Source organism: Orcinus orca, chromosome 11 (assembly GCF_937001465.1).
Source record: "Orcinus orca chromosome 11, mOrcOrc1.1, whole genome shotgun sequence".
NCBI classification, from domain to species: domain Eukaryota; kingdom Metazoa; phylum Chordata; class Mammalia; order Artiodactyla; family Delphinidae; genus Orcinus; species Orcinus orca.
In genome coordinates, this window is record NC_064569.1 from 67,486,158 (window position 1) to 67,558,246 (window position 72,089).

Consider the following 72,089-nt stretch of genomic DNA (forward strand, 5'->3'; position numbering starts at 1 on the left):
GACACACCCCAAAATAACATGTTACCAGTTATCTGGGCATACCTTAGCCCAGCTGAAACATAAAATTAACCATCACACCTGCATATCACTGGTGATACCTGTAATCCAGGTAGACTAACAGAGCTCACCTGAGAAGGTTTTCTTCATGTGACATTGTTATTGCTCTGGGTCAGGGTTCAGAGGCAGACTTGCTGACGTTAGAGTAGGGGCCTGACGAAAGCCGGTAAGTCTCAGTTAGTGGGCTACTAGAATCAGAATTGACAATCAGTATGGCATTAGAAATTCTCCTGTAACAACTGGGGAAGGTTGATTTGCACCCCATTGTCAGAATGGATTACCACCATGTAGGTAGTAGAGTAGAAGGTAATGCATATGGGCAGTCTATACAGAGATCTCAGAGCTGGTGGTAATCCATTATCTCAGGGGAATGATGGTTTGATACTAAATTCTACCTTATGTACTACTTAGAAAGCATGGGGAGAAAGTAAATCCACCTGCAATAGTGGCCTGAAATGAAAGCCTTGTCCTAACTACAGAGTTGGCTGGGAAGTCTTAGAGCCGAGTCAGCACCATCCCCATTAATCTGGGGGGTCCTTCCATGATACACAGGTATAACCTTGCCATGTGCCAGGTAAAAGCTGTAGGCCCTGTCTCTTTTGGTCTATCTTTCCATCTTCTTCTTCTTAGGTGATTTACACATCTGCTCACCTTTCAATGCAGAAAGTCCTGAGTAAAACCTGTGAATTACTTCACAGTAACATTACCTCTAAGCTGGAATTAAACATATTTCTCCTTCTTTAGCACCAGGTTCATACAGGAATAATGCATAGGAATAAAGGTCAACTTTGATATTCACATTTCTGGTGATAGGAATAATGACCAACTGTGAATAGGATCTATGAGATGTTGCAAGCATCATTAAAATTGTATTAGACATGGGAACTTAGGAAGGCTGTCCCAAAGGGAGTAGTTTCTATGCAATTAATTATCTACCTTGTGTGCTAGCCTATTGAAATAAAGAGGGTTTGTTGGAAGCTAGTCTGGGGTCCAGTAAAAAGTGATCAGATTTTTCCTCATGCATCCTTTAAAAAAGGAGAGAGCCTCAAGGCAGGTAATCTGGAGGAGTCGGAAAATACTTTGCCAAACTGATGAATGCATCTTGGCTTCAGGATACTTATTTCCTCTTTTACTGGAAGAAACCATAACCAAAAGCTGGGATTGGTTTCAGGAGATCCTATCCCAGTATCAGGTCAGGGAACTTTTGAACTGTGACCCAGCATGTTTTCCTGAGTTGTTGCTAGATACAGAAGTAGCAGAGTTACAAAACTCTGTACTTGACTGCTAGGCCAAATCAAAACAAATCAAAAAAGCAAGAAAGTCAGTAAATGTGGCAGAATGTGTAAATGCTTTCAATTGGGCATTTTGGTGTGTAGAGAGCTGGAGGGCAGTTCTAGCTAATTTCTTAATAACTTCCCAGAATGCTAGGAGAAAATATGTCTTTGCAACCTAAAAATTCTATGGAATCTGGATATGAGTTCAAATGTTTTTTTGGATCAGTTCCTAGCTCATGCTTTTCCAAGTAAATTGCTCTATCTAAAAAGTAGAGAATGACTGCTCCCCCTCACTCTACAATTTCTTTTAGTTGCTAAAGCTGATCAAGGAAGGCAAGGAGGCAGAAGTTGAAGGCAAGCTGAGAGAGGGTATAAAAATATTCCCTAGAAGGGTGTGTGGAAATAACACTGGCCAAGATCTAAACCTACTACTGCCAATGAGAATATATCAAAACAAATATAAGTTCCAATAGTGGTGTTACATGTCTTAAGATAGCCCAGGGGAGATACTTGAGGTATAGCACCTTGATCCATGATCATGGACCCAAGTAGTGACGCAGTATGGTGACAGGGAAGAAACTCTGTGGTCCCAGAGAGCAGTACAGTTCTTTCAAAGACATGAGAGACATCTCCAGATTTAGACTTTGGCTTTATTTTGTTTTTCTTTCTTTCTCTCTTTATGCTGAGATTCTGGAACCCATCCATATCTAGGTAATGGTATCATTTAATTGGAATTTCCCTACCAGATGATAGCAGCATTCAGTAGGTAGATACTGCCTCACTTATATTCCCAGACTTGGAAAGAGTTCAGAAGCATAGACACTTCTGATTTCAATGAATTCCAACATTATTTTTTAAGTTCAACTCTTTCAGCAGCAGGAAGGCATCCAATAACTGGATGCCCTTTCTTTCCACATTCTGTGTACTAATGCAGGAGAGGCAGAACAGATAGAGTAGTCATTATGTCCTAATTCACTCTCATCCTGGGTGGTACCTAGAGTATTCCCCATACAAAAGCCTAAAAACTGATTTTGGAAGGCTCCTCAGTATGTTCAGAGTGCAAAGAAAATCTATGGGAGACGCTCCAAGACAGAAGAAATGGCTTCTCTTTCCATGGGGAAACATAGGATGAAGTTGAATAAACTTAGGAAATTTGGGGAGAACTTTAGGGATATTGCATTGTCTGGAACCAAGAAGGTGAAGAAGCACATTGAAAATTTGCAGTTTAGCAGTAAAATCTCCATTGATGGTGATACAGGAAAAAGAATCAGGCAAAACAGAGTTGCATTGAAGTGAATGAACACATCACACCCTAAATTTAAGATGCTTTGAACTCTTTACTTGGGAACCAGTAGCCAATGTTGGACTTAAGTGATTTTTAGCAGATACCCAATGGCTAGTAAGTACAAACAAGCAAACAAAAAATTCCACTACCACCACCAAAAGAACTTCCTCTAATAATTTATTAATTGAAATTTTAATTTTGAGATATGAATTTTTTGAAGTATTCATTTAAATAATGTATTCGGTTAGATACTAAAACACAGCAAAGATGTTATAGGTGCTAGCTTACACGTGGCATAGAGGTTTATGATGTCTGTAGACTTAGGCATGGATTATTCCATTGTTCCATGAAAGATGGGGTTGATAGTATCTAAACACTCATTGAGCACCAACCCTTAAAAATATACACCATCACTAATTGATATTGACCTACTAATTACAGATATTTCAAACATTTGGGGGATTAGTGGCTACTAAGGGAGCTTTGGGGAATATAACTTGAACACTAAGTGATTCAATGACTTACCTCAGAACTATGAAAAGAAAGCCCAGTGGCATCTAAGAAAGAAAATACTGTGTTCAAGACCTGCAGATCTTTTTGAAACTTGGGAATGGATGGAAGAAGATGCTGACAGGCGTTTAAAGTATGGGAAAATTGTGTTTTAGATGCTCTGGTTTTGGCTTCCATGGATCTTACTAACCCACCATTATTAAAGATGGCAATTTTGAGAATGTAGAGAAGTTGATGTCCATTAAGATGAGGCTGGGAAATGGGTTCTATTAGATTTTGCTAATTATGATCAGTCTGAAATTAAGACTCAGTTCTTTACTTGCAAGTTAGAATTATTTACCGTAACATGGACCATTACAGACAGATTTTAGAAATTTGTAAATTGAATTGCTTTTTGAAAAATAAACTACAATAATTCACTTACAAATAATCATTGTCCGTTCGGATGCTAAGGTTCAGTGATGAATGGCCATAAAAGCAACTTTAATTTCAATATTCATCACAGGTCATGTCTTAGCAAACAACATTTCTATACATTTTATTTGTCTCATTAGTTGGAAAGGAGTATCAGGTCATATGATATGCAAAGAAAATAAAAAAGGTACTCATGGTAAAAGAGACATGGCCAGAAGCTGTCCCCAAATAGATGTCAATTAAATGGGGCATGGAGAGATGGACCTTTTATTTCTAGGATCAGAGAGATAGTAAATGCTCTTTCAGCACTGAGCTATCAATGAATGAAGACTACCAACCACCAATGGCTATGCAGTGTCTGCCTAGTCTTTGTCTGCCATTCCTGATTGACATATGATTTGTGGACCACATCTTATCCGATTATCTGAACACAAGTAAGCTCCGTGAACACAGTATGTTTTGGTGAGATTGGAAAGCCTCAGCACCACTGAAAATGGGATTGGACAGAATAAGGTGGAGGTAGGTACTCTACGAGTTAAGGCAGCAGTGTATATGCAGCTCATACTGTGCCCTTATTACAAGCAATTGTTTTCAAACAAGTGAGCCATCCAATTATAAAACATTATCCCAAGCTTCAATTTTATATAACAATTTGCAGTATGAATTTTCTTAGGCTGGGTCCTCTGGAAAATTGTGTCTAAAGTAAGGATTAAAGGACTGATAGGTATCTGGGAAGTGCAAACCCAGAGTACTGACAAGGAAAAAGGAAAGTCAAGCCAGTAAAGGGAAGATGTTATGCATTGCCTCTAGGTTCCTGTCTCACAATAAGCTGGAAAGAGAGACAGCAGGCCACTCACTATGCGTATTTGCTTGGCAGTCAGAACTTCATCAGGGTGCAAGGAGAAACTGTCACTGGGAGTAGTCATCAGGAAAGTAAATCTCTCGTTTCCTGTGGTCAACATTTACTCTTTTCTCCTCCCAGAGAGAAAGTGCCTTGCTAGTTAAATCAGAAAACCAGATCCTATAAGCCATGGTGTGATGTTTCATCTGAGTCCAGTGTGGTTTGTAGGAGAGGAAGAACGAGGCAACTGAGGGAATCTGAGAGTATTAAACAGTGTTTGTGTCCCAATACAGGGCCATAAACAAAGTGAGTTATCTGAATGCTCCTAGATTCCAGGCTCGTTTGACAACTTTGCATCCACTTGTCCTAGGTTGTTTTCAGACTGATCCAGAAATCTCTTCATTGTGATGGCTTCTGCCTGGAGAAGATCAGTTGTTCCTTAGAATGAGTATAAAGATTTGATGGTTGTGTATCAACTTAAGTATAAATATATACATACAACAAAGATAAGCAGTGTACTTAGAGTTCTTGTTTCAGTATTCAGTTCCTTGACATGAAGGGAAGAGAAAGGTAGTACAGTGAAGTGGGCAAGAACAAGAGCTCTGGGATCATACAGATTTGAATTTGCACATTACAGGTATTCCCTTACCCTTTTGTGCCTCAGTTTCTTCATATGAATAATGAAGAAATTGCACCTAAGAGGGTTTCTGTGAGGATTAGCATAGTTCCTAGCTCATATAAATGTTAGACTTATTTTTAAGGAAGGATTCAAATGCCACTCTGATCAAGGGTCCTCTTACTGCTTTCCAGTCTCAACTATTTTTCAAAGCACTGATATTTAAAAATAACCCTCAAACTTATAGTTGTCCCACCAGGAACCAAATTATATTTCACAGTAAGCATTTATTATTGTTTTTGCCAGTGTTTAAAGTCTAACTCGCATTTACTATTTTTTGTTTTCTATGAAAGACTTTCTTCCCTCTGATATGTCTTATAAAATACTGACTTCCTGTTCTATTACTTGTTAACCACAATTTCTCTCTGCTAACTCCATTCTCTATCACAGAGCGGCAAAAGGAAAGCTTTTATTTTTGCTCCATTTGTCAAGGAAGAGATGCTTCTTTTGAGCCCCCAAACAGAATACAGGTCTCCTATGCAGCAACATCAGTATACTTCCAAGGGTACCAGTTTGCATGTTTCCTGCTCAGCAATGTTACAGTTGTCCCTCAGTATCCAGGGGGGATGAGTTCCAGGACCTTTCTCATATACCAAAATCCACAGATGCTCAAGTCCCTTATATAAAAAGATGCATTTGCATGTAAGCTATGCTTATCCTCCCGTGTACTTTAAATCATCTCTAGTTTACTTATAATACCTAAAAATGTAAATGCTATGTAACTATTTACAGGTGCATGGCAAATTCAAGTTTTGGAACTTTCTGGAATTTGTTTTCGGAACATTTTTGTTCTGTGTTTCGTTTTTGTCCACAGATGTGGAGCCCAGGGGTACAGAGGTGCCCATGGATACAGAGTTTGCCATTGGGTGTATTACCCCAAGAAGACCAAGAAATATCAAAGTTTTAATCAGTTAAGATCTTAATAACAGTCTATATAGCAGGCATTCAAAGTAAAATGCCCCAGGACCAAAGCAGGGAATCTAAGTGAATGAAGCTCACGAGAAATATTTTTTTTTTCCTCTTTACTGTAAGGAAAATAACACTGTGACTGTGATGGTAGATGGCAATTAATACTCAATGAACAAAGTCGAGCAGCTACTGTAGAACTGGCCAGTGTAACTGCCTTAGTTGGAAAACTGACAAAGGTGTTTCCTTGGGGGAAAATGTGCCTAGCATTGCCAGATGTTCACAGCTTTCAAAACAAGGCAAACAAGCAAAAACAAAAAAGAGTATTTGTCTTTCTCTGTCTGACTTATTTCACTAGTCACAATGCTCTCTAGATCCATCCACACTATTGCAAACGGCAGAATTTCACTCTTTTTTGTGGCTGAGTAATATTCCATTGTGTATATATACCACATCTTTATCTATTCATCTGTTAATGAGCACTGTATATATATTTATATTTTATTCAATTTGATAGTTTCTTTTATTTGAAGGGTTTTAAACCACTTACATTATATGATAATATTATTGTTATTTTTTAATAACATTTTTAGTTAACCCAGAAAATCTAAAATATTATCCATTTAAAATATAATCCACATCAGAATCATGAATAAGTTGTGTTAGATTTTTCTTCACAATGACCTTCAAAATCCAGTATTTCACAGTTGCAACATGTGCGATTAGGAATTTTAGTTAAATTTAATCAAACATATCAGATTTCATAGGTTTTTATAAAAGTTTCAGAAAATCAATTTGCCAAAACATACTTTGAAAAATCTTCCAATAACTTAGTCAAGTATTATGTTTATAATTTATTTTAATTTTTTGATAAAAACTGTGTATGTTTAAGGTTTACAGAATAATTTGATATATATATATAAACATATGCATTGTGAAATTATCACTACAGTCAAGCTAATTAATATATCTTCTAACATAGTTACCATTTGTGTGTGTGTGTGTGTGTGTAATGAGAGCACCTGAAATCAACTCTCAGCAGATTTCCATTATTCAGCACAGTATTGTTAATTATAGTCATCACGTTGTACATTAGATATCTAGAATCATGCCTTCTACATAACTACAATTTTGTACCGTTTGAGCAACATCTCCCCGTTTCCCTCACCTCCTTGTTCCTTGTAACCACCATTCTACTCTTTGCTTCTATGTATTTGACTGTTTTAGATTTCACATGTAAGTGTGATCATGCATTTTTTTTCCCCTGTGTCTGACTTATTTCACTTAGGATAATGTCTTCCAGGTGCATTCATGTTGTTGCAAATAGCAGGATTTTCTTTTTTAAGTTTGAATATATAACATTTCTTTATCCATTCATCTACCAGTGGATACTTAGGCTGTTCTCATATCTTGGCTATAGTAAATAATGCTGCACTGAACATGGGAATGCACACATCTCTTCAAGTTACTGATTTCATTTCCTTTGGGTATATACCCAGAAGAGAGATTGCTTGATCATACAGTCATTCTATTTTTATCTTATTGAAGAACTTCTATACTCTTTTTCACAATCTCTGTACCAATTTATATTCCCAGTGACAGTGCATGAGGCTTCCCTTTTCTCCACATCCTTGCCAACACTTGAATTTTTTTTTTTTTTTTTTTAATAATATCCATTCTGACAGGCATGAGGTTATATCACTTCACTGTGTTTTTGACTTGCATTTCCCGGATGACTAGTGATGTTAAACGTTTTTATTCATATACCTGTTGACCATTTATATGTTTTCTTTGGAGAAATGTTTTGCAAATCCTTCGCTAATTTTTTAATTGGGTTAGTTGTGGGGTTTGTTTTTTGTTTGATACTGAGTTGTATCAGTTCTTTGTATATATTTTGGATATTAATCCATTAACAACTAAATTGCTTGCAAATATTTTCTCCCATATTGTAGGTTGCCTTTTCACTCTGTTGATTATTTCCTTTGCTGTGCAGAAGCTTTTTAGTTTGATGTAATCCCATTTGTTTATTTTTGCTTTTTTGCCTTTTTTTTTTGGTGTCATATCTAAAAAATTATTGCCAAAACCAAAGTCTAAGAGACTTTCCCTATTTCTTTTCTAGGATTTTTATGGCTTCAAGTCTTATGTTTAATTCTTTAATTCATTATGAGTTGATTTTTTTTAGTATGATTTAAAATAGAGGTCCAGGTTTATTCTTTTGTATGTGGTTATCCAGTTTTCCCAACACTATTTATTAAATGACTCTCCTATCCCCATTGTGTATTCTTGGCACCCTTGTCAGAAATTAGTTGACTGAATATGCTTGGGTTTATTTCTGGGCTCTCTATTCTGTTCCATTTGTTAACGTGTCTGTATTTATGCCAGTACCATACTATTTTGATTACTATTGCTCTGTAATCTAACTTGAGATCAGGAATTTGATGCCTCAGGATTGCTTTGACTATTCAGGGTCTTTTTGGTTCCATACATATTTTAGAATTTAAAAAAAAAATTTCTGTGAAAATGCCATTGGAATTTTGATAGGAATTGTGTTGAATCCTGTATCATGTTGGGTAGGATGGACATTTTAATACTATTAATTTTCCTGGTCCATGAACATGGGATATCTTTCCATTTATTTGCATTCTTCTTCAATTTTTTTTCATCAGTGTTTTACAGTTTTCAGTGGATATTTTTCACCTCTTTGGTCAAATTTGTTCCTAAGTATTTTATTCTATTTTATACCAACATAAAATGAGATAGTTTTCTTGATTTCTTTTTTAGATAATTATTGTTGGTGTAAGAAAATACAACTGATTTCTGTACATCGATTTTTTATTCTGCAACTTTACTGAATTTGTTTATTCTAACAGACTTTTTTGGAGGCTTTAGGGTTTTCTACATATAGAATCATGTCATTTGTAAACAGAGAATTTGCTTTCTTTCTAATTTGGATGCATTCTATTTCTTACCTGATTGCTCTTGTTTGGACTTTCAGTACTTTTGAATAGAAGTGGCAAGAGTAGGCATCCTTGCCTTATATGAGATCTTAGAGGAAAAAGCTTTCCGTTTCCCCACTGATTATCATGTTAGCTGTGAGTTTTTCATAACATGGCCTTTATTGTGTTGAGTAAGTTTCCTTCATCCCTATTTTTTGAGGGTTTTTATCATGAATGGATGTTGAACTTTATCAGATTCTTTTTCCTGCATCTATTGAGATGACCATGTCGTTTTTATTTTTTGATTCTGTTAATGTGTTGCATCACATTGATCAATTTTTCCCTATGTTAGACTAACCTTGCATCCCAAGGGGTAAATTCCACTCGATCATGGTTTGATGTGTTGTTGAATTCAGCTTGCTAGTATTTTTTTGAGAATTTTTGCATCTATGTTCATCAGACATATTACCTTGTAATTTTCTTTTCTTGTGGTGTTTTTGTTTGGCTCGGGTATCCGGGTGATGCTGGCCTCATAAAGTGAGTTTGGGAGTATTCCCTCTACTTCTCATTTCTCTCTCACTGCCTTAAAGTTTTTTCTCTCTTTATTTTTCAGAAGTTTGACTAAAATATGTCTTGGTGTGGATTTCTTTTGGTTTATCCTGCCTGGAGTTCAGGTTTATGAATCTCTAGGCTTACGTTTTTTTGCCAAATGTGCAAAGTTTTGTCATTATCTCTTTGAATATTTTCCCCATCCTGCCCCCTTTTACTCTCTATTACCCAAATATCACAAATGTAAGATCTCTTATTCTAATTCCACAGGTCACTGATGTTCTGTATCTGTATTATTTTCTCTGTTGTTCATGTTAGAAAATTTCTCTTCTGTCTTCAACATCACTGATTCTTTATCCTGTCTATTCTATTGTTAATCCCTTCCACTGGGTTTTTGTTTTTCTATTTTTCAGTTGTAAAATTTCTATTTATTTCTTTTTATTATCTACTATTTTCTCTATTTTTTGATAATACTTTTAATTTTTTTATTGAGAATTTCTATTCTTTTCATTTGCTCTTAAGCGTGTTTTTGTTTGCTCGTTGAAGCATTTGTATGATGGCTGCTTTATATCTTTGTTAGATAATTCTAAATTATCTGTCATGTAGTCTTGGTATCTATTGATTTGTGTTTTTTTTCTTCAAGTAGAAATTTTACTGGGTTTTGGTATGACAGATGATTTTCGATTGGAATCTGAATGTTTTGTATGTTATGAGTATCTGGATCTTGTTTAAACTTTCCATTTTAGCTGGCTGTCTCTGACCTTAACTTCAGCAGGCAAGAGGGCATCACCTCATTATGCAAGGTGAGACTTACAGTGAAGATTCCCCACACAGCCTCTTGACACAAAAGAAAATGTTTCCTAATCATTGTTGCATGGAAGTGGGAGTTCTGGCTCCCCTCTGGGGCCCTATTGGTATCAGCCTGGCTGGAGAGACAGGGGTTTCTTGTTACTTCTCCTCTGGTGGTTTTCATTGATACCTCTTTGGATGGAGGCTTTTTACCACCTAGAAAGGATAAAAGTCCTGGCTTCCTACTTGTGCTTCTCTGACACCACCCTGGCAGTGGGGAGGGGCTGGGATGACTCATTACATCCTGGCTAGGTTAGAAGTCTAGATTCTGCAATCAGCCTTTCCTGGAGTCAGTGATATGTGACCACAGGTTTTTTTTTTTTTTTTTCTGTCATGTTTGGCTGGAGTAGAACAGTTATTGTGTAAAACTTTTCTGTCTTACTAGGCTGCCCCTTTTCTCTGCCTTATCATTAGAACACACAGACTTTCTTTGAAGCTGTGTGTGTGTGTGTGTGTGTGTGTGTGTGTGTATGTGTATGTGTGTATGCAGGTATGTGTGTATGCAGGTATGTGTGTTATCACACTTAAACATCTTTGCCACTTGATGTCCAATGTTCTTAAAATCACTGTTTCCTATATTTTGACTGTTTTTCACGTGCTTTTCTTTTCTTTTATTTATTTTTTTGCGGTACGCGGGCCTCTCACTGTTGTGACCTCTCCCGTTTTGGAGCACAGGCTCCGGACGCACAGGCTCAGCGGCCATGGCTCACGGGCCCAGCCGCTCCGCGGCATGTGGGATCTTCCTGGACCGGGGTATGAACCCGCATCCCCTGCATCGGCAGGCGGACTCTCAACCACTGTGCCACCAGGGAAGCCCTTTCACGTGCTTTTAGGTAGGAGGGTAAATCCAGTCCCTGATACTCCACATTGGCCACAGACATAAATCCCATCTTACTTTTTCAAAAATAATAACTTTCTACATAAATATCCTTTCTGTGGGTTGCTGGCTTCTATAGCTCCAAGTTTGTACTGTTATAAGGCAAAAAGAAAACCCAGGGAACTCACCACCATGTCATTCCTTGGGTCCCTATTTCCTTACCCAGTCTGACTTTTCTCTACCTTTCAAAGTCTTTTTATATTTATTTTTTATATAACATTCAGAGTTTTTAGTTGTACTTAGCAAAGGAATAAAGAAAAGTGCTTCGACTGCACCTTCCTGGAAGCAGAAGTCCAGTTTTCTCTTTTAAGTAAATTTACAAAATGAAAAAAAATCATATGTATTTACCAACATAGTATTTCTAGTGCTCTTCAATATATTGTTTAGATACAGACATTGTGAACTTCACCTTGTTGGATGTTGGTATTTTTTTTTATATTCCTAGACGTATTCTTGAGCTTTGTTCCTGTGATATAGTTGAGTTACTTGGAACACTGATACTTTTAGGTCTTGCCTCTAAGATTTATTAGGTAGAACCAGAGCAGTGTTTAGTCTATGGCTAATTATTTATTCCCCACTACGGGGGCAAGATCTTTCCGAGTATAATCTCCAATGTCCTGTGAGTTACAGGTTTTCATTCTGGCAAAAGGATACACATTATTCCTGTTCCTGTGTGTGCTCTGAGTACTATTTCCTTTAATCTTTTTGAGTGGTTCTTTCCTGGCTTTGAGTAATTTCACACACATGTGCTGCTCAGTACTCTGTGGAATATTCAAATGTTGGGGGCGGCCTCTGCAGATCTCTGGGGTATTTATTCTTTGCAACTCTCCCCTCACCAGGAGTCTGCCCTGTGAATTCTAACCACTTTGGTCCCCCTGGCTCTCAGCTCCATTTCCTCAATTTAAGGAGACTGTTGGGCTCCATCTGGATTACTGTCTCTGTGTCATGGTCTGGAATGACTCTGAATATAGTATGTGGATGCAATCCTGGGGCTCACCTCATTTGTTGCTCTCAGAGATCACATTGTCCTTTGTCACTTGACGGCCAGTGTTTTAAAAATACTGTTTCCTATATTTTGCTTATTTTTCATGTGGTTTTAGACAGGAGGATAAATCTAGCCTCCAATACTCCAAATTGGTCAGGAGCATAAATCCCACCTTATTTAAAAAGAAATCTTTCTACGTAAATGTTCTTTCTTCTCAACTTGATTCTATACACTTTGTGCAGCAGTGACTTTTTTTTTTTGCATAAATTGTCTTGTATATAGATCATTAGCTATTTGTTGTTGAACCTGAATGTAGGAAATATTTACTGACCATTTGAATAAATAACTTTTAAATAATGCTATATCAAAATGTTGAAGTCCACTTTTCAACACTTTTCTGTTGGTCCATGTTTTTATTAACCTTCCCTCTAGCTAAGACGGCTTTACGTTATTTGACTACAAACATGTTTTGAGAGCTTATTTGCTCAAAATGTAAAATATGATGCTAAATTTCAAATGTAATGAAGGAACTGTACTGATTGATCCTCGAGGCAGTTATGTATCTGTCATCCTTCATAAATCTTTGAGAATTTATCCTAATGTGACTTTTTCAAGTTTATTTTTAGTTTTCTTGTGAAAAATAATAATGTGGCTTTATCTTATATCAGCTTTTATCATTCAATTATTAGGATTTCAGCTTGAGATTTATTCCTATTACTTTTCTAGGTATGATAGTTCTTTATATGTTTCTTTTCCTCTTATTTCCTTTTGTCTTTCCTTCCTCCTTTCCCTTCCCTTTTCTTCCCTTCGTTCCACCCACTTCTAATTTTTAGGGTCCCTTCCAGCTTAGATTCTGTACTTCTCAGAAATCTGAACAACTTACTGTAAAACTAACAGTTTACTTATCATAATTCTGAAAAAGAACTTAAAATTTGTTAACTTCCAGAAAATTAGTCCTGGAAAAATACTTTTTACTCCTAAATTAAGTTAGCTTTAATTTGTAACATAAATCAGAGTATATGCATTTTCATATTTTAGTTTTAAAACAATTTTATGACATATTCTTACCACTTCCTTAAGAGACAGTTTACTATTTTCCTTTTACAGGTGAGGAAACTGAGTCTTAAGAAAGTTCAGGCAAGGTTGGCTCCAACTCAAGAGCTCATCCTCACCTGCCTGCTAAATAATACTGTTTATGTTACAAATCAAGTGGCTACAAAGCCAAGGATACAGCTGGCCTTTCCTTGAATGATAAATAAATAAGGGAGGGATGGACTGAATTCAGAACTACTGACCTACTCTCCTCCTTCTGACTGAAGACAGTTTCTGAAAGGAGACATATATTCATGAGAAATGGAGTCCCAGGGAAAAAGCTATTCATTGGTTGACCTTCTATGCTATTATCCAAACTTGAACACTTTTGATAATGAAAGGGGAGGTGGTTAATATTTTTATTCTGCTACAAGAGGCATAAATTATGCTTCTCTCAGTTGACTCAAGATGTATAGTCACCACTGATAACAGCCATGAAGAGTCTGATCTAAGTGAATGAAAGAAGTAGATTTTGCTGTCACTTTGGTGTTCTCTCACAATCTTTGAAAGGGGACTCATCTGTTGGTAGGAGATTTAGGTGTGAATAATCTTGGAAAGTAAAGATAAAAGTTCTTCCTTTCTTTCAACAAATTAATAAATAAATATGGAGCGCTTACCATTGGAAAGTCAGTAGAAAGACATGGGCTTGGTTGCTACAGTGTGCTCCAGTTATATGAAGATTAAAGAGTGATCAAGGATTTTGAAAATTATGGGGGAGTTGTGACATATGATTTTGTACATCATTCATGAAAAAAGCTATATTTGGCTCCTGATTTTTATTCCTTGACTTTCTGTGTCAGTTGCATTAATTGGAAATTTGTCATTTTTCTCTCTCACTTTTCACATTATATACAATCTCTTTCGGGGGAAAGAAAAATCTACTTCCTATGACTGTCACAAGAGTTAATGAGTTAGTTAATGTTTATCTCCAAAGAATTAATGGCAAAGCCAATATCGTGCTAAAAGAATAGAACAACAGGTAATTAGTCAATGCTATAACCATTATTTTTCCTCTCTTAGAAGATAACTCACAGGTTAGAGGTTGGTCATGTTCAAATATACGGTATCTAGTATTCTCCAGTGTCATCTAGTTCCTATATCATCATTCATAAAAGATCCTTTACCCCTTCAAATATTTGTTTTCAAATTGAATTGATATAATACCGTACTAAGGTGGCATCTTTTCAAAGTAAAGCACCAAATGGACGCAATTTCCTTACATATTTTAAAAATAAATACACAGGGCTTCCCTGGTGGCGCAGTGGTTGAGAGTCTGCCTGCCGATGCAGGGGACACGGGTCCGTGCCCTGGTCTGGGAAGATCCCACATGCCACGGAGCGGCTGGGCCCGTGGGCCATGGCTGCCTAGCCTGCGCGTCCGGAGCCTGTGCTCCGCAGCGGGAGAGGCCACAACAGTGAGAGGCCCACGTACCGCAAAAATAACAAAACAAACAAACAAAAAACCACAATTGCTGATATGAGCCCATTTTGTTATATGGATATAGATGTACCTAAAGGTATTCTGTATCAAAAAGACTTGAATCATGTTTGCAAAAAATGATAATGGAAAGCTGGATGACTCAATCAATGTAGACAGCCAATCTGAAAATGTTCAACTTCAAACCTCTGCTTTTTCTTAATAATAGGGTGTAGCCAGATAATTGTCTCAACTCTGTGTTTAATTTAGACCTGTTCTTACAAAGCCTCAATGTCAAAGAATCTGTACATTTCACTTAAAACTAGAACACATCGAAAAATGTATTAATATAATAATTAAGGATCCTGGGCACCATTATACTAACTCTTGCTACATATACAAAAGGGACATTAAAATGTTTCAGCTATTCAAATAATCAGCAGAAGTTGCCAAAAATTTAAATATTAAGCACACGTGTATGCATGTGCGTGTGCATGCACACACACATCACTTGAAGGAATAGCTGAAGAGTCTTGGGAAATTTTTTTATACCTTCCCAAAAGCTATTGTGTAAATAAAGCTAGTTCTTTGTTTGTTTGTTTGATTAGTTAATTAATCTATTTTTAATTGAAGTATAGTTGATTTACAATGTCATGTTAGTTCCAGGTTTACAGCACAGTGATGTAGTTTATACACACACACACACACACACACACTTTTTCAGGTTGTTTTAGTTATCTATTTTATATTTAGTGGTGTGTATATGTTAATCCCAACCTTCTATTTATCCCTGCCCCGACCCCCCATCTTTCCCTTTGGTAACCATAAATTTGTTTTCTATGTCTGTGGGTCTATTTCTGTTTTACAAATAAGTTCATTTGTATCTTTCTTCTGGATATAACTGATATCATATGATATTTGTCTTTTTCTGTCTGGCTTTCTTCACCTAGTATGGTAATCTCCAAGTCCATCCATGTTGCTGCAAATGGCATTATTTCATTTTTTTTTTAAGGCTGAGTGATATTCCATTATATACATATATATATATATATATATATATATATATATATATATATATATACACACACCACATCTTCTTTATCCATTCATCTGTTGATGGACATTTAGGTTGCTTCCATGTCTTGGCTATTGTAAACAGTGCTGCAAAGAACATTGGTATGCATGTATCTTTCCAAAGTATAATTTTCTCCAGATATATGCCCAGGAGTGGGATTGCAGGATCATATGGTAGTTCTATTTTAAGTTTTTTAAGGAATATCCATAGTGTTCTCCATAGTGGCTGTACCAATTTACATTCCCACCAACAGTGTAGGAGAGTCACTTTTTTTCCCACACTCTCTCCAGCATTTATTATCTGTAGACTTTTTGATGATAGCCATTCTGACTGGAGTGAGCTGTTACCTCATTGTAGTTTTGATTTGCATTTCTCTAATAATTAGTGATGTTGAGCATTTTTTCATGTGCCTGTTGGCCATCTGTATGTCTTTGGAGAAATGTCTACTTAGATATTCTGCCCATTTTTAGATTGGGTTGTTTGATATTGTGCTGTATGAGCTGTTTGTATATTTTGGAAATTAAACCCTTGTTGGTCGTGTTTGAAAATATTTTCTCCCAGTCTGTAAGCTGTCTTTTCAAATCAAGCTAGTTCTTGTTTTCAGAAAATCAGAAGAGCAAAGGTTTCGGGAAAAAAATGGAAATAAGCTGAAAAAAGCACTTTGGGTGAATTATATTTAAAGTAACATATTTTTTTCATTATCTAGAATCTAATTTTCTTTGTGTTTCGAATTTTTAGGAACCCAAAACTACTCTAAGACTGCATAAGATTTCCATAACAGTTGTCTATTTCTGTGTAAAAACTCACCCCAAACTTAATGGTTTAAAACAACAGTGACTTACTATTTCTCCATATTATTTGGGATGAATGAGAGTTTCCTCTCTTGGTTTCCTCTAAGCTCAATAATGAGGCTGCAGTCAGCTGAGGATTGGCTGGGCTACAAAGTACGGGATGTCCTTACTCATAAGTCTGTTAGTTGGGGCATCTAAGTTCTCCTCCACGAGGCCTCTAATCTCATAAACTAGGTGTGGTTTCTTCAGGGCATGGTGGTTTTGGAATTCTAAAAGAGCAAAAGCAGAAGCTACAAATTGTCTTAAGACCTAGTCTCGGAAGTCATAGAATGTCACTTCTGTTGCATTATTCTGGTCAAAGCAAGTCAAAAGGCTAGCAAATATTCAAAGTTCTGATATAGACTCTATTGTTTGAAGGAACTGCAAAGAATTTGTGGTTCTATTTAAGATACTATACTTTAAAAATATCTAATATGGGGCTTCCCTGGTGGCGCAGTGGTTGAGAGTCTGCCTGCCGATGCAGGGGACGCAGGTTCGTGCCCCGGTCTGGGAAGATCCCACATGCCGCGGAGCGGCTGGGCCCGTGAGCCATGGCTGCTGAGCCTGCGCGTCCAGAGCCTGTGCTCCGCAACGGGAGAGGCCACAGCAGTGAGAGGCCCGCGTACCGCAAAAAAAAAAAAAAAAAAAAAAAAAAAATATATATATATATATATATATCTAATATGGTAAATATACACAGACATAACTCACATGTTAAAGTTCTTTGAGGTCTTCAGTAATTTTTAAGGGTGTCGGGGGTCCTAGGACGAAAAAGTTGGAGAATTTTTACTCTAGACCAGATGATACCAGATACACAGATACCAGCTTTATCCGTTGCTGGGCTAAGATATTTCCAGGCAGGTTTAGAGCTTATATCTATTTATATAAGATGTTTAGGCATCTTATGCATCTGAGCATTTATATATAACACTATATTTTAATTTTGTTTATATGCAATTTGTTTTACATTTTATTGCTAACAGTTAATGTAAATAATGCTAAACATTTATGTTGTAATTGCATTGTTTTGTTTGCCAGCATCTACCCCTGTATTGAGCAAAGTAACTCAATCTTGGGAAGAAACTTGTTCCAAAGAGAAAATCAGATACAACAGGCTTAGCTCTTTAACACAGTATCAGGGTTGTGGGGTAGAAAGATTATGCATAGAACATAGTGCTTTTCATTTGGATTTCTCACAGCACAGCAGCTCATAGACTCACTTAGAGGTTAAGAAAGGGCTTTAAATAAAAGCTGAAAGAATGTTTCATGAAACCTCTGTAAATATTTAGAAGCATGGTTCAGAAGCTGAGTTTTGGAGTCAAACGTAGGTAGGGAAATCAGCACTGCTGCTTACTGAACAATTTACTCAATAATTTTAGCTTCAGATTTTAATTTTTAAATAATGAACATTGGATGAGATGATTTAGCAGAGTGCCTAGCACATTGTGAGTGCTGAAATAGTGATACCGGTTAAGCATTGCTCTAGAACTTGGCTCGGAATGTAACACTAATGGACATTCTCTAATTTTGTCTTTTTGTCACAATACCTGGAACAGATAGTGCCTGACAGGTTTGATACTGCCCACGGGGAATCATAGCTGTGTCTAAGGGTAACTGGAAGTAGAGCCAGCAGTCGAGCTGGCTTTGATGACCACTGGACTTTAAGGCATACAAAGGAAATAGTGGTGTCCAGAACAGGTTAACAGTGTGTGGTGAGAACAGCGCCACCTGAAGGATTTACAGTGTAGCCACAGAAATTATGGGTAGAAAGTTCCTAAATTTGTTTGATAGATGGCCTCAGCTACCTCTTGGGAATTCTCCCTAATTCTGCATGGAGAGTAAGCCTGAGGGGACCAGGGTCTGCACCTTGGTATATGGTGGTAGCAAACAATGAATGGAGCTTTTTACTGGTAATAAATCCCCGTATCAATTCTTGGGCTGGTGTGGCTTGAGGCGACAGTTATTTGTACATGGCTGGCCATTATGTACTTACAAAAAATTATCTTCTTAATTAAACTTTAGGAAAGAGTTATACCATGAAACACTCCTAGGTGAAAGGTAAACTGAGGAAATGCAGAGAAAATCTGAAAATATAGACTTAGGTTTTATAAATGTTCAAACACATCACAACTTCCTACTCATATAATTGAGATGCACAGAGTCCTTCTTTTCAGTAATATTGAGCTGTGGAAAGTTTTTCTTGTTTCATTGACTGGAAGGCAAGGTTCTTCACCTTCACTCCACCCAGCTAATGTAGAAAATCACAATATTGCCACAGAGTAATTATTTCTAGTACAATTGCTTCTCTGAGGTGATAATCTCTGGAGAGAAATTATAAAAGTAGATTACTTATAAAAGCACCATGCTAAATATACACCTTGGTAGAAGAAATGTATATCAATAGTAAAAGATAATTTTTTTGTTATTCAGTTTTCCTTTTATTGAGTTATCACTTTGTGTTATCTATATAGGATACGTGTATTCATTTATGCTGGTATTCTACAAATGCAAATGCCAATATATCCAGAATATCAAAATGATGAATGGCATTATTATTAACAAAAATAATAACCCCAAAGCATATTGTTTTGAAAATAATACTTAGGCAAGATTAGCAGAATTCTTTCAAAGTGAATATAGATTGTGACCATTTAAATTTTGAACAATTAGCAACAAATTATGAGTCATGATTTTTGTGTCAAGGTAAGCCCTTGTTACCTTAAAGATATTTTGTATTTTAATTTCAGAATAATCCTTTTAGAAAATAATTATGAATCTTATTTTGCAGTGAAAAAAGGAGAAATAAAATGATCATGTTCACTTGTGTGAGCGTATATTTATATAACACTATATTTTAATTTTGTTTATAGGCAATTTGTTTTACATTTTTATTGCTAATAGTTAATGTAAATAATGCTGGACATTTATGTTGTGATTGCATTGTTTTCATTGCCAACATCTCCTCCTCTACTGAGCAAAGTAACTCCATCTTAACTGTAACTTGTGGTCCAAATGAGTACTAATATTTTTTCTATGGAACTTGCCCCCTGGCCATGGCAGTGGTTTGAGAAGTGGCCATGAACCTAAGCCCAGCCAGTCATACCCCTTCACTGGGGTATTTCCAACTTTTGATGGAGTAAGAGCTCTTTCAGTTATGTCACTAAGATGTGAAAATTTGAGCCCAGTATTTGTTAATGCCATGCCCCTGACTGGCAGAAGGTTTATTTCAGCAGCAAGAGGGAATTAAGCCAACATGCAAAGGAATGCAGAGACGAGAATGAAGGAGGCAACCCTGATGGTTCCAATACCTGAGGCCTGCAAAATTGTCCTAGCTCTCCTGACTTGCCAAGAATCCAAATATTACTGACATCACAACCGAATCATTTACATACTACATACAATTTTATTTTGACATAACAACATACAAAAATTTAAAATACATGTGTAAATATATAAAATATATATGTAAATTCTCAGTCAATTTTTCCTGCATAGTTTGAGGAGTGATTCTTCTTTTTATGACAATGATTTGCAATTTTTTTTTCATGTATTCCATAAATATAAATACTCCAGACTTTCCATTCAGGCATCAAGTGAACATTTTAAAGCATTGTTTATACTGAAAGGAAAGACAAGTGATAAAGTATCATCCCAAGTCACAGATGAATCACATCATTCTCTTCCACTAGAAAATGATTACAGTGGAAACAGCCCCCATATAAAGTGTATAAGAACATTAAAATACTAATTTTGAAAGAAAACATCAGAATTAGGTACCAGGTATTTGAGGAAGTCAAGGAATGGAAATAAATCAAAGCTGATGTATTATGTGAAGATCTCAGGCTTTGGAAATCAGAGCAAAACACATCTCATTCTCTGTATATTTTCAGGCCTGGGGTTTTACTGTATTTTTCAAAGACAGTCTACTGACATTTTGCTTTATCTTCTTTGACAAAAGAACTTCCATGTGGTTTAACATTGATGGTTGATGCATTTGTCTCTCTTTTGAATTTTCCAATAGAATTAAAATCCCAAAATTTTTAAAATTCCAGAATCAAGAATTAAAAAAACTACTTTGTGATCTGTTATTTCACAATAGCATTGATGACTATAAGAATAGTTAACACCTTTGCATCACACTGTATGATTTTATTGCACAGAATCATTTTATTGCATGATTTTCTATTTATTTGATTTAAACCCTTTTGCAAGTCATGTAATTATCTCATCTCCAATTTTCCAGTTTTAGAAGTGAGTATAGTAATTAACAAAGACCCTTACGGGGACTTAGGAAAACACATTTGAAAGAAATTGGGAATTCTGATATACACGTACATGTTCTACAAACAAATACTTCTCATACTATTTATATAGGTTGGTAAATAAACCCATGATTAGAAACATCTGTGATAGTATGATAGCCTCTTATTTGATTTAGATATTAAGAACTGAGGGGTGAATCATGCATCACAAAGAATTACTATACAGCATGATGTTTTGTTCTCCTAATCGCAATGTCTCTGTTGTTATTTTAACAATATGTTAAAGGCAAAAAAGTACTATGTTAGACACCTCTTCTTTTTCTCCTAGTAAATTTTGTAGTTTCAGAGAGGTCAGGATCTATCCCTGTAAAATTCTCTCACTAATTTACACATTCACTCATTCATTTGTTAATGCCTTCATTTATTTTTTTATTCAAGAGAGATTTATTTTGTTCCTTTATGCATCAACTACTGGACTGGTCTCTGAATCAATATGTTAGATTCAACATCTTAATAAAATATGTATATACATATATACATGTATTATATATATATTGCTGAATGATGCTCAGGTAAATTTAAAATACAGTTATTCTGGAATTTTTTAATCTAAACTTATTAGCATATGAATGAAAAATGATTCATGTAAAAACCACTTTATTTGTTCCTTAGGATAGCAGAAGACCCTTTTCTTGCCTTTATAAATATCTCAAATTGTTTCAGTATGCTAACATTTTTGTGAAATCTATGGTTAAAGGCAAGGAGAAAAATCCTATAGGAAGATATAGCTTTAGTCAACTTAAAATGAAATCTATAATTTAAAATTAGTTTTCCTTGTCCATAAATGTTCTAAATGTCTTTAGCAAGATATTATTTTGTGGCCCTTTATATATGATGAGTACAAAAGATTCTGCATCAGATTAGGTGGAGAAATGTACATAACAGTATTCCATTCCACAGGGTTACACGTGTCAGCCCAATACAAGTTGAAGTTGACCAGTAATTTTGAGGATTCAGACAAAATTATGATCACACAGACTTTGTTGGTACCAGATGTCTAGGTATTCAAAGTGTTCTAATTCAGAAAAAAAGGATAATGAAATGATTTTTAGCACATGTATATCAGAGGCCATTCTAAGTTAATGTTTTTAAAGTTAACCCTCTCTGGGTGACCAAAGGCTGTGGGAAATCATGTTAGCTGCAAAGTAAAGCAATTTACCTACATTATGATAAATCAACATTTTAACAATTGTTCTTGGTTTTCATAATAGTTTCTAAACGGAGTCATTTACTTGTCTAAATGGCAAAGCCCTTCAAACTATCCTAGAAGGATCATAGCTTCCTGGGGTGTTTAGTTTTCAGAGTTCAAGTTTTATATCAGTACAACAAATTGAAGTGAATCTGTTGACCAGTTAAGAAGAATGATGGCTTTGGGGAATGTCAGATTTGTTTTGGAGCAGGAATACCCCTGTGATTTTCTCTGCCTTAGAGGGCTTTAGTGATCCAGAATAAAAACCATAAAACCTGAAATAGGCAGCCAATAAAATAAAAACACAGTACTTTGCTTTATGTTGAGAATAAACTACTGACATAGTAAGTTGATAGTGAAAAACTGGAAACATAGTATGTTTTCTTTTGTTAAAAATATTTATAGGCAAACTGGATTTACCTGTACATGTCATTTACATTTCCTTTATTTAAAAATATCTTAGTGACTCTTTTACCTTGCTTAAAATAGAAGTCAGTCAAATATTTAAACAGTTAAATAATTCTTTAATAAATATTCCCTGCTAGCTTATTATGTGTAGGGCACAGTGTTATATTCTGTGGGGGAAAATAGGTCTGTTAAGCTTAGATCTTGCCTTAAGGAGAGCTTTATGTCCTTGGAGAATTAACCAATATTATCTCCTCGTCGCTCTGAAAATATGCTGATCTATGTTTGAGATGTACTAATTGCCCTTGGTGACTCTTGAGATCCGTGCACTTTTGCTCTTGCTAATTGGGATGTATGCTCACTAAAAATCAGTTTTGTGCCTTCCAAAATCAGCTGTATTTATTTTAGTAATATGGTAATTTAATTTAGAATTACTTTGTGTTTTGAGTCCCTAAGATTGCTCCCAACTCGGGTGATTTGCTAGAAGGACTCAGTATATAGTTGTAATCACAGCTAAGATTTATTACAGGGAAGGACACAAGGCAGAGTAGCAAACAGAAAAGGTGAATGATACAAAGTTAGGAGACCTGGCACAAATTTCCAAGAGTCCTCTCCCAGTGGAATCACACAGGATACACTTAATTTCCCTTGAAACTAGTTGTGACAACCCATGTAAAGTGTTATCTACCAGGGAAACCTATATGAGCCTAGGAGTCCAGGGTTTTTGAAAGTCAGTAACAGAATCCTCTACCTAGCATACACCACAATTGCAGACTCTCAGAAGGAGAGCAAGTGTTTGCCATAAACTACATCACTGGCACAGTTTAAGCACAGAGAGCCACTTTTACTATTTCGAGACAACTTTATACCAATGTAGAGAATCGTTTCCCTGTCAAGCACCCTAACACCAGCCAGGGGCCAGCTTTGCAAGCAGGACTTTCTAAGGAGAACAGTCTCAGGCCTGCTGTTATTAAGTCTTTTTTGCAGATTCATATACAAATGAAATATGAGTGCAGAAAAAATAGAGATCAAGAGAGAAAGTAGTTGTGTCTATGAAAACTAAGCTCAATATTTTGAAGAGATTTAATAAAGGTAGTTTTTTAAAAATTGCAGTTGAATTGGATAAGTGCTAGACCATTATTTAGCCAAGTTTTATGTTTACAAGAATCACTTGGAGATTTTGTTAAAGTATGGATTCACATTAAATTAATTTTGGTAAAGATCTGGAGATTATGTGTTTCTAACGAGTTCCAAGATATGATGATGAGGGTGTTGGTTCATAAACTATACTTTGAGCAGCAAGATTCTGGAAGATACTAAAAGACAGAAAACTGATAAACTTGCAAAGATTTTTACCTTGAGATTTATATTACAGGTTTCTTTAAGTTGCTGCTCAATATTAAGTAAAATTGAGACGAGTAGGCAAAGCATTATGAGCATGGTTTAGGAGAGAGCATTATGCAAAAGTTTAATCAATAGATCCACACTCAAAGAAAAGGTCTTGGCCCTACACTAAAATATTCATGAATGTGTAATTACATATTTTAATTTACTATAAAATATGATGTGAATGTCTCAATGTTAAAAATTCCACATTTTTATAGACCTTTTCAATTATTTGACTGATTACTGGACAGTTGTATTGAATAATAGGACCTCTAGGGAATAGCATAGAAATAAAAACTTATGGAGAGATCAAAACGATAAATAGTGGAAGATGGAGAAATTATTCTAATCAGAAAAGTTCCTTTGTAAAGGAGGTGGCATTTATCCTTGGAGGCCTTGAAAGATGAGAAGATTTTGATAAGCAATGACAGAAGTAATGGGAAATGATGACAGGATCTTTTCCTAGAGAATTAGGATTTATGGAATAATGTTGTTAAGTCCGGAAGGTAGATTGATTGGTTCCAGGTTGTAGAGCTTGGATGGACAGCGTAAAAGCATTCTTCAGTAACAAGAATAATGACTCACTATCCTTCTACAACCACTATTCAAAACCATCCAATGACTTTTCCTAACACTTAGGAGGAAATTCCAAATCTTGACAAGGCCTCTAATGGATGCCCTACCTGATCTGGATGCTGGCTCCCTCTCTGGTAGCCACTCTGGCCTTTTTCTTTATATTCTTAAATATGTCAAACATAACACCACTACAGGGCTTTTGTATCTGCTGTTATCTCTGTCTGGTAGGGTCTTTTCTCAGGCATTCTCTTGGCTTTCTCTCTCCCTATGTAATTTTTACTTTGTTCAGGTGTCCCCTGGTCTATCATCTTGGATAGATCCGTATAAAATAGCACCTACCCATCACAGTCTACCCTTTAACTCTGCTTTAGCTTTTCTGCATAGCACTTATAGTAACCTGGAATTATTTTTATATTTATTTCGTTTTTGTCTATAACTACCACTGAAACGTTAAGCTGAGTTTACTGAAATATCTCCGGAGCTTAGAATAGTGAATGAAACATGATAGGCACTCAGTACATATTAGATGAATCAACAAGTATCAAAGGTATTATGTATTGAATTTTTTCTTATGTCAGAGCTGATTTAATGTGATATGGTAAAAAGTCCTTTGAAATAGATGGTTTTAGTGATACAAGGTTTCTTCCCAGAGCTAGAACAGTTCTTGATGTACAGTAGGTGTTCAATAAATATTAGATGAATGCATAGTTATCCTAATTTTTTATGCATTGAATTTTCCATTTCCATGTCATAGGTAATTTTATGCAAGTAAAACACAGCCATGTGTTCAGAAGGGTTGTATAGCTCTTCAGTGATATTCTCAGGTTTTATATCTCAGGCCATTGAACTATTTCTTGGAGTACTGCATGGTCCAACAGGAAGAGGTGAAACACAATGGCTGTACTAGAAAGTAGGAAGGTAAACTTAGGGAATAAAGAGGGAGGTTACATTGAAGAGGCCAAAGTTTTAGTCTATCAGTGTGCAGAACTACGTGTGTTGAGTATTTGTGTGTGTATATATATATATATATATATATATATATATATATATATATATATATATGTATGTATGTATATATTATACCTATATATACTGCAGCTCAGTACCTATTTACACACACTTTATTTATATCACTGTTAAACATGAACATATGCACCAGATATTCCCTTGGGTAGCCTTTAGATTTCCTAGGTACTGGCTTTACGAAAGCCCATAATTGCTACTGGAAGGAGGCACTCCAGGTTGAAGAGATAAATTAAAAATGTAAAGATCCTGCAGTTGATGAATCTGTGGGTGGTAGGATAGGGCTAATTAGCTTCCTTTGGCCTCTAGCTTTCAGGTGGGATGTCAGATGTGAAGATGAATGACCTCTCATTCTGATTCTGGGCTCAGTGATATGATTCGCTTTGGCTAATAGAATGAGGCAGAAGCAGAGTTGTGCCTTTCCAAGCCCAGGCCCCAAGAGGCCTTAGATATTTCCACTTGGCTCTCTTTACCTCGGCCACTGAACAAAGAGGACATGTTGGCTAACCTACTAATCCCAGGGAGGAGACTGAGAGACACGTAGAACAAAGCCAACCCACAGATGCATGAGGGAATAAGCAGGGATCAGCCAAATTCAGCAGACAGAGCAGCTGAATTCCACACACATGAGAAATACATGTTTCTGTTTTAAGCCATTGCGATCTGGGGTGATCTGTTATGTGGCAAAAGCCAGTTGATACAGGCAGGATACCAACTGTATATCCTCTTTGTGTTGATATCTCTCCTTCCCTTCATATTCATTGCACTTCTGTCTTTCTACTTCTGCAGCAATTATTTACACAGCTTCCTTCTCAAGTTCCATTTTCCATTCACACTACCACCACCTTAACTTCAGGTGCTGTCTACATTTTGCGCCTTAATTTTTCCCTTTTGCCTCTTTCTTATACTGTTTTATAACATGCTAACAGGAGTATAGTAGTAAAGTGTTCTATTCTAAAAATATATATATAGGAAAAGGAATTCTTAAATAAAACCAAAATTAAATGCTATTCTTTAGTGGTATTCCAAATGATTTTAATATGCTGTAATGGGTTGAATTGTGTTCCCTAAAAATTTATTTGTTGACATCCTAATCCCTAGGACCTCAGAATATTAACTTATTTGGAAATAGGGTTATTGCAGATGTAACTAATTAAATTGAAGAAGGTCATCCTAGAGTAGGAAGGACCCTTAATCCAACATGACTGTGTCCTTATAAAAGGGAAATTTGGACACAGACATGCACACAGGGATAACACCATGTGAGGATTGGAGTGATGGTGCCACAAGCCGAGGAACTCCCTCCCGGAAGCTAGGAGAGAGGCCTGGAACTGAATCCTACCCTACACCTTCAGAGGGATCATGGCCTTCCTGATACCTTAATTTTAGACTTCTGGCCTTCAGAGCTGTGAGACAATGAATTTTCATTGTTTTAAGACACCCAGCTTGTGGTACTGTTACAGCAGCTCTAGTAAAGTAACATATTTGCTAATATGCATATTAACCTTTAGGAAAGAAGTGTAGAACTTTCCATGATTCCATTCGCTACTGCACCCCTCACATGTATTCTCTTACCATTGTCTTCAGGAGGAATGTTAAGTAGAATTCCAGGTTCATCAAATTATGGACAGGTAACATAGATTTATTTTCCAAGACTTCCTATCAAATATTTGCTTGATGATGTATGTAATACTTGGGTGATATTTGATGAAACCCTTGAGTCTAAAATCAAAATTAAAGAGTGGTTAAGAGTGAAGGTTTCTTCCAAAACCCTTTTAGTACTAAGTATGTGTCATCCTTCTACCTTTTATAAAAATATAGCATTATTCATATTCAGTGTCTTTAAAATATAAATCACAAAGATGGAAGTCTTTCACATAGTTTTTTCTCACAGAGCTCTCAGAAAAAGAAATCATCTTTTATTTGAGCAAAATCTCCCACCATTATTTCCCATTGATGCTTTTGTTCACGTAGCCTATTAGGAAAGAGAAAATAGATGTGACTCTTGACCTTTCCATAAAGGGAGAATTTTGTTAGCTTTACCACTGCTTGGCTGGAAATGAATTTTAGAGAAAGAGTGGGATGAAGTCCCCTGCAGTGCATTTTATATAACTTTTCTTTTTTATCATCAAACATGAAGCCTACACTGTTAGATCACCCAGAATTTATAGTGCCCTTTGTGTTTAATAGGATCCAACCTAGGTAGGACCAGCAACTGACAATCGTTTTAAGTTATTAAACAGAAATTGTTGGTATAACACTAATATGTTCTTCTTGAGCAAGCATTGTTTGAAGATGATCGTAAATTACAATACCTGCTATTCAGTTGGCCATGACACCGTGATTCTCAAGGAGGCAGCTTCTTACACATTCTCATATATCCAGTAACCCCACTACAGAGGAGGTGTCCAATGATATCTTTCTAAGCTTGTTTCAAGGTCTTGTATATTTTTATTTTGAAGATTTCACATATGTTGCTTAGGAACAATAATGTCTGGATGCAAGGTGAAAGAATTTTTAAACTATTTAAAGTAGTTGGTAGCTAAATGGATAAATGGATTCCAAGTTGGGAATACATAGGCTCCAATCCTGACATGGGAGTAGACTTTGAACATCTTACCTAACCTCTGAGGCTTCACTTTTCTTACCTGTGAAAGGAGAGGATTGGATGAGATAATTTCCAGCTGTAAAATGTTACAGCTTGAGCTGAAGTAGAGCTTGTGGTTAAGTCTGAGGTATGTCTGAATATATCTAGTGAAGCGGTCACACAGACCCATCAAGAATATATCCCATGAGCTGATGGGGGTGGGTCTTTATGGGAATGTTTGACTAAAGAACCTTAGAGGAAAGACAGTCGGTGGTCAGAGTGCTATCTATTTCTCAGCTTGATTGAATGAATTGGTTTTCAGTGCTCCATGAGAGCTGTAGCAGGCAGAACTTAAAAGTGGTGTCTTCAGAAGGGACTGCAATATTTCCTTCCACTTAAGAAGCCATTCTTCATCACAAACACTATCAATAAAAAGTTTTCACAGAAAACAACTTAAAAGGATGCACTGCATTAAATTTAGATATCAATGTAATAGACATCCTGATTTCAGAGCCATAAAATATGAAGGCAACTTGTGACTCAGATCGAAAGAAATGGGACATTTGAGATATGGAGCACAGGCTGTGCTATATCACTATCTAAAATCATAGATTTATCAAGTATTATCATCTCTCGTCTCTCTTATATTTAAATGCCATGAGAACAGGCACCTTTGCTATCTTGTGCGTTATTTTACCTTTACTATTTTGTACATTGTTTGATCTCCAGAGACTTGAGCAGTGTTTAGCACCTAGAAGACATTCAACACAGCTTTGTTAATTGAATACATGAATTAATGATGACAGTGTCTGTCATTTATTTGGAGAGAACAGAGTTCCATTTTTATATGGAAAACAGTAGAGCACCTGAACAGTATTGACTGAAGGGAACCCAGTACTGCTTTGGTAGCTTCAGGGATTAGCTTTGGGAAATTAATGCCCTAAGCAAGAAGACTGTGTCGTTGTGAATGGTAGCCATAATGTTCCAACGACCTGCAGCTTCCATCTCAAGTAATTTTTATATGAAGGCAACAGCAACACTGTTTATGAGTCCATGTGACTCATCACCATATATAACCACACACCACAGTAAGAAGCTGAAATTCCTGCAACAGATAAGTAAATAGAGCAGACCACTGACATTTGGGTTATAACTCTGAATATGATCTCCCTGGGGAAATCTAGGTTTAAATTCAACCATTTCATTTATTCAACAAACATTTCTTCAGTGCTTAGTATATAAATTAACTTGCTAAGTACTGAGAATACAAAATGAACAAGAAATAATTTCTGTTTATCCTACCCTACCGGATGCTGCCAAAAGCTCACTGGAGGGAGGACAAATAGATTTTTATAATAATATTTAAAATAAATATGATAAATGTATTACAAACAATGTTTCATAGAACCATAGCAAGATGAGGGCTTTATCTTATATCTTTTAGGAAACAAAAGGCAAAGAAAAACTGGCCAACTTGTTTCTCAAAGAATGTTTACTCTATCACCTTCCAAAAGTTAAGTCTGAGTCCATTATCTATAAGAAAACTGACTAGTGATGCTGAAAATCTCCTAGAAAAGCAAAGTATTGATAATACATGTAACTATAAACAAAGTCAGTGTTTTGTTTTTTTTTTTTCCTGAAAAGAGTAAGACCTTGACATGATTATAAGAAACCTGCAACTTCAGAGGCAAACACTCTTCCACAGGGCACCTATGAACCAAAGCTTCTGTGCAATCATGAGAAGCAAGGAGGTGCATATTGAAATACCGCAGTATTTGAAGGATTCCCTAGGTGCACAGTTACTGAGCACCAGCCTGATATGTGTGAGAAAAAACAAGAGAAATTTGAGAGGACAAGGTACATGCAAATGTTAATCATTTCCACTAATAATTACCTTATTCTGGTAGACAAATACTGCATACTTGCTTTTAGGAACTACTACATTTGAAAAGAAAAAGGTAGTTTTTGCCTGTATCTAAATGTGGTAGAAATGGCAATGTTTTGTATTTTTTCCTTAGTTGATAGGAATTAAAGGTTTTTCCAGGTTCTAAAAGCACTTATTTCCATCTGCACTGAGTAAAGGAAAGAGATGTCAAAACGAATAAATCAAGATTAGCTTAAATGTTGAGCAATGGTGATGGGATGAATGAAGGACAACATAACTGACTAAACTCTGGAAAATTTCTGTATTATTAGAGCACTTGTTATAGAAAGCCATTAAGTGGCATGGCAATCATTTATAAGTATCCATACCTGGGAAAATCTGAAAAAGCCAATCGTCATGTTGAAGAGGAATGAAATACAGAGAATTACATGCTGTTTTGTATAATCCACCTACCCCTATAGATTAAAGTATAATGTTAACCAGCAAATTTCTTTACAAAAGGTTAGATTTTCAATAATATAATTAATCATCTCTTAAAATTTCCACAGATTGTAATAAGTACTCATTTTACTCTCAAAAGTGGGAGGAGGGGAAATTGGATAGGGAACAGAAGAAAACTATTGCTTCATCCCACAGCTTTCATCTCTCTAAATTGGAAACTTTCTGGGCACGTATATTAAAATGTTATGACTATATAAGCATATTTTGTGCATCCTATCTTCCTATGTGCAAATATGTAATCAAGCGAGGTTAACCCCAAGGATAAGCCTAGCCATGTTCTTTTCCTTTCTTCTCTTTCACACACAATTAAACGTGCTCCACCCTCTCTATTTGTAAACTGGTTCAAGGGTTGGCTACATAATTTGTGGAGTCCAGTGCAAAATTAAAATGCAGGACCCCCTGTTCAAAAAGGAGCAAAAATACAATTAAAGGTAACAGAACATGAAGCTTTTTCTTTTCTTCCATAGTCTCTCTCTTGACTTGCCATTGTGTTTTGTATTGGTTATTTAATGTTATTTTAAGTAAAAAAAAAATTAAATTTTTAATTATTAGTTTGAATTTTACTGCTCATATTTATACTACACAATGCCAGTTTATAACGTAGAAATAGCAACATATTTAATTTGTTAGAAATACCAAAAGTATACAACTCATACTTCATACATATGGAAATGCTGCACAAAATTTGTTCTTATATTACGTTTTGATAGGCACACATTCTATTAATCTTTTTGCCTTCAGCTCTCTGGTGAGTAAGGAAGTAAAAAGGAACTACAGGTTGCTCTATCTTTCCCTTTTTTTCCGTATGTCATCATTTTCAGTGTAAATGTGTAGCTCATACATGGAAGTAACACATATATGAAAAGATACTGTAGGAGGTCTTGGTTTTTTGTGTTTTTTAGAATACCATTGCCTTCTGTCTTCATTTGAAGCAAGTTCTTGTTCTAATAGTTAAGTGTGACCTCTCAGGTCTGGCGTGCTCTGCTTATTCAGTTGTAGATGTAACACAGGTATCTTGTGCTAACTTTGAGTCTTATGGAACTCACGTGCATTGTGTGTCCACCAGAATTCTGTGTCATGAAGTATTGCAAATGGCGTGAGCAGGAACAGAGATGCACATGTGCAGTGTGCATATCTTTTCTGGTAACATGCGTGCTCCATTGTCCCATCAGTTTTCACTAGCAAAGCACAAGTTCAAAGACAAAATTATTAGGAATTTGAAGAAGGCAGCAACAGAGCATTAAAGCATGCTCAGTCCCTTCAGAGAATGAGGCTCTTTGTGATTGCCCAGGTCACACACTATGAAGCTAGCCCTGACTGGTTGTGTGTGTGTGTGTGTGTGTGTGTGTGTGTGTGTATGTGTATTTATATGTGTATATTTATATATTTTAACATGTCTTTATTTTTATTATCATTATTATTTTTGGGCTGCGCCGCGCCCCATTCAGGGATCTTATCTCTCCAACCAGGGATCGAACCCGCGCCCCCTGCAGTGGAACCACGGAGTCTTAACCACTGGACCGCCAGGGAAATCCCATGTATATTATTTTTACTTCGGGAAAATTAGAGGCTCTGTTTATGTCTTGAGCCCACATCAGTCATATCTTGTCTTGTTATTGTGACATATGTAATCTCAACATTGTACTGTGTGTATCTTTAAGGAAGAGGGGTGGCTACACAGCTATTGTTCCCTGAACCATATACCAAATAATAAGATCCAGTCCTCCACCATTAATACCATCTAATAACTAAATATTTATAACTACTGGAGTTATAAATAAATAACTCCAATGACTTGTTAGGTAAGACATAAGCCTCAGAATAATGACCACAAGAGATCACAGCCCATCTGATAAATGAACCAGCCTGTGCCAAAGCTTTCCAACAGGTGAACTCAAGGGCATAGAAAGGGGCCCAGTGTGGGTAATAGGATCTAGTCTATCCTTGGCTATTTGAATATAGCCAGCTTTCACATATATGCCACAGAGATCTTATATTCACCCAGATCTCTCTCCTGTTGAACTGCTTTTTCTGATCTTTTTTGGTCATCTTGTTCTGGTTCTTTTCTATCCCAGTATTTCATTTTGCCTTGCTGCTGTTATTTGTGTCCATCTCTCCTTGTTTTATAATCACAGTGACCTTTTGCCAGTTATCTCGGCCCTATCCACTGAGGCTCTGAATGTTCTCTTTGCATGTTGTAGCAATGTAGAATGTTCTCTTTGCATGTTGTAGACTCTCAAGAGAGGTACGGTGAGAATTTGACTGAAGTGTATGTCTATGGTAGAGAGGTTGAAGAAATAGAGTTAAGTGAAATAAAGAGTTGAGCATAGCAAAAATAAGTAGGGGGATGAGGGTTCATGATGAGGTTGATATTAAAGAATTGGTAAAGGGGAAAGACAAGAAGTCATGCTCAAAGGGGGAAAATAAGTTTGAGATTATAGAGCTTGTAATGAAGATGAGGTTGAAGATGTGACAACGTGGGTGGGTTGGCTGACCTGGATTGAAAGGGTAAAGCTAAGTAGGGCAAAGAACTTTTATTTTATTTGATTATTAGAGCATAGAGAATGCTTGTCAGAAGTTTTAATAATCACTGCAAGGTTCTTTAAATCTTGAAATGTTTTTCTTCAAGCATTCAATAGGCAAGTTTGTGCTTAAAAGCCACCCCATTAAGAGAGCTATTATCTTACCTTCTCAATGTCCTAATCACTCACAAATTGAATTAAAAGCACCAGATGCCAGATTTTCCTTTGGATTAATCATAATTACCCAGCAAGTAGTTTTCAAAAATCATTAGGCTGCAAAAACAGTGTTTGGTTTGTACAGTTTGCTTTAATTTCATCCACATTTATTAGTCAGCTGTGTTTCCTGCTGATCCCCTTTTGTATTATAGAGCAAGCTTGTGTAATTAGACTTACAGAGCAAGAACATCTTGTAGCATACACTGTGTCCATGTCTTTGTGTCATCAAAATAACTGTTGGAAAGTATAAAAAATTCACTCAACTCCTGTTTGAACTTTAAGGTTTTAAAAAGTATCAATTTTCTTGATTGTTCTAATAAATGAATTATTTTACTTATGGTTTTCCCTAGAAGTTTTCTACAAAGACTAATCAGAAAGTAAATATTATGAATGGAGTAATTTGTCTTAACTGGGTTGATCTGGTGCTGTTTCATTAGTAACATTAATCTTTGGGGGACACATTTTTTTCCCTGAAGGATCGGTTCAGAGAAAATAAAGATGTTTGCCAAATACATATTAAAAGTTAACATACAGGGCTTCCCTGGTGGCGCAGTGGTTGAGAGTCTGCCTGCCGATGCAGGGGATACGGGTTCGTGCCCCGGTCCGGGAAGATCCCACATGCCGCGGAGCGGCTGGGCCCGTGAGCCATGGCTGCTGAGCCTGCGCGTCCGGAGCCTGTGCTCCGCAATGGGAGAGGCCACAACAGTGAGAAAAAAAAAAGTTAACATACAGTTTTACTCTAATGAGTTCCGTAGAAAATGCGTATTCTTACAAGATCTATTCATTATATATTGAATAGAGGAATGCCATTTTGAAAAGTAGCACTATATTTGTACCACTAAAATTTTTAATATCTGGGCGTATTTGAGAAGTAACATTAAAGATATTTTCTAATTTTTAATCCTTTATATTTTTTAGCACTTTAAAATAATATGTCCACTTAAGGTATTTCATTTCAACTTTGCGACAACCCTAAAATATAGATACTGTTTTCAATCATAGGTGAATAAACTGCTTAGAGTAGAGAAATAACTTCACTTAAAATAGTTTAAAACAGGCTTAAAGTATTTTATTTCATGAAATGAATTTGTGGGGGAGGGATACTGGACTGTAGATATAAATTTAGGAATTAGCAGGATATAGATGATATAAAATCATGAGACAAGAGGCAGAGCCCAAAAATCACACCCAGGAGAACTCCAAAAATTAGAATTTGAGAAGATGAGAATCTGGCAGAGTAAAATGCTAAGTCAAGGAACTGTTATGAGAAGGAGACCATGATCAACTGTGTCAAATGCTGCTGCTAAAACAAATAAGAAGATGACCCAAAGAACAACCACAGTATTTAGCAACAATGGAGATAACTGCCAAGTTTGTCAACTGTTGTTTCAGTGGAAAGCAAAGATGAAAGCCTGATTGGATTCAAGAGAGGATGAGAGAAGTAGAACAGAGATGATAAAAACTTTTAAAATATTTTTTTGCTAAACGAGGAGCACAGACACTGGATGTTGTCTGAAGGAGAATATGAATATCAGAGGAGGGTTTTTGTTTTGTGTTGATATGGGAGATATTTCAGAATGTTTATCTGGTGGAAATGATCCCAGACAGAGGGAAGCATTTATGATTAAGAGAGAGAGGATGGGTAGGATGAAGGAAGATGTGGTGGTAGAATGTAGCATGATGGTGTGTCAGAGGTACTGAAGTGTTCGTAGAGTCTAGTAGTTCCCTTGGTCACCTGGGCTTACCCTTCAGCTGATGAAGTAATGGCACATGGGAAAGTGTATTATGAAAAGCAGGAACAACACAATTCCCAGTAGACTGTATTCAATAGACCACAATCATATTCTGAAGTGACATTGACATTTTGCCACAGATAAGCACGAGGAGGCAGCACGACCTGGTATATTAAGTCATCTATATCTGCAGTACTCCCCCTCCCAGACCGCTCCTGGGTGACGGTGGAGCCGAGGAGACCTTATGTGTGGCCACTATTCTCTGCCTAGAAGTGAGGCGATATATTTTCATATTATTCGAAGACAAGTGATATAGGAGCTGGCTATACACCTTATCCTTTACTTTCTCTTAGAATGGGCTTAGTTTTTCTAAGGCGGTTAAGGCAGAAATAAAACACACAGAGTTAAATTCCATTTATCCAACCTGGCTGAATATTGATACCTTGCCCTATTTTTATGTCATCCATGCAGGACAGGAGATTCTAGATGCTCTGCTGGGTGATTGACAGAGTATTGCTCAAGCCAGATGCACCTTGATGTACTCAGACATGCTTAGGATCATCTGAAAAAAACATTAGGCATCCAGGTGTAATGATGAGGAAGAGGGAGAATGGGGAGAAAAGAGAAGAGGAGGAGTGGAGGACAAGAGGGAGGGAAGGGCTTCCCTGGTGGCGCAGTGGTTGAGAGTCCGCCTGCCGATGCAGGGGACATGGGTTCGAGCCCTGGTCTGGGAGGATCCCACATGCCGCGGAGCAACTAGGCCCGTGAGCCACAGCTGCTGAGCCTGTGCATCTGGAGCCTGTGCTCCGCAACAAGAGAGGCCGCGATAGTGAGAGGCCCGGGCACCGCGATGAAGAGTGGCCCCCGCTTGCCACAACTAGAGAAAGCCCTCGCACAGAAACAAAGACGCAACACAGCAAAAGTAAATAAATAAACTCCTACCCCCAACATCTAAGAAAAAAAAAAAGAACCGATATATTAAAGGCTATTCACAATGAACATTAAAAAAAAAAAAAAAAAAAGAAGGGAAGAGGGAGGGGCAGGAGGCAGAGAGAGGAGGGAAAGGGAAAGAAAGAGAAGGAAAAACCCCAAAGCTCAACATGACCTCTTGTCCTCCAAGGAGCCTGTGGTAAGGAACCAAAGGGAACACTTACAGCATACATGTTGAGACTGTAATATCTATGGAAAAAGAGAAACTCCCTTTTTCTCTGCTCAGGTTTTCTTCTTTACACTGAGTACCAGGGCTTCTGTGAGTGGAGGTCTGGTGAACTCCTGATGAAAGGTACTGACAGAGGTCAGAGAGTAATCTTGTTCAGAAAGAACAAGACTCTATTTACCAGATAGGATAGGTAGTAATTCTAGGCTTCCCCATCCGAAAACATTTTAGGCTAGATAGCCTATTAGCCTGTGATTTCATGCAGATGGGGTGTCACATTTGAGCAGGCTTTGCAAGGGGAAGGAAGGGACAGGTTGTATTTGTAGCAGAAACCAGGGGTACAGAAGAGGAATATTCTTGCTGTTTTGGTTTTGTTTATGAAGAGGGTAGAAGAACACCGGGAGATGGAGATAGAGACAGTAGGAAGTGAGGGTCAGAGGCTCGGTGACAGAATGAAGATGAATAGGAAAGGAGAAGGAAGGATAAATATCATAGTGTTGCTAAGGAAGGGTGGATAATCATGGTGATAGTGATACTAGCTCACGTAATGAATGCTTCCTATATTGGTTTGCATGTATTATTGTGATCTTTACAAAAACGGAGTAAGCAAGATATTGTGATCTCTGTTGTGTAGAGTAAAGGAATGGGGCTGAGAGAGGTTAAGTAATTTGCTCAAGGTTAAGTAATTAGCTCAGCTAGTGACATAGCTGGGCCTTGGGTGGTTGTCTAATTCCAAACCTGTGATCTAAACTGCTGCTTTCAAGGTTGGAAGGCAGGAAAATAGTGATACCATTAGCAGAAACAGGAAAACGAATAACTACTGTGTGAGTGGAGGGTAAGAAGGGATGAGAAGAGAGACTGAGGTTGATTGTTTTTATTACCATAGTGATGCATGCACCTTTTACAGATCATTGCTGCCTTCATATCACAACTAAGATTACTTCGAGTGGGTGTTTGCAAGTATTCTTTAATTAATTAATTTTTGCCTAGAATACATATTTTATTTTTAACTTTTTATTTTATATTGAAGTATAGGTGATTAACAGTGTCGTGTTGGTTTCAGGTGTACAGCAAAGTGATTCAGTTATACATATACATGTATCTATTCTTTTTTAAATTCTTTTCCATTTAGGTTGTTACATAATATTGAGCAGAGTTCCCTGTGCTATACAGTAGTTCCTTGTTGGTTGCAAGTATTTTTTTTTTTTTTTTTTTTTTTTTGTGGTACGCGGGCCTCTCACTGTTGTGGCCTCTCCCGTTGCGGAGCACAGGCTCCAGACGCGCAGGCTCAGCAGCCATGGCTCACGGGCCGAGGCGCTCCGTGGCATGTGGGATCTTCCCGGCCCGGGGCACAAACCCGTGTCCCCTGCATCGGCAGGCGGACTCTCAACCACTGCGCCACCAGGGAAGCCCCCACAAGTATTCTTTATGCATAAAAAATAACCAGTGATCCTTCCAAGAAAAATTAAGCATCAAACCTAAAAATTCTTCAACTAAACCTATTCTTATTTATTTCTCTAAACATAAATTAGTGGCCTGCCACAGCTGACATCTGTAGAAAATCACTAGGACAATATGTCTCTTCCTCAGTATGATTTAGCAGTATTTGCTACTTTTCACAACACATTGGGGAAATATGTTTTTCCACATGGCATATTTTTACTTTGATGCTTATTTTTATAGTAGATTGTTTTGCTCTCCACCTAACCCATTGTTCTTTTCCTTCAATTTTTCTTCCAAATAAACAATATTGCTTTTCTGAAGTAGTATTTTCAAATCCAAAACTAACTTCCCGTGTGCCTTGGGGTACCTTTTAAAATATGCCTCCTTTGAGGTACTTTCAGTGGATGCATGTTTGGTCATTCACTTCTTTATTTATCTTCTGATTCTGTCACTGAGATGGACAGAAAAACTGTGCTGATCATAGTCATATGTTTAGGCAATTTAAGAGAAAATAAAACAAAAATAATACAGAAGCATGCCGAAAAGTTGAATCAGCAATGAGTATAATAGTCTGAGTGAACTATTATGAGATAAAGGCATACATTTCTCCAAGTAAAATTTCTGTGACATCATACAGAATGAAAAATAAAATACAGTTGACCCTTGAACAAAGTAGGTGTCAGAGACTCTGATGCTCCCTGCAGTTGAAAATCCAAGTATGACCTATAGTTGGCCCTCCTTATACACATTTCTTTCCATATCCGTGGTTGCACATCCATGGATTCAAACAACTGTGGATTGTGTGGTAGTGTAGTATTTACTATTGAAAACGATTCACTTCTAAGTAGACTCGAGTATTTATACAACCCATGTTGTTGCAGGGTCAACTGTATTTCTTTTGAACTTTTGAATTAAAATATACCAGAGCCACCTTTGAAAATATTGTTTGAAAATAATGCCAAAAAAAGACTTGAAATCATTCATTTAGTCCCATATATACATTATTTTTTTAATCAGTACCACAATTATTATGTTTTGATTGTCATTTTAAGAGCATAGTGAGTCTATTGCAGTGACCACATTTCTGATTGTGCGCAAAAATAATGAGCGACATTTTACCCTCCCTTGCTCCCCGATAGAACTATGCATCACTCCTTGAAGTATTCTTATGCTTTCTGCCATTTTGTGACATACTTGTTATTAATTGTGCAATGCTTCCTGAGAGCAGTCTACGCATTCATGTCTAGTTCACTATTATTTATCTACCCAGTGGCTAGAACATCTGAAATGTAAGTAGGTATTCAGAATATGTGTAGAATGAATTAATGAATGTGAGGCATTGGTTGAGAAGATTATATACATAAACACAGTAGCTCTGAGTGCAGATAAATATAAGATAAAAATCCTCAAGCTGTGGCCTTGAAATATGTGGTTATGTTTCTCATAGGAGTTTAAACCTTAACAGGAAATGAAGTTTCCAGTCTGAATTACCTTGTGTTTATTTTCTGATGCAAAGCCTTACTAAATCTTTAGATACATTTAAAACATTTGACTCATGACCAATATTTTATGATCATTTCATATTGAAGATAGTTTATGGAATTAAAGTTGATATTTACTAATTGCATGCAATTACCAATTGCATGTATTTCTACTCTTAATAATTATAATTAAAAATAATTTATTTTTTATTGGAGTATAGTTGCTTTACAATGTCGTGTTAGTTTCTGCTGTACAGCAAAGTGAATCAGCCACACTTATACATTTATCCCCTCTTCTTTGGATTTCCTTCCCATTTAGGACACCACAAAGCACTGAGTAGAGTTCCCTGTGCTATACAGTCTGTTTTCATTAGTTATCTATTTTATACATAGTAGTGTATATATGTCAATCCTAATCTTCCAATCCATCCCTCCCCCACTTGGTATCCATACGTTTGTTCTCTACGTCTGTGTCTCTATTTCTGTGTTGCAAATCAATTCATCTATACCATTTTCCTAGATTCCACATATATGAGTTAATATACAGTATTTGTTTTTCTCTTTCTGACTTACTTCACTCTGTATGACACCTCTAGGTCCATCTACATCTTTGCAAATGACCCAACCTCATTCCTTTTTAATGGCTGAATAATATTCCATTGTATATATGTACCATATCTCCTTTATCCATTCCTCTGTTCATGGACATTTAGGTTGCTTCCATGTCCTGGCTATTGTAAATAGTGTTGCAATGAACATTGGGGTGCATATATCTTTTTGAATTATGGTTTTCTCTGGGTATATGCCCAGGAGTGGGATTGTTGGGTCATATGATAGTTCTATTATTAGTTTTTTAAGAAACCTCCATACTATAATTAAAAAATAATCTTAATGTAGCATTTCTGGGAGTTTCTTTTGCATTCACAGAAATTGTACTGTGTGTCCTTCTAGTTCTTTTTGCACAGGAAAAAGTTATATAGGAAAAATCAAAATTTATCTACATATTCATGTGATTAGTCCATGATAGAGTTATTATTATTCATTTTATATCTTGCTTAATAAATATAAACAAGTATGCTTAAGAAACACGCCTCATGTGTTTTCTGCATAGACCTTAGTCCCTCTAAACTGCATATAATCTCAACCCAAGTTAGAATGTTCAATACCTGTAATTAAACACTGAATTTGCATGTATTAAATCTTTTCTCCAACCCCCCTTCCCTGTTGCAAAGGACTGTTTCAGACTGGAAATTATCAGGAAAAAGGGAGCAGGGATGATCAGTGAGACAGGTTTCTCCTTCTAACAATTGCTGTTTTGACCTCAATACGGGGAAGGAAGATTTGTTCAGGGACTAGGACAAGAACGACTTTCATTTGGTGTGATCTGGTAATAAGCGCTGTCCTGCACCATGGCTTGCACAATGGGGTATGCTTCTGGGTTCCTCCCAGGTTTGTTTCTGGTCCCCCTTTTCTGTGGAGGAAACTTGAAGCCCTATCTCCTCTTACTAGTGCTAGGAGTTAGAAGTAGGATTTCATGACTTTTAAGCAGCCTTCCCTTCTCTCCTCTTTAATAAATATCTTTGATCTGGGTCAGGGGTCCGAAGGACCACAGAATAGGTTCTCTTGCATTCCTATTTTAAAATCCCTTTGGGTGGGCGGTAAGGTGAGTCTGACCCATACTCATTATTGGAGCCTCAGCTGAAACTGAGAACCAAGTACATTCTAATATCTTGTTACACCAATAATTGAAAGTATGAGGAATGAAGAACAACTAGGTTGAACCATGTAAAAGTGTTGATATTGGATTATTTTGATCTACACAAAGAATAATTTCATCAATCTAATATTATACTCTTTTAAATCTGCAGTTGTATAATTTACTAAATTATAAGGGTCTATCATTCCTTATCTGAAATCTTTGGGCTCAGATGGGTTTCAGAATTCAGAAGATTTTTAGATCTTTGACTTAGATTTTTTAATGTAATCCAGCACATATTCTATATATTACATATCTTCCCAGTGGGTCTGGATTACGAAGCTCTCTGATTTATGTATTGGGAGTGTTTGGTTGTGGAAAAATCTGTTTTATTTATAATGGCAACTGTGGTTTCAGGCTTACAGTTTGCATTTCCTAGAGACATTTCAGTCGTCTGATGAGAAGTCTAGGAAATATGTGAACTATAGGCAGAGGATACAGCATATTCTGCTCAAGGTATTTTTAAAGCTCAATACTATGATGACATCATCATAAGACCTCTGTCATGAATTCATTTCATTTCACTGTCTTAACAACCTATTTCACCCTCGAATGTGTGAACACACTAGTTTATAAAATCATAACAAACAAATTGATTACATTTTAGAGGTTTAATATTGAAAATAAAATGAAACAAGCAGGGATATATCATAGTTCTCAATTTGCCCCTCATTCATTTGCTACTAGGAATATGATCAATATATAATTGTCAAAACTATTTGAATTTCTGGCTGCTATACCTAGATTTTCCTCTTATGCTAGTTTAGACATTAATTCTTTATCAAGAATTATTCTGTAAGAGCACACACAGAGAATATGTATATTGTTAAGTTGTGGGTGATAAGAATTTTTTTCCGAGGTAATGTTTACCTACCTGTGGCTTTCACTTAAGGCTTTGATTTTAGAAAATGACCCTTGCTTCTACCTAAGAGTTGGCATCACCCTGACAGGCCCCCTAAGTGCAATGATATAATCAATGATCAGTGTGGACTTGAATGGCAACTCCTCTTTGTTAGGTGTACATAAGCAGCTGCTCCTCACAGGCATGTGGCTTCTCCTTCTAGGTGTGCTGTAAGCAGGGACATCCATTCGGCTGTATGTCATTACACTTGGTATTGTAGGACCTCATTTGTCCTGCTTTCTGTAAGTGGAAACTGTATAAACTTTGGGAACTGCTTAATAGGAGAGGTGTGATATGAACAAAAGAAAACTGTCATCAGGCAGTCAGGAAGCCTGTTCCATGTGCCTGCCACTATTAGTAATGCCATCTTAGGCAAATCACTTCAAGTCTGCCTTTTTTCCTGAAAAGGCATAATGCCATGTGTGTGATTCACAATAAATATTACATGAAAACGAATGAACATACTGTGCTGCTTCCATTTTGTTTTTTGGTCATGTCTGCATTAGGATGGCTATATGGATTCCTTTAATCTTTTCTATTTTTGTTCTGTAATTTATGTCACCATTAGTTCCTTTATGTAATTTTATGTAGATATACAGTGATACACACACTCACAACGAAAAGTACTCCAATCACAAAGATACACAGGTGGATAGAATTTTACTAACTGAATACAGCATTTAGAAGCATCTGGATCAAGAAACAGGCCATCAGTAGCGTCCTAGAAACTCCCTCCTGTCCCCTCTAGTTCCTACCTTCCCTGAAAGTAACTCATATGTTGACTTCTAACATCTCAGGTTAGTTTTGCCTGTTTTTAATTTGATAACAGAAGAATGCATCAGATAACGCACCAGGTTCTGTTTAGTACTGGCTTCTTCCCTCGACAGAATACTTGTGAGATTCACCTTGTTATGCATGTAGTGTTTACCCTTTTTACTGTTAATGGACATTTGAGTACTTTTCAGTTTTTTGCCCACTACCAAGAATATTGCTCTGAATTTTCTTGTACATACTTTTTGTGAACATATGTATGCATTTCTTTTTTGGTGAATGTCTAGGAATGCTATTGTTGGGTCAAAGGAGATGCATATATTCTACAGTTTAGGGGAAAAATTGTTTTATTTAGTTTTCTTGTCTTCTGCCAATCAACAGTGATTTGTCATTTTAACTGTATTCCGATTTCCTTTTGGAGAAAGATCCACCATCAGTACATAGTTTTTTTTTAATGCAATAAATCAAGTTTTCCTACTCCAGAAACAGAAGGGGTCTTTGGGGGCTTTTTTACTAGGACTTAACTAGAATTCTCCTTTCTCTAGGAAAAAGATAGAGGTCTGTAATCTAAGCTTATTCAGCCAGATTCTCTCTCTCTTTTGGGGGGTGGGGTGGATTTGAAACTTGAGCAGAGTAATTCAAAACAGAACAAATGATTGGCATTTGATCCTAGTAGCAGCAGTGGTGACTTGGAAGGTCTGGTAGGATTTGTAGTTGGCTGTTTCTTGTCAGTTTTAAATCTGGTTGTTTACCTTCCCCAGATCTTGTGAGCTCTTGTATCTTCTTCCAACACATTCCTTTTTTCATTAGAATGTCCACGTTGGTTTCTGTTGCTTGCAACCAAAGAAACCTGTGTCATATATAAACTCATATACCACACATTAGTAACAACTTTTACAGTGCTATAAATAATGTTTCATCTTACTATGTTGAGTGTGGTAGATTTCAAAGTAAACTTGGCAGCTTCATACAGATGAAGACATCCATAAAAAATATGTATTTATAGTTTCTGGACATAGTGGAAATGCTTCCTACAAATGAGGCCTAGGGGAAAATGGTAAAGATTAAATCCCTATTCTTAGCCACATGGGAGAGGTGGATAATCAAAGAGAGGGAATTTGGTGGTACAGGAAATTTTGTCTTCTACAGTTGACGTTTACTGACTGTAATCATAACTACGTTATTTTTAATGTTATGTTTCAGAGTAAGTGCCTTAAATGGTAGTGTTCACAGTATCACTTCTTTATCAGGAGTGATGAAAAGAGGTAAATAAGGGTCATTTGCCATGAAATTTAATAGAAAACTTCCTGTCAAGTATTCTGAGATGTCTTTCACTTGTCCAAATTATGTTAAATTTGCTTAAGTATTTAACATTATGTATTTCACCTAGTTCTTAAATTTTAACCTTGTCTGCTAAAATTTGAAGCTTATGTTCTTTTTTTTTTTTTTTTTTTTTCCATTTCAACTCTACACAAAGAGGCATTGTGAGACTCTGAGGATTTTATGTTACAGTTGTTTGTAAACTTTAGCATCTTTGGAGTATGCATTTTTGGATTTGAGTAAAGGTTGCTTCAGTTTATAACTGTTGAATATCAGGTATCAGTCCTAAACTAAAAGGGAACTTCAGATCACATTTCATAGGATTATGTGAAGAGAGATGATGACTGCTTGAGACACCTTAGCTTCAGTCGTTTCTCGGCTGACTGACCATGCCATCAACTGTCACCCTTCTCCTGCCCTGCGTTTCCCAATTACATCTCAGCACACAAAGAGAAGAGCTTAGTTGAAAAATCCTAGGGATATTTTCTAGAAAAGTTGTGTCCTGGCGCTGTTATATTAGGCCTGGAGTTCCAGGCCAGACAGGATAAATCAGAGTTGAGCTATAGGAGGCAACATAAGCAAAGGCTGAAAACAGAGATAGTGGAGAGAAAGCCTGCTAGAGTCCAAATTCTGAGATCATTCATTAGCTTTGTGTTCTTAGGCAAATTACTTAACCCGTTAAGATTCGGTTCTTGATCAGTAAAATGGGGACTAGGATTGTGTCTGCTTTGCTGTGACAATTAAATGAGAAAACATCTGTAAAGCACTTAGCCCAAGTTACATTGGCTATTAAGCATTATGACAGGTTCCCCCCTTGCAGTTTTGAGATGCCTCAAAGAATGTGGACTACTGATTACAAAATGTGAAACCTCAAAAATCAGGCAAGATTTTCCTGGTTACTCTTTCATAAAGCCACTTATACATTTTTTTAATATACTTATCACAATGTTTTTATTCATAATGTGGTGAGGGTTGTTTATTTTGATGTCTGTTTTCCTGAGATTTAAGTTTCATTAGGGCAGAGATTATGTGTGGGGTTTTTTTTTTGTTGTTGTTGTTGTTTTTTGATAATGAATGTGTGCTTAATACCTAGACAAATATCTGGCATGTATCAAGTGCCAAATCAACATCTGTAGAATGAATGCATGGATGAACCAATGGATGGATGGGCTGAAAACAGTCATCCATGGGAGATATAGACATACTAAAAGGCCATGAAAACTGAAGAGGATTAATTTATTTACACATCAGACTCTAATTTTGCTCACATTGTACCCTCAGTGCCTGTAACTGATCCTCACACACAAATGTGATTGAATAAATGTTGAATTTAACAATATGAAATCACCAATATTCAACTACTTCTGCACTACAAAAATGACAGTTTCATATAGTTCAACATGATATTTGTAGAAGATATTAGTAAATAAATGTTTCAATCTTTGAGTAATTCTCCTTCATGGCTTTAATTTAAAATACATATTTACTTGTATTTGTGTATCTTAATTGTGTATCGCAGACAATTGGGAGCCATACAGTAAACATTAGAGTGCCATCCCATATTTTTAATCTTAAAATTTCTAGTACTAAATATTGAAACTTGGTATTTTAAATAAAGCTTTATAGTTCTTTCTAAATTCTTCAGATACTTACCAAATACGAGAACTACTCATCTTAATTTTGTCATTTGTGCATTATCCAAACAGAGTTAAGCCTGCTTAAGACGGTCTTCTTAAAGAGTATTTACCTGGGCTTCCCTGGTGGCGCAGTGGTTGAGAGTCCGCCTGCCGATGCAGGGGACACGGGTTCGTGCCCCGGTCCGGGAAGATCCCACATGCCGCGGAGCGCCTCGGCCCGTGAGCCATGGCCGCTGGGCCTGCGCGTCCGGAGCCTGTGCTCCGCAACGGGAGAGGCCACAACAGTGAGAGGCCCGCGTACCGCAAAAGAAAAAAAAAAAAAAAAAGTATTTACCTTTTGTTATTATATTTTACTTCAGGTTAAAATATTTGGGAACAGCTAATCGAACTCATGGAGATTTGTATAGCAATACCTGGAGAGTATTTTTTTTCTTCTTAGATTTAGGATTTATTGAAGATGACAAAAAGATTTGTTGGCAATGACTGAACCCATTAAGGAATAAGAAATAAGCATATTTTCTACTCAGGTATCACGATGAATAACTAGGCGTCTATAGATTGGGATTTTGAAACCAACTTCTAGTTTCCTCTCACCTGGAAAGTACTTATAATTATTAACCTCAGAACCAAGGGACTGGTCCCAATTCTGGTATGATTGAGATTATTCTTCTGAATTCTACTTTTTCCTCTTCTGAATCTCACAACTATGATTTTCTGGACTGGGATATCTGCTTTTGAATTTGGTCCATTATTAATAATCATGTTTAAATTTTGTATTATTCTTATGTATTTAATAAATACACATTAATAAAATAATGAGACATTATTTGTAATTTATAAAAAAGACTTTGTGTCCCTCCTATCAATATGCATATCACAAAGGCTGGGAGCTTATTTTTTTAAATGTTTACCTTATATGTGTTTATATATGTATTTATTTTTTAATGAATGGTAATGGCTGTGGCTTCCTGGATGTGTATGTCTGTCTCTCTCCTTGACATAACTGTGCATGTCTGTGTTCTTTCTTCTCACTAACAAACAACTTTACTTCTTTATACTTCTGCCATGATGAGTGAGAAGAAACACTGGTTCAGCTGGAATTCAGAATCAGGTTCACTGACGCTAAATTCCAAGTTTTATTTTTTGGAATTGCAAACATATTCTAAGCAGTCTGGTGAACAACTTAGCATTTTTGAAAGAACTGTGTTCCAGCTATGTCATCTGTGAAGACCTAGTCCATGCTAAAATCTCTCTAAGCAAATGATTCCACAACTTAAAGTTAGTCTTGTGTTTAACTATCCTCATTGTCAAAATATTTCACTATATGACCATCTTGTGCTATTCCTTTATCTTATATTTTGTTCATTCTGCAATCTACTTTAGGAACAATTTTTCATGATTCTCTGATGTATTATGAAGTCTTTTTAATGTCTTAAACTCTTATTCTAGGTCTTTCCTCTGACTCCTTACTAACCCTTGTATGTTTTTCTTTGCTTAGGTAATTTAGAAAGCTTCACTTTACATCTGCACTGCTATTCTAAATACCGTAAAAGCACCTCCGTAACTCATTAGCTTTAAAAGCTGAATCACACTATTGATTTATATTTATTTAGCATGTAAATCAGCATGACCTTCCATACATCAGTTTCATTTGGGGAGATTTACAACACACTGTTCTTCTTATTTATTTGCTTGGGTATTGTATTTGATATGCATTCAGTTTCATTTCTGCTGTCTACTTGTGTGTTGTTTGCTAATCCAGTTAAAGTACCAAATGCCTGCATTTTCACACTGTAATTTAGCACTATGAAAGTATTAAATCTTAGTGTAAAATATAAAGTGAATTTTATTCTTGCTTTTCACTCTTAAAGCTTACATTACTTTTTTGACCTTCAAATTTATAAATATATAAACAGTTTTAAAATTTAGAGACAAGCATCAGCGGGTAGTGTATACATTGAAATAGTTATGCTAAAGTCTTTTTTTTTTTCAAACTTTCAAGTAATATGCTCACTTAAACATGAAAAAAATGCCCCTTTATGACCTTGTTCTGACTGAATGTTTCAAATCTATCCAATAAGACAGTGTTGTTGAACTTTAAGAGTGGCAATAGAAATATATTTTGGAAGACTGCATTTTTAATTTAGTAAATAACCTATAACTTTTATTTGTTTCACTTCTAGTTTAGAGTTTAAATCAAGGAGTGTAACACAACATAATAGCACATACTAGATTTTAGGAGGAACTAGCTAGTTGCTTGAGAATAACTGCCCTCTCATAAAATATTTTGCAAAAAACAAATGAAATCCATTTTAATAGAAAAATCCTCTTGATGTTTAATCATGTAAATTATTTACTGTATTCAATAAAGAGCATTCGTTTCAGAGATATGTAGAGGGATAAAATTTATGTAAAGGAGAAAAGAATCGTCTGAAAAATAAAAATAAAATAGATGAAGAAACATTAACATAGATGCTGACATTAGTTTGAATTTAGTTATTTTTCTATCTCTGACTAAATTTTCCAAAGAGCATAATATAAAATTATGCTAAGAAGTATGTCATATTGACCTATCAGAATAAATACACAAACTTGTAATGAAACGTAGTCAGAAACAGAACCAGAAATAATGATTTACAAAGTTTGTAGCAGAGAGATAAAGGTGCTAGATTTAAGATGTACAAAGATCTGGCAAACGGCAGGCAGTGGTGTTTGACTATCAAGTAAGTATTTGGTAGATAAAGGAAAGTAGGCAAGTCCCCGGAGGGCTCCTGAATAAAGAGAAGTTGGCAGATCTCTGAGGTAGAAAGGTAAGCAGAATTCAGAATCTGAGGATCAGATATTCAGAACCTAATATCATAACCAAGTAACACTGGCAAGTTTTAATCCTAGAACTCCTGATTTTTTTTTCTATCCTTGTCTACCACACATGTTCAGAAAATAATTTATAGTGAGGAGGAAGCCAGTGTCCCCAGAAATATTTTACCTTAAGTCAGGGACAAGGCAGTCAGGACCTTCTGAAATATATGTGTAATAATACCTGACATTATTTGAGTGCCAGTTGGGGACCAGGTACTATATGTAGGTACCTTATATGCATTATATCTCTTAATCCTTTGTATTATGGGAATTTTCTCCATTGTACAGATGAAGAAACAGACACAAAGAGGTTAAATCATTTGTTTAAGGTCACACAACTAATAATGAGTTAAGTCTGTATTGGAGGTCAGGTACTTTGACTCAAAACTACAATGAAATGCTATTCTAGAACAAGGGCAGGTGAGACCCTAGGGTGAAGGTCGTTATATTTGAATGGGGTTCATCTTTGAATATCACGCTAAAGTAGTGAGACTAAAGAAACTCTAGACAACTCCTATATTTGAAATTCATAGTTAATGATAAAAATACTAAAGAACATTTTACTTAAGCCACGAAGGATGCACTACTTATGACACATGAGAATAGGTAATAGAATCTTAAATAGAATAAGTTTGAATTGTTGAATTTTGTAATGGATTTATCTAAATTCATTTGTTTTATCATCATTTGTTCATTCAATACATAATTATTTTGCTCTCACTGTGTGCCAAGTACTGTGTTAGGGATAAGGGAATTAGCAAGACAGAGAGTAAGTCCTTATGAGTCTGTAGTCCATTGGAGGAGTTAGTCAATAAATAAGCATATATGTAAATATGTATACTATTATAATATTTCTTGGAGATAAGTGTTATGAAGAAAAATAAAGCAGATTAAAGGTGGAGAATAAAAGGGGAAGGTTATTTTAGAAAGGATGTTCATGAAAGGATTCTCTGGGGAGGTAAATTTGACAAAAGACCTTAATAAAGTGAATGAACAAGTCTTCTCAATATAAGGAAGAAAGGAATTAAGGAAGAGGAAATAAGTGTAAATATGTTGAGTTCAGAAAATAGGGGAGGGGCATTAGGAGATAAGGTTAAAGGGACAGGTAAAAGAGAGGTCATAGAGAATATACCAGACCATAATGTAAGGTCCCCAAGGTGAACCAGATGGGAAGCCTTTGGGAGTTTTTGACATAAGAAGTGTTATAATCAGATTTTTAAAAGATTGATATCCCTCCAGCTACTGTGGAAGGTAATATCTTAGAATAAGGTGCTAGCAGTGGAGGTCAAAAAAAAAAAAAGTAGTCAGATTCAGGTATATTCTAAAGACTGAGCACACTGTAATTGTTCATGATTTAGGATTTGAATTTTGGATGTAAAAAAAAAAATACTCCAGAGTTTTTGGCCAGAGCAACTTGTGGTGCCAGGTTTGAAGGGATAGAAATAATCAAATATCTATTTTAGAAACGTTAAGTGTGAGATGTCTATTAAAGATCCAAGTGAGGAGAGAGATTTGGCAGTTAGATGAACAGTCAAGAGATAGTGGGGGCATTCTAAGATGAGGTTATAAATTTAGGAGTTATCAAATTATATAGATGGTTTCCAAAGCCCTAAGACTGGATGACATTACCTAAGAAGTGAGGGTGGATAGAGAAAGCAGAGGCAAAGATTGAGTTCTAGGTCATTCCAGTACTTAATAGTCAGGAAGAGGAAGAATATACAGAGAATGAGTCTGAACAGAAACAGTAAAATAAAAACCAGGATTATGTAGTGTCTTGTAATTGAAGACAAGAAAATGTTTCAAGAAGGAGGAAAGATCTAGTCAAAAGCTGCTGAAACGTTGAGTAAAATTAAAACTACATATAGACCATATAACCATGGAATTTACCAACTTGGAGACTGTCATTATCCTTGAATGAAACAATTTCAATGGGATGGTTGTGATCAAAGCCCTAAGAGATCAAAAGGAGGCAGCAAATATAAATAAACCCTTTGAGAAAGTTTGCCAAGATGCAAGCGGAGAATTTAAGCAGTGACTAAATGGCACATAGGTATAGTTTTCTTTTTTCTTTAGTGAAAGTTATTATAGAACATTGCTGTGTAAATAGAAACCATCCAATAAACTGAGAAAAAATAAAATTTATGTTTGAGAGAGACGTGATAACTAAAGGAACAAAGTCTTTGAGATGGAGACAAGTTTGAAATGCATATAAGTGAATGGGTTGACCTTAGATAGATGTAGAGATTTGTCATCCAGTGTAACAAAAAGGATCTTCAGGATTCATCAATAGAGACATAGGCATGGGAGGAGGAGATGGTCTGTTTTGGTTGCTTCAGTTTGTTCAGTGAACTAAGAATGTGGTTTTCACCTGAGAGTAGGGAGGAGAAGTGGGTGCTGAAGATTTGAGGAGACGCAAAGTGGTATGAGATAATCTTCGTAATTGGGAGAGTAAACTCACTGGGGATGTATATTAGAATTCCAGAGCACTACTGAGGTCCAGAGTGAGATAAATGGTCCCGAATGTAATGTGAGACTAGCCCACGTGATTATGTGTGCTTTCTACAGTCATATTGAGCAGCGTGGGTACAGGCATGGTATGATAAGAAAGCTGGATTTAATTAGGATTGAGGGTTGGTTTTTTTCTTTTTCTTCAAGTAAGTACAGGTGAGGGCATAAGTACAGGAGCTCAGGTTTTGTTCAAAGACTAGATGAGCATTGTGGACCAGGAATCTAAACTGGGTATTTAAAAAAATGAGGGGCTGGTTGCCAATGAAAAAGTGATAGATTAATAAATTAGTGGTCCCAGTGGGTTGAAGAGTTATTGGAGTGGGACTAATGATTAGAGTTAAGTGAGCTGGAAAGATAAGAATTTGTGTTTAGAGGTATGAACCCATCTAAGACATAAGCGCTTTGAAATAGAAGAATACCGTAAATTAGCTATTACGGGATTCTAAGTCATAAGCTGCTGGACTTGCCACTGCAGCCGCCTGCACTGAGAGGTAACAACATTCCTCCTTCTCATATTAATAATTTAAAAAGATGAATGTGCAATTCACATGTCATATGAACCTTGTTTTTGAGATGGCATTTGTATACTCTAAAATAATGATAAAGGTAAAAATTTATACTCTCGTGTAAATGGCTCTTCATTGAGATATTCCGTATTAATGTGATTTTAAAAAATCTAGTCCATAACTCAATTTTGAATAATTTTTTATTGAAGCCACAAAGGCTTGGAGGATTAATGTGCGAAGTTGTCTTTATATATAGGACCCTGCAAAACATTGACACACATGAAGGCAATACAGTAAGAGATGATTTAACGAGTTTCTGTAATTTTGAGACAGTAGTTAAGCCAATATCCTATCAGTGCAAAACGATGCTTAGAATTGGTATGACTTCTCCTGCTTAATTTTATTTTGGTGATCTTCATAAATTAGCCTTTGGCCTTGCCTATAGCTTTTATGCATTTATAAGCTTCAAAAGTACATTTAAAAATTTTTGCTGTGACTCTTGATTTTTGCTCTAAAGTGCATTCTCAGTACCTGGAAATAATTGATGAAACATTAAGAAGTTATGGGAGTTTGATGAAAATGTTATGGTGTTATCACTTATTTTACCTACCTGTGTATACATATATGAGCATATAAATGGTACTTTTTGCAGACACTAAATGGCAAATTCATTGAACTTAGTTATTTTGGAAAAATACTCTAAACATTCCTTCTTGATACTAAACAAAATAGCTTAGTTTTATTTCAGAGATTTAAAAAAAATTAATGTAAATGCACCGTTATTGTAATTTCCTAAATGGCATACACTTACATCAAAATAATTTTAAATATTTAGGAATCGTAACAAGTTCTTGGCACTAGTTTGTTCTTATGATTCAAAGCATATTTTTTTATACAAATAACATATCCGATGTTTTTATATGACTGCTTTCCTAGCAATCATATGGTTGGATATGGTTTATCAAGTAAGCAAATCTAAACATTGCCAACCAGTACTTTGTGAATGCCTTTTGAATTCAGTGAATTGTAAGATGGTTTCTAGAATATATATAGATATATACACACACACACATATATATGTAATATATACATACACATATATACACACACAATATATATACACAAATTAATCTTTTTTTTCCTGACATTATCAATGATAGTTTCACTCATATGAAAGTTTAAACCCAAAATGGGAAATCTGGGGAATTTGGCAGAAAAATATTGGTGTAGAAGCCCAGGTTTCCCTTCTATGACAGTTTTGGCATGCTTTTTGATCCTAATTTGGTTGTATATTGCTGCTTCTCTGAGCTTCTTAGTATTAATGGGTTATGTATTTGAATCACAGACTGTTAAAGGTTGAAGGATGAGACTGAGAATCCTTTCATTTTACAGAGGAGGTACCTGTAGTCCAGAGTGAGACTTGCTCAAGGGCCATATAACTAGCAAAGGGTGAATTCTGAACTCAAGTTTTCTGACTTTAAAAGTTGTGCCCTTTTCATGTTGAGCTGGAGTGGGCCTTGAAGGATTGGATGGGTTTATTGAAGGAGGCTGTTCCAGAAGAAGTTCATCTAGGAGAGGAAAGCAAGAGTTTTATGGCATGCTGCTAGGGAAAAAGCAAAATAAAATGCAGTGTCACTTGCAGTTTGGAGGGAAAAAGAGTGAATAAAGTATGGATAACATTAAAAGAACATCATATAAGGCTGCTAGTACATCATCCATAGTGTTTATTTTGAGCAGTTGGTGACATTTAGAAATAAGTGAGGGTTCCAGCCATTTTCAGTAGGTGGTCATTTTGACATTTCTGTATAATGCCTCTCTGGGCTAATAAAACTTGTCTATTACTGCTGGTTCCCTTTTCATTTTATTATTTCTGTTCTTTTAAAGTAACAATTTAGTAAATCACAGTATATAGGCAAATGCTGGAAGTCAAGTATTTATATATACTAACATTTTTTAAGCCTGGACTTTTTTTGCATAACAGATGGGAGAAGTGTGAGTAATTTCACTGGAATTCTGTAGCCTTAGTTTTCAAAAAATTTTTTACTTGGTGACATTTAAATATTCAGTTTATATCTAATAACACAAATAATATTTTTAAATAAGCACTAGAGTTATTATCAAAACAGAATCATGTGGTTTGGCAACTAGCATATAACATGGACATCTGTTACTAGGGAAATAAATTAAACCAAAATAAATTGAACCATGGTGAATGTTGCTATAATTTGGTAATTAATGATTTTTAAACTACAAATTTATGCTACCTAATTTCAGCTGGACCTTTGTAATATGTCTTATTTAAAGCATGTCACATTATCCAAGATTCCCTAAATTTCTCAAACCCCAAAACACAGACCAGCCATCCTCCCAGCACCATCTTCTCATAAATTATCTAGTCTCCTATATTTATGTGAATATATTGTTAGTTCCCTCACTTTCCTTATTTGCTCCTCTGTATTTTAATTCCCCTTGATTCCTTCCCACCTCAGAAGAAGCATGTTCCTGCTTCCTTATATGTGACTTGACATATACCTTTGCTCTTGATTAGATTGTCCCTCCTAAGATCTTTTTACATCAATTGTCCTCTTTTTAAAAAGTGTAACTGGAATAGATTTCAACGCTGCCCCTGTTGGGGAGTGTGGGGACTCTGGAGCTGGCTCTGCTTATCCCCCTCCAAACCCAGGGCTGTATGGAGCTTTGTCCTTCCCTCTACTTTCCAGTGCCTCTCTGGTTATCCAGGACCTTATCCTATTTGGAGAGCATGTCAGTGTTGTAGGACATTGAAGAACAGCTTGTCTAATGGGAATAGTTGTGGTGGGAATTTACCCTGCTGAAGATTGGCCAGCATCATGCTGGTATCTATAAAGGCTATCTTACCATTACTACCTGCAGTATGAAGGACTGCTTACATAGCTCCTCAGCAAGGCAATGTCTCCCTCTTACCGGGGCTGGTATAGATAGTACTTGCTCTTGGAAGGAGTGGGGATTCCCTAACAAGAATGGTCCACTTTGGTTGGGGAGACTCTCCCTTTTCTGCCTTACGGTTTTCCTGGCCTTTCAGTCAGAACTAACACTATCAAAGAATAACTATAAAATATTGCTCTTCATCTACCTCTTAAAACTATGTTTGTGAATCAAGTTAATGCTATGTTCCTTCAGGGCTTTGATTTTTGATCCTCGATCCTCATCCTGTTTCTCCTTCTTGATGATCTCTGCTGTTGCAAAATAAAAGTTTTTTTGCTGTTACTTGTCCCTCAATGAAATGAGCTTCACAAGACAATTTGAAAGGCAAAGCTGTTCATTAACTTTTTCCTTTCGTTTTCAATTTTAATTCTCTCCAAGATACTTGTGGTTGAATGGAGGAGGGTCAAGCACAAGGATTGACACATGAGAAAAGCAAGCTAACCTATTTAAAAATCCCATGTATCTAAAATTGCACCACTAATATTTTTATTGCATTCTTCATCTTTTCATGCTTTAACTGTTCCCTCTGAAATGCCCCAACAGCAGAACAACAATGATGATGACAAACAACAAAGAAAAGTCTTTGAACTTCTTAATCAGTAAAAAAAACATCAATCTGTTTCTCCATCCCAAATATCTTGAAAAGTGAAGTCTATTTATGGCTACAGTCTTCCACACTCATATTCATCCACATGCTCCTAGAAAACTCCCATTTTATTTCTTACTATAGATATTTTAAAATAGATAACGATTTAACTATCACCAACATGACAATGTGTGTGACTTTTTTTTTCTGAATTCTTCTACTGCCATTCCTGCAAGGCAACATCCACATCCAAATCCATCCATACTTAAAAGTTTTCCATGCAGATGAGGTATTTCTCCTTCTAGTCAAGGTTAATTTCTATACTTTATCCTCTGGCTCCCATGACTAAATCCCTTTCCTCTCCATCTCCAAAATACTCCTGAATCAATCGATTCCTTTTTTTCTCTGTATCTTCAAACTTGCTGGCCCTCTCTACTGGCTCATTAGCTTTGTCTCCTTTTCTGTTTGTTGTTTTGTTTGACCCCTAAAAATAGTTTTCCCCAGATTTCTCCTTTCACCTCTTTTCTCACTATGCTTTTTTCAGTTTGTCTAAGGGTTTGCATTTACTTTGAAGGTTTTAATGATCATGTACTTAGTTGGTCACTCCCAAAGCTAAATCTAAAGTAATAATACTTTAGTAGTATTAGTTAAACATTACTTTAGTAGTAATATTAAAGTTGTAATGATACTAAAGTAGCTTAGAATGTTAAGAAGAGGTTTAAAAGAAAGCACACACAAAACCCACACATTTTATTTTCTCCCTTGGAGCAAAACAATTTGCTAACTGAGGCAGCCAGTAAAACAATATTTTAATTTTGCGTTTATGTTTTTGTATCTTCTAGTTTGAAAACAAAGCACATGTTAACTCTAGATTTCAGTCTGACTTACAGCAATATGTTGTATAAAATGCTTTTTGAGCTATTCTTGAGCACAGCATGGGAGTTTGTTATTAACATTTGCTTACTATGGATTTAGACCTTCATAAATTATTAAAGTACAAGTGATTTCTCCAAGGTATCATTTTAGGATGTCGCTAGAATTTGGGCTGTTTTTTGACCTTCTCTTTCTTTTCACGCAATGTTAAATATCCTGTTAGATTCTAGAAGTTTTCTTACTTGTAGAATCATCTTAAGGAATTCATTAGCATTTTTGATTCAGGTATTGAAATATGAAAAGTGGGCTTCATATCTTTACTTATAAAGAAGAAATAAATTCCACCTTTGCTACTGCTGAATAAAGGTTGTCTTTTTCAAGCAATGAGTAAAGCAGACATATTTCTGATTTCCATAAAGTTATCCATGGCATAAATTAATTATGATTTTAACAATATCAAAACCATAAAGTTAATCCTTTCATTAGGTAAAGATAGTGAAATTAATGGAGATAAATAGATATGAACTGACACACCTTAACCTTAGTGGAATTTGTATGCACATGAAGGAATATGAGTAGGAATGTAAAATGAGAAGATGACAGATTAGTTAATGCTTGACTTTGAAAAGCCTACAAACTTGCCCAAAGTCACACGTTAAAATATATCCATTTTTCTTAAAAAAAACAGTAATTTGGCGAGTATTTCAAGAAAGAATAATTAATAAGCAATATGAAGTAGATAAGGCATTGTAGAACCTCATCTTTAGACTGGACTCAATTTGCTTAAATTCCACTATAGGAAAGGAAAGTTACTAAAAGTTATATCTATAGACATGTAAGGAGTTAATTAATGTCGAGTTTTACCACATGGAGAGAAGAATATTCTCAGTAGAATTACATATTGTACTATATGTTTTTCAAAATAAGAGGGATGGTAAGAATTAAAATGTTTCAGAGTTCATGTTTCTTAGTCTTCTAAATTCCTAGCAATATTTACTTAATTGTAAAACATATAGCTTTTTTAACCTTGTTTTTTCCATGTATTATTCCTAGAAGGAACAAGCAAAACCTTAGATATAAATAAAATTATAAAACTATATTTGCATTTGGGGGGAAGTGGGGAGGTAAAATCAAAACAATGAAAATGAACACTGACTTCACAGGAAAACTTTCTGGTCCCGTTAGAGAAGACAGCATTCATTTCTCAAAGAACAAACAAAAGAACATTTGGCAGGGCTTGAACGGCAGGAACACTGAGACAGTGCTCATAAATTGATTGAGAGCTTGAATGCTTGAAAGTGCACGTTTTAAAGCCTAGAAATAAATTATTTAAATTGATGGAGAAATTGGAATTTCAGATCTCAGTAATAACAGATGATGTATTCTGATTCCACAGGCTTAGTGAGGAAGTTACTGTTTACACTAGGGGGTGCTCAAAAATTATACCACATTATCTGGTGCTTGGCTACCTCAGTATCTGCAGATCAAGCATTTTTGTATATCGATGGGGTGATATCTGAGAAGAGTGCTTCTGTTATATCCTAGCTTTTGTTAAATCATAGGTTCTGATTCAGTAGCAGCAGTGCACACACACAAATTCCTCAGGAAAGACTATTCTGCGGTTTATAAATAGTTTCCCATGGAACTAGTGATGGCATAACTATATCCATTCAGTGTGAATTTAGCTTGCAAGATTTGAACACATAGTTTTGCTTTTATTCAGTATAAATTCACTTAGCAATTAAAAAGGGGACATGTTTTAGATGAATTATTAGGTGATACAGAGTTGAGTAGGCCACAAGAATTTTTTAATATAGAAGAATTAGACAGGAACAATACTTCTATAAATAGAACACAAAGTAGAATCGTTTTGTCCAACACTTTTACACTATCGCCTGAAATAGTGTCTATCCCATAGTCATACTCAATATATATATATTTGTTGGAGAATGGATATGATAAATATTATAAGAGAATAAAAGTGTTCCAAGTGTTCAAAGGGTGGTTGGAAATGTACAATATTTGTGGAAAGTTTTGGAAGTCACATTCCTGGCCATTGCTCAGTGTTACGTTCAGTGGTGCTGAATTTAAAACCCTGTGACGCATAGTAAGCAGGATGTGAGACATTGCATTTCTTCCCTCCCCCACTGATTTGTTCATTCATCATTCTATGGTTTATGGAACACTTCCAAGGTGAAAAGACCAGAACACAGAAGTAAAAGATAAGATCTGCCAGCAGTGAGGTCTCTATGTTTTGGAGGAGACAGGCAAATAAATAAGCACTTAAATGATTATGATAAATGCTAAATGCTCTGATAAGTTATGAGGGAGACAGACAGAGACAGAGACAAGGAATAGGCAGTGTGTCAGGGTTTGGTGCATATGATTTTTGTCTCCTGACTTCTGAATTGAATTAGGATAAATGGGAATTAGTCTGTTAAATTTCTCTCTCAGAGGGACATTGATCCTCAGTTTAGTCCCAGTTCCCCTCTCAAACCACATAGTTAACATAACTATTACACATTTTACGTTGAATGGATACAATTATCCACAACACACTCCACTTTTTGATTTCTGATTGGGTGAACCACAATTAACACTGCATTCCATACTTTGTAAGCTCTTTGATTGGACCTGTAATGCCTTTACATTATGATGTATCTGTCTTAATAGCAAATATGGAAATTGTCTTGTAAATTGGTCTTGTGTATCTTTGTAAACCACATTATAAATGTTCTTTGCTTTGGGCTTTGCTTTGACACAAGGTAGGAAATTGACTCAGTTTCCCTTTCACTTGACATTTCTGTCAGTTTTTCCCTTTTCTCTTGTCAGGCGCACCTTAAAGTTTTCCTTTATGTGTTATGTGAGCTGCCTCAACGGTATATGGCAGATTCCCATACTGACCCCATAGACCCACCTATCTTTCATTTCAAGCAAGCAGTTTTCCACAATTTTCATCAACTACCACAGTCCCTATTCAGTTATTTGAAATAAATATTTGATGGTTCCTCAAACTAGGGTAAAGGGCTATGTATTTTCAGCTTCAAGGATAATCTAAGAGGCTGAACTTTATAGAGATCCCTAACATGCCGTTTAAAGTCGGGCTGCCTGTGTTCACATCATATCTGCCGTTTACTTGCTTTGTGAGTTAAGGTCGTTGACCTCTGTGGGTCTCACCTTCTTCATCTGAGAGCTGGTGATCATAATATTACTTACACAAAGTTCCTGTGAGGCGTACACGCATTAATATCTGTGAAATGTTTAGAATGGCATTTACTAATATTAGTCTTTATCTACATGTTCTAACCAGATTATTACCCTCTATTGAAATGATGGAGATGCTATTGACAATAATAGTGGCTAATATTTAGAGATGGATTGGCCATGAATATCATAAAGCTAAATCGTCAGGATCCCTCACTTGGACAGGTCCCTTAAGGGTCCTGAATTTTTGGTAAGACTTTCAAAAGTAGTATAATAACTACAGTCATTTGAGACCATTGTCTCTTCACTACATGATTTTCCCCTCCATTACACTTCCCCTAGCATAGGACCTGTGGATTAGCCACAGGCTTATTGGGATATAGTTAAGGGAAAGTTGAGTTGGGGATAAATGTACTTTGGGTACAGGATGTACTTGAACAGTTCATGGTATCTTTGGTGTATAGCTAAATAATGACTAGCTGTGCCAGGTATGAATAGCTTTCAGGAATACTACTACTCCCCATCATACAAATCTGCCAGAGCATCCTGACAGGGTTAGAGGTTGTACTGAAATGTGAACTCATACTATGGCTCTCAGTGCCCCCCAAAAATGTGTATAGTAGAGGAAATACAAAGTTTGAAATGTGTAAAGGCAGAAGCTAGTTTGTGGAAAATCTAATCATAGAACATATAAAATATATGGGGAGATTTTATGTCTTTTGTTAAACCTGTCAATAATAAGAAAATATGTTTTAATCAATTATCTTTCTAATCTTTATAGAAATACTACAAAATAATTTTCCTGTAAAATTGAATTTGTATTATTTTATTTTTCACTATAGTTCTCCAAATTATGTAAACTTAGTCCCTTAATTTATATCTCCGATCCCTATTTTAAGCACCACCCACGAGGTCATTTATATCTTAGTTCTTTGGTTATCAACCTTCAAAATATGTTAAAATCACTCAGGGGACTTCAAAAAATTCAATATCCAGGCAATATCTTAGACCAGTTGAATCTGGTGGTAGGAACAATATATCAGTATTTTTAAAGACTTAATCCAATGTGCAGGGAGGTTTGAGAACCAATAGCTTGGTTTAAAAATTTGCGTTTTGATTTGGGGTGAAAATAGAAAATGGTTCCCTGAGGGGGAAGAAAGCACTCAGCGTAAACAAAACAAGACAAAACAAAACACACACACAAAAAACAAAACAAAACAAAAAAACTGTGCAGAGTACAGAGTCTAGGGATTTCTAAGAAGAGAGCTCTGCTTTATAATAGCTAGTGCAGTGAATGAGGGCAGAGACGTGAATTCTGGCCCTGTCATTTTACTAGTTGCAAGAGCTCAGAGAAGCCATTAGATTCTGTGTGATCTCAAGATCCTTATTTATAATATGGGTGTAATAGGTAACCTATGGTGGTTGTGAAGTTAGAGATATAAATGTAAAATAACTGTTGATTAAAATTAACATAGTATTGTTATGTTTATTCATTATAAAGACATAGCACATAGTGGTTGCTTCAAGGCAGTTGTAACTCTTAATTGCATACAATTGTATAATACTCTCTAGTGGTGGAATTCTCTGAGTTGTCTGAGGGCCAGGCCACTTCTGTCTTGTTCATTGCTAGGATCGAAGCTCCTGATAAATAGCCTGATACAGGCTATGACTAAAAAGTATTAAATGGCAGACAGAGAAAGACAAATACTGCCTGATATCACTTACATGTGGAATCTAAAAAATACAGCAAACTAGTGAAGATAATAGAAAAGAAACAGACCTACAGATACAGAGAACAAACTAGTGGTTACCAGTAGGGAAAGGGAAGGGGGGAGGGACTTGAAAGGGGTAGGGGTTTAAGAGGTACAAACTACTATGTAAAATAAATAAGCTACAAGGTTATATAGTACAACACAGGGAATATGGCCAATATTTTTATAATAACTGTGAAAGGAATATAACCTTTAAAGATTGTGAATCACTATGTTGTACATCTGAAACTTATATAATATTGCACATCAACTATACCTCAATTAAAAATGAATCAAAAAATTTATTAAATAGGTGAGTAAATTCATGTGTAATGTAATTTAATTTCATTGATCTAAAATAGAAGAATAACACCAGGTTATATATTTCTTTTGTGCTCTCCTACAATCTCTCTTACTTGAACAGAAAATTAATAACAATAATAGCTTACTATATGTTACATACTGTTGTAAGGACTTCGCAAAATTAGTACTTACAATACCACAAATTAGGTATTATCATTATTTCCATTTTGCAGATAAGGAAGGTGAAGAATAGAGAGGTTAGGTCATTTGTCTAAGTCACAGAGCTAGACAGCTGTTGAGTTGGGATTTGAATTTCTGTAAGTAAACTTAATAAAAAATTCTCTTGTTAAACTTCCTGCTGCATTCATCACTTTTCCTATGTCAAAGCAGCCATTGCTATGAACTACTTGAAGTTCTTGAACCAATTGTTAATTCCTTTTCTCAACGTTACAAACAAAGTCTTACCCTCTAGGCTTCTTGGGGACTAGTCATAACTCTGAGGGGAAAGAATACGTTGTGTAAAAAGATATAATCATCATATTTACTTGGGTTGGAAAAACAGTTTTTACTTTGCAAAAGTGATGTTATTAATTTTTGTTTGGCTTAGACAAAAACACATGGACTCAAATCAATACAGCTATTACTTCTGTTATGTTCAGATATTCTACTGCTGGAAGCGATGATAAATGTAAACTTTTCCTCTTTAGTATTATGTCACAGTTCATTAGAGAGTTAGCAGTCATATTTAACAGTCTTTACATTGGAACATGAGGTTTTACTTATTAAAAAATGATCACTACTTGTAAGGTATTTACTAAATAAAAGCTTACCAAGTTTGATTTTCTGCTAAAAAGTAGTGATAGGAAGGTGTATGCCATGGGTTATGCAATTCCATTTCCTTTTAAAACTCTTTACAAGATAAAAATCAGGTCAAGATAAAACTCTCTACAGCCACAGAACTCAAGAAAACACCAGATGTATTTCTAACCTTTAACTTATAATGAGAAAAACCTCTTCCAAATCTGAAGTTATTTTCAGATGGATAAGTATCAATAAAAAGGTCGATTGCCTTTTATATTGTAGGTATTCTCTTTCCATTACTCTATTTGTAATAGTTTTTAACTGAGTTATGAGTCTATCTTACCCCTGTCAGTTTTGGGTTGTATGAATATAGGCAAATAAAAAGATTATAGAATTTCAAAAAACATTTTCATGTATCTCAGTAGAACACAATTGGAGTTCCAGGAAATATTAAGGAAATTGTTGCTCACTAATAATATAAATATATTTGTTTAAGATGGGTGGTAGACGGTTTTGGTGATGAGCCATTGGCCTTTGTAAGATTTGGAGAAATAAAATGGCAATCTTTCTCCCTCCAACAGCAGATGTTTCTCTGCTAATATTGAAATAAACATTTCCCTTGGAAACATCTGTCAGAGTAATATGTCTATAATTGAAGTGAACACTGAGCATATTAGAATGTGCCAGTTAAAAAACCCACTCATTTACTGGAAAATATGTCATTTAAAAAAAACAGACTTTGAGATAAATTTCCACTGTAAATCTCAGTTAACAATCTTTACCATGAAATGTGTAGAGTATTGCACCACACGGTAGGCGCAAAGCTACTTTTATGTGATATTTAACTTGAAATGCTGAATATATCTATTTATGGATTCTGTTTGTATGCCTTGCCAAACAATATCACTAGTCTCTTATTTTGCATAGTTTTGACTTAAAAAGGAACTACAACATTATCTATGAAAAAGTGTAGGAGAGGTATTTAATATTGCGGAAAGTAGGATTTAAAATAAAGAGTCCTCCTTTGCAGGTCTAACATGAAGCTATAGCTCCACAGAGGCTCAAACTAGAAAAAAATATTTAATTTCCAAAAAAAAAGAATGTTTTCCCAGAAGTCACATTAAATGATGAACAAAACTGAAGAAAAGAACTTGGATCCCTTCAACCAGTTCAATGTGTTGATCTCATTTATCTTATTGGCAGAAATGCTTAGTTAATATGATTCATATTTACAAAGATTAGTTTAATACTAATATACTTTAAAAATTTTATCTACTCTTTCCCCATATGTATCAAAGAATTATAAGATGCTGTTTAAACTTTGGCTTTTTCATGTACACACACATTTTCAAAATCCCCACCTATCATCAAGTTTTCACGGTCACTTCCATTCTGCGGCTCAGGTTCACATCACAATTCCTCACCTCTTAACCAAACAAAATGTGGCAGAGATTCTGTGTGTTCACCTTTTACTCCTAGGCACACAAGTAGACTATATTTTCCAACCTCCTTACAGTTTTACACAGTGGTGGACAAGGGTGATTCTTGTATGTCATTTCAAAACCCAGCTTCTAAAAATCTTTCATACACAATACTTGACTTTCCTGATCTTTATTCAGCAAATAAATGGAGATACTGGACATGGTCTGAGCAAGAAGATATAAAGTGCCTGCCCCTGAATAATCACCTGAAGTGCTTGCCAACAGGAATATTTGCATTGGAGCAAGGAATACATGCACTGTTTGAAGCTGCTAAGATTTTCAGATTTGTTATTACAGCAGCTAGCATCATTTACTTTATTTCAGGCACACCAGTAAGATAATTACAAATTTTCTCCTCAATCTTTATCTGTATAATATAATGTTAATTAAAGTTCTAAAGTCTCAAAACAGAATCTTAACATTCCCCTCAAATCAGTTCTCCTTTGCAACATTTCTGTTTTTCTGTTAACAACGTCATTCCAGAAGTTAGTTGTCAAAAAAGAAAATATGATGTAACTTCTCTAGTTTGGGATTTTGGTGAGACTGAGAAGAGGGGCATTTCAAAATCTGACCATAGGAGAATTAACTCTTTTACAGGTATTTGATACATTCAGTTGTTAAATTTTAGCAGATATGATTTGGCGGCAAAATCAAATTCCTTATTATAATATTTATACTATAATACATCGCTTTAGAACTTGGCAAGGCAGCTGGCTAAGGCTACAGCAAGCTATTCTATGGTCCAGCATAATATGATTTGAAATTTGTGAGATTATTGTATTAGTTCCTGCTCATCAGAATTCATTAGAATAATTTATTAGTATCATCATGAAAACTATCCAGATATTCATTTCCTGAGTTCACAGCAGTGATCACTCATATGGATATCATTGGGTAGTAAGATATGTAAGAAAGCCTCCAGTCACAAATGAGTCATGCCACCTCAGCACATGTAGGAGATATACGTAATTCTCTCTCTCTCTCTCTCTCGAAAGCTTATTACAAAGGACTGGTAAGTTTCTACCACTGTGGCAGGGCTGGCAGCTGGGCTACAGTGCCAAATTCTACAGTTAGAGTGCCAAATCCCAGATGTGGCATGATTAAATCCAGTGTCTAATCATTTTGTTATAGTAAATTCATAAATCAGCCTGATTACAGCATGCCCTGTCTTCATGGTGGTTCACGTGTTATAGATTTGCTATAAAATTACTAGTGTGAATTTGTAACCAAAAAGTATTGTTTACAAAAGAATTTTTTCCTCTTCAATATTTTAAAAACTGATTTACATATTCCAATATACCTATTGGAAAAAGCCATGATGTTAATTGGACTTTTCACTATTTTACTATTAGCTTTTTGCTTTCTTATTTAGCTATAATTTTATGTTTTCTGGGGTTTTCTTTTTGGTTACTGTAAATTTCTTCTACCTTAGAAGCAAAAGTCAGCTGTTTGAAATTACAATGCTCAAATACCATTTAGGACAAATATTCATTAATTAATTTTCTCAAATACAAATATTAGAGTCGTTTAATATGTACATTTCAACAAGTTTACAAAAATTGATTCTGTGGCTTTAGGCTATAATGGAAGAAATATTTAGAGTTACAAGTTATTTTAACAACTTGGCCAGGAAGATATATAGAAACATTTTAAGAAAATATATTAAATCATTTTATTTGTTTCTGCATACTCTATTAATGGGCAATAGAACACATTTATTAAACTCTCTTGACAATATGTAATACATTCAATAAATCATTAAAGCTTGGCTGTAGATCTATGGGTTTTTGTAAGTGTTTTTTAATTAATAATAGTATATTTGCTATAAATATTCTCTTCTAGCCCTTTTCCACATAAAAAAACATACATCTAAAATTTGACTATTTTTCCTTTGAGGCAGTTTTCCTTTCTTATTTTGTCTTTGAATTAAAGTGTTACCAACCCTGATTAATTGGTAGAAAATCTCTGAATTTTTGCAGTTCACTGAAAGGTAATCATGGAAAGAAAATGTGAGGTCCTATTGATCTCATAATTTATCAAACTAGGCAGACACATTTGTGAACAGAGTCACACATGTGAACAGATGTCAACAAATATTATTGGGTGCTTACCTGAAATCCTGCTCTCTAGTTTCTTGGTGAACATTTATTTTCACACCAAAAAAGTTCAGTATCTTCCTAATTACTTACAAACTCTTTCCCTCCTTTCCTCCTATGGATTGTGTTGTCTTCAGAACTATTCTCTCTTAAATCATGAATTCCTCCCAATTTTTCTCACTAGTCTTGTCTTTCCTCTCAGCACCAGCATGATATATCCAACTCTCTACTCGACATCTCTACTTGGATGGACAAATTTAACATGCCAAAATTGACCTCAATATCCCCCTCCAAGCCTGCTGCTGCCGTACTGGTTCCCAGCTCAATAAAAGGCACTATCAGGTTTGCAGTTTTTCAGCCCCCAAACCTATAAGTAATCCTTATATCCTTGTTCTATCCCACTTCACGTCCAATCCATCCATAAATTGTTAGTTTCACCTTTATAGTTACACCTATAATCTGACCATTCCTCTTATCTCATCTGCTGCCAATCTCATCCAAATTACCACCTACTCGTTTTGACCTCTACACTAGACTTCTAAATGGTCTCACCTTTTTTCTACTCTTGTTACACTTAGAGCTTCTTCACACAGCAGTTAAGTAAATCATGTCAATTCTCCCATTGAAAAATTTCCAATGAGTTCACAACAAATTTGTAATAAAATCTGACATCGTGGTGATGTCCTCAAAGCCTTACATGATTCGGCCCTTCCCTCTACTTCTATCTCCTACCTTCTCCCCTTTGGCTAATTTGCTGCAGCCACACTGGCCTTCTTGCTGTTCTTTGAAATGTGTAAGTTCAGTCCAGTCCAAGGTATTTGCATTTTTCTGTTTTCTCTGCCGGAATCTATTATCCCCAAACTGAAGTCTACGTCCCAAACTTCATTCCTTTTTCTGTTTAAATATTCTTCTTTTCTGCTCATCCATCATTTAGTTCCAGTCATCACTAATCCCTTACAAAGTTTTCTTTATCACTCATACCACTCCCTAAAATTATACAATATTTAGTTTTTCTTTCTTTGCTATGAAGGAATTCAGAGCATATCACCCCAAAATATGCTGCTTTGGCACAGTGATTAAGTTAAAGGCACTTGAGAAACAGCAGGTACAGGAAAGGTACTCTGACCCTCCTTTCCTCTTCCTGAAAGCCAGAGATAAAACTCCCATGTGAAAGGTACCCTTCCTGTACCACAAGGAAGGAAGACATTTTTATCACCAGAGATGGGGAATTGAGGCTGAAAAAGCTGTACAAACCAGCCTTGTTAAATTAACCCTTACTTCCTGATCACTTCTCAACAGTTTATTGTTGTAGGCCAAACTCCTTTGTCTTGTCAATTTTTCACAAATTTATTTTCTTTGTCTATAAGGTATAAAAGCTTTCTGTTCTGGTCACTTCTTCAGGTCTTCATTCTCCTGTAAAGGCTTCCATGTGTACGTAAAACTTTGGTTAAACTTGTATGCTTTTCTCCTGTTAATCCATCTTATGTCAGTTTAATTCTTAGGCCTAGCCAGATACTCAAAGAGGATGGAAGAGATGTTCTTTCCTTATACCTACTAGGATTTGACTTTATGAAGTAAGGTCTCTGTCTTCTTGACTGCAGTATCCTCATGGTCTAGAAAAAGTTTCAGGAAATATTTGCTGAGTAAATAAATGACTATATCAAACCATAAATAGAAATTTATATCTTTTCATCATAACTAGTTGATAATGATCCTTCTACTTACTCTAATTAAAGTATAATTTCTCCTTCTACCTCTGGGAGCCATTTGAATAAACATCAGGAAAGGAACTACAGTACAGAGGTCTAGCTTTTTCACTGTTTCTCTCTTAATTAACCATGTTGACTTATTTCTAGATCATTCCTCTGACTCAGCCACTAACTAGCTTTTATACATGGAGAGTTAATTTGCTGAACATCATCTACAGCAGTGATTCTTAAACTTTAACATGTATCAGAATCACCTGGAGGCTCATTAAAACAAAAATGGCAGGACCTCAACCCCAGAGTTTCTAATTTAGCAGGTCTGGAATGTGGTTAGAAATTTTGCACTCCTCACTTACCCCCAAGTATTACTTTTTCTGCTAGTCTGGGGCACAATTTGTGAACCACATATCAATAGAATGTCTGGATGATGGCCGTCTCCTTTTGTCGTTTGACTTTCTTCCAGAGAGACCTTGGGAAACTGGGGTGACAGTTTTCTATAGAACAGGCTAAGGGGTGAGACCTGGGCCCTCCTAGCTGTATATACTAGCTGGAGAAGTGGGCAGTTGTCAGAGAAACTGTCCTGAAGTGTTTTCTGGGCAATATTTCATACTTAAAATTTGACAAAATAAGAAAGGAGTGGCAATAATAAAAGAGGTAGAGATAGAGACAAAGGTAAAAGAATAGGGAGAAGGACAGGAAGGAGGAGGAAGAAGGGGGAGAGGATTTGGAATAACTAGGGTGCTGACATTTGTAGAGATTCTAAAAGTATACAGAATGCCTGAAATGCCTGAAGGAACCAGCTGAAGCTGATTTGGAAAAATTGGTGTTAACAGTAAATTTTTCTATTGTATTTATGGATTCAGATTTAGAGGATTACAATTGATCCTTGAACAATGAGAGTGTTAGGGGTGCTGACACCCCCACCTCATGTGTGGTCTAAAATCCACATAAAACTTTACAGTAGGCCCTCTGTATCCGTGCTTCGGCATTTGCTAATTCAACCAACCCTGGCTCATGTAGTACTATAGTATGTATTTTGTGAAAAAAAAATCCACATGTAAGTGGACCTGCACAGTTCAAACCTGTGTTGTTCAAGGATCAGCTGTATTGGGGGCATGAGAAAGACCTAAAGAAACTAACACAAAGCAAAGATCTTCCATCTCCATTGTGTTTAGAGGTCTTTATATAACAGGCAGATTCTTATAACCAAAATATGTATTAGTTTTCTAGGGTCATCTTGATCAAGTGCCATGAACTTTGTGGCTAATACAACAGAAATCTATTCTATTATAGTTCTAGAGGGTAGAAACCCCAAATCAACATGGGGGAAAGTCAGGCTCCTTCTTCGCCTTGTCCTAGCTTCTAGGTTGCCTGCAATCCTTGGCATTCCTTGGTTTGCAGTTGCATCACTCCAATCTCTACCTCTGCCATCACATGGCATTCTCCCTGTATCATTCATTTTTCATGTTGTTTCTGTGTCTTCTATTGGTGTTATTATGAAAGTTAAGTTGAAACCAAAACTCTTTTGGTAAAAATCTCTTATGTGGTGAAGGAACTAGTTGGGTCTTCCTTTCCTTTGGGTGTGATTCCCCCAAAGCCTAGCTTTTCGCAAAGGATCATTTGTGATCTATTTCTTAATGTCCTCATGTTGTCTCATGTGTCTGCTCTATGTTCTTTACTCTTTCATTAATGTAAAGTTGAGAGTTTTCAATTCTCTGTCACAATTCTTCAGTAAAGCAAAAGTCTCAACAATCAAAATTAATAAATTAATGGACTTTGATGGAAATATGTAAGCTCCCCCACATCCCCGCCATTAACCATAGTAGCCAAACATTTACATATATTTAATGCTTGTTACATATATTTAATGTTTGTTACACTACTAAGTGTTTTATATGTTAACAACCTGATTTAATTTGTCTTCTTGAAATGATGCCCCCTCCACCCCAGCTTTGTTATCCTAATCCCAGAGTGGTGTTAATAGCAATGTTGAAAGATGAGAAAATCAATTTGTTATTCAATAAATGGAATAGGAAAAATATAATTCTGCATCTGTAGATGTTTTGACATTTTTCAAACAGCACTGTGGAGGTGGTTGTCCACCCTTTTTTATTGCGTGCCTTTTTGTTTAAATCACTTTTATTTGTATCCTCCTTATATAACAAAATTTATATGAAACAATGGATGAAGAGGGGAATATTTAAGAACATAATTTTTATTTTGCTAAAAATATGACTTAGTTTCCAAATTTTGACTACGTTTGTGTATGACTGTGTGTGTGTTAAGACATATCATCTTTAGAAATTCCTGAGTTTAATGAAACTATATTGGGCAAAAGAGTCATTTTTAGTAGTAGACTTTTTTGTTACAGCAATAAAATCAGTTATAGCATAAGCCATTTTAAGTGACTCCTGGTTTCTGTCAAATGTTATTGATTTTTTTTGACTTGATGAAAATATTTTAAATTTTGCAGAAGTTTTTCCACCGAGAGCCATTTGAGTGCCACAGCCTGCCTCTCATATGTTAAAGCTCTTTATAGCTATGTATAGTATAACAGGTTTATTGGAGAGTCTGAGCTTTATAGGGTACACACTTGAAAAGGATTTATATTTTCTCTAATCATTGCTCCCAACTGTCTGATGTCAAATCTTCCTTCTCTGCTGGGTAGCAGATTTCTTAATGATGTCTTGGGAAGATTCTAGAACTTCTCTCTAAGTTATTAAAAAGTCTAGTTTATAACTCTAATCTCATATCCTCTCCCCATCAAAATTCAGCCCTGGTTTGGGGCCAAAGGACTTGGAGTGGGGAGGAAGTGTGGTCTGCTCTCTCATTTTCTTACTATCACCAGGAGTCAAATGGAAGGTGATAGTATGTCTTTTAGGATACCTCCCCACCTTCTATCTTATGCTTTTATGTCTCTAGCTGCTCTAGGAACAGAAAATAAAGAGACAAGTCTCTTTATTGGGCTTGCATGAGCAGTGCTCTTTCTTTTACTGTCACCTTCCTTAAGGCTGATGGGTCATCAAAGTCCTGTGTGACAGATATCTAACTGTTGGCTTTCTAATGAAGCACATGGATAAGTTCCTTGGAGGGTCCCATTGTAAATTTCCGTTATTTATTATTATTTATATTTATTTAACACTTAAATAGCTCTTACTCTGTCTTATAACCTGTTATACGTGGTTTATAAATATTAAATGATTTAACTATCTGGAGAAACTGAACCACAGTGAAACTGAGGAACTTGTGCAGGATCACATATTTAGTAATCGGCTGACTTGGGATTTAACCCAGGCAGTCTGGCTCCAAAGCTCTTAACTACTATGTTAAACTGCCTTCATGTGGTTGTCTCTGACTTGAGACAACAATTTATAGGAAATTGGTAATAACGGTTTGGAGCTAAAAGTTTTCTAGACTAAAGATATAATTACAGGTTTTGGAGTCATCAATTTATATTTTTTTATTTTTGAATTATGATTTTTGAATTATGAGAGCAGATGAGATCTCTGAAGGGGAGGACCCAACTGGGGAAAACAGTAATAGTTAAAAACATTAAAGGCCCCAGGGAAGAAGACTTTAAAAGACCAGGGAGATCTGAAGATTTAGCGTCTACAATACAAGACAATAGCTGGATGTCTATTCCAATGTCACTCTGTAAGTGGCTGTTTCTCATTTATTCAGAGAAGAGGCTAAATCCTTGAATGGGAGGATGATGGAAAAGACATGCCTCAGTTTGCCTAATCCTCAGCAAAACAAACCTTGGAGTTTTACCTCTGTAAAACATTGTTTATGAAAGGTGAGTCAAGGAAGAATTTCCCTCAGACTCAAGCAGTTTAATCAATAATATACCTAGGAAATATCTTGGGAGTTATTTTTTTCTTCTCATCACTTATTCAGTGACATTTTAGTGTTCTTTATATACTGGCATCTTGAACAGGTAACTGTCTGCCTGGCCTGGGTCTGCATCGAACACTGAAGTCACTGAAGCCAAAGATTAGAGGGTTTCAAATGGAAATGAATAGTTGTAAAATGTTCAAATATGTCCAGTGGTTCAAGAATTAGGAAATGGGATTCTGTAATTAGGTCATTCTGGTTTTGCAACACCAAATTAGGGGCATTCATTTCACAGCTGTACCACATGCCATTGTTAAAATTTGACATTTCAGTATTTGATTCATTTTGAATTTTTTTCTAATGTATGATATGAAATACAGTTCCAAATTTATTTTTGTATTGATGGTTACCCAGTTTTCCCAAAACCTTTTATAGAATGAGCTATTTTTTTCTTGACTAACTTGAGATCCAAATATTTTCATGTATTAAAATATGTTCATGTTAGTGTGTGTATATTTCTGTGTTTTCTTCTACACCAATAGTCAATGTACTGTCTTGTTTTAATTACGAAAGCTTTATATTATATTTTATATTAGTGGGCTAATGGCCCTAATTGACTTTCTTTTAAAGAATTTTCCTGGTTATCCATACTTATTATATTTTCCATCTGAGCTTTAAAACAGCCTACTTAGTGTTTTGTTTTGTTTTGTTTTTTTACATATAATCAATCAGTGTGATGCACCATATTAACCAATTGAAGGGTATACACCATGTGATAATCCTGATAGATGCAGAAAGATCTTTCAACAAATTTCAACACCCATTTATGATAAAAACTCTTCAGGAAGTAGTAATAGAGGGAACTTACCTCAACATGATAAAGGCCATATATGACAAACCCAGGCCAACATTGTTCTCAGTGGTGAAAAACTGAAAACATTTCCTCTAAGATCAAAAAAAAAGACAAGTATGCCCACTCTCACCATATTATTCAACACAGTTTCGGAAGTTTTAGCCACAGCAATCAGAGAAAAAAAAGAAATAAAAGGAATCCAAATCAGAAAAAAAGTAAAACTGTCACTGTTTGCAGATGACATGATGCTATACATAGAAAATCCTAAAGATGCTAGTAGAAAACAACTAGAGCTAATCAATGAATCTGGTAAAGTAGCAGGATGCTACTTTAATTAATGCACAGAAAACAACTAGAGCAAATCAATGAATCTGGTAAAGTA